Source organism: Cherax quadricarinatus, chromosome 21 (assembly GCF_038502225.1).
Source record: "Cherax quadricarinatus isolate ZL_2023a chromosome 21, ASM3850222v1, whole genome shotgun sequence".
Lineage (NCBI taxonomy): Eukaryota > Metazoa > Arthropoda > Malacostraca > Decapoda > Parastacidae > Cherax > Cherax quadricarinatus.
In genome coordinates this window covers 4447725-4519813 of record NC_091312.1, presented here as the reverse complement: position 1 = coordinate 4519813, position 72089 = coordinate 4447725, and the positions used below count along the sequence as shown (strand labels likewise).

The 72089-nt window shown below is 44.6% G+C and overlaps 1 protein-coding gene across 1 annotated transcript; it reads left to right on the top strand.

Moving 5' to 3' along the window:
- Positions 1–19137: 19137 nt before the first annotated feature.
- LOC138853048 (uncharacterized) lies at positions 19138–47589 on the top strand. The gene is made up of 2 exons (XM_070087427.1): positions 19138–19336; positions 44734–47589. Exon 2 carries the CDS (start codon positions 44850–44852, stop codon positions 46428–46430), a length of 1581 nt encoding a protein of 526 aa, XP_069943528.1. The 5' UTR covers positions 19138–19336; positions 44734–44849; the 3' UTR covers positions 46431–47589.
- The last annotated feature ends 24500 nt before the right edge of the window (positions 47590–72089 follow it).

Here is a 72089-nt window from a genome sequence, read left to right as displayed (position 1 = left end):
CCACAGGCACTGATACTGACTGTTGTGTTTCTGGCACTGATACTGACTATTGTGTCTCTGGCACTGATACTGACTGTGTCTCTGGCACTGATACTGACCGCTGTGTCTGTGGTACTGGTACTGACTGTTGTGTCTGTGGCGCTGACACCGTTGTGTTTGTGGCACTGACACTGTTGTGTCTGTAGCACTGACACTGTTGTGTCTGTGGCAACGATACTGACTTTTGTGTATGTGGTACTGATACTGACCGTGTCTGTGTCACTGATACTGCCTGTTGTGTCTATTGCGCTGATACTGATTTTTGTGTCTGTGGCGCTGATAATGACTGTTGTGTCTATGGCACTGATACTGACTGTCTATGGCACTGATACTGACTGTCTATGGCACTGATACTGAGTGCTGTGTCTGTGGCAGTTTCAGAGCTGCCATGGGTTTTGTGTATCATGTACATGTACTTGTAGTAAATAAGGATATTATTATTATTATTATTATTATTATTATTACATAAGAACATAAGAACATAAGAAAGGAGGAGCACTGCAGGAGGCCTGTTGGCCCATACTAGGCAGGTCCTTTACAATTCATCCCACTAACAAAACGTTTGCCCATTATTATTATTATTGTAAAGCTCATGGGGCAGGAAGTGTCTGGGGCCAGGAGCTGTAAATCGACCCCTGCAACCATAACTAGGTGAGTACACACATATACACAGACTTTTAAAAGATCCACTAAGATGGCGTCAGTTGCACAGTAAAACACAGCTAATGATCTCTGCCGTAAATTCCCTCAACTTCAATGTTTTAAAAGTTTTTCCTGGAGGGGAAGGAGGTTAGCCAGAGAGGGAGGGGGAGGAACGAGAGGGAGGGGGTGGAACGAGAGGGAGGGGGTGGAACGAGAGGGAGGGGGTGGAACGAGAGGGAGGGGGTGGAACGAGAGGGAGGGGGAGGAACGAGAGGGAGGGGGTGGAACGAGAGGGAGGGGGTGGAACGAGAGGGAGGGGGTGCAACGAGAGGGAGGAGGTGGAATGAGAGGGAGGGGGTGGAATGAGAGGGAGGGGGTGCAGCGAGAGGGAGGGGGTGGAATGAGAGGGAGGGGGAGGAATGAGAGGGAGGGGGTGCAACGTGAGGGAGGGGGTGGAACGAGAGGGAGGGGGTGGAACGAGAGGGAGGGGGTGGAACGAGAGGGAGGGGGTGGAATGAGAGGGAGGGGGAGGAACGAGAGGGAGAGGGTGCAACGAGAGGGAGGGGGTGGAACGAGAGGGAGGGGGTGGAACGAGAGGGAGGGGTGGAACGAGAGGGAGGGGTGGAACGAGAGGGAGGGTGTGGAACGAGAGGGAGGGGGTGGAACGAGAGGGAGGGGGTGGAATGAGAGGGAGGGGGAGGAACGAGAGGGAGAGGGTGCAACGAGAGGGAGGGGGTGGAACGAGAGGGAGGAGTGGAACGAGAGGGAGGGGTGGAACGAGAGGGAGGGGTGGAACGAGAGGGAGGAGGTGGAACGAGAGGGAGGGGTGGAACGAGAGGGAGGGGGTGGAACGAGAGGGAGGAGGTGGAACGAGAGGGAGGAGGTGGAACGAGAGGGAGGTGGTGGAACGAGAGGGAGGAGGTGGAACGAGAGGGAGGGGGTGGAACGAGAGGGAGGGGTGGAACGAGAGGGAGGGGTGGAACGAGAGGGAAGGGGTGGAACGAGAGGGAGGAGGTGGAACGAGAGGGAGGGGTGGAACGAGAGGGAGGGGGTGGAACGAGAGGGAGGAGGTGGAACGAGAGGGAGGAGGTGGAACGAGAGGGAGGAGGTGGAACGAGAGGGAGGAGGTGGAACGAGAGGGAGGGGGTGGAACGAGAGGGAGGGGGTGGAACGAGAGGGAGGAGGTGGAACGAGAGGGAGGAGGTGGAACGAGAGGGAGGGGTGGAACGAGAGGGAGGGGGTGGAACGAGAGGGCGGGGGTGGAACGAGAGGGAGGAGGTGGAACGAGAGGGAGGGGGTGGAACGAGAGGGAGGGGGTGGAACGAGAGGGAGGGGGTGGAACGAGAGGGAGGAGGTGGAACGAGTGGGAGGCGGTGGAACGAGAGGGAGGAGGTGGAACGAGAGGGAGGGGGTGGAACGAGAGGGAGGGGGTGGAACGAGAGGGAGGAGGTGGAACGAGAGGGAGGGGTGGAACGAGAGGGAGGGGGTGGAACGAGAGGGAGGGGGTGGAACGAGAGGGAGGGGGTGGAACGAGAGGGAGGGGGTGGAACGAGAGGGAGGAGGTGGAACGAGAGGGAGGGGGTGGAACGAGAGGGAGGGGGTGGAACGAGAGGGAGGAGGTGGAACGAGAGGGAGGGGTGGAACGAGAGGGAGGGGGTGGAACGAGAGGGAGGGGGTGGAACGAGAGGGAGGTGGTGGAACGAGAGGGTGGGGGTGGAACGAGAGGGAGGAGGTGGAACGAGAGGGAGGAGGTGGAACGAGAGGGAGGGGGTGGAACGAGAGGGAGGAGGTGGAACGAGAGGGAGGGGTGGAACGAGAGGGAGGGGGTGGAACGAGAGGGAGGTGGTGGAACGAGAGGGAGGTGGTGGAACGAGAGGGAGGGGGTGGAACGAGAGGGAGGGGGTGGAACGAGAGGGAGGGGGTGGAACGAGAGGGAGGGGGTGGAACGAGAGGGAGGGGGTGGAACGAGAGGGAGGAGGTGGAACGAGAGGGAGGGGGTGGAACGAGAGGGAGGGGGTGGAACGAGAGGGAGGGGGTGGAACGGGAGGGAAGGGGTGGAACGAGAGGGAGGGGGTGGAACGAGAGGGAGGGGGTGGAACGAGAGGGAGGGGAAAGAGGGAATGTATATTTTTTTTCCATATTTTCCAGTTTTTTTTATTCCACCGTTGATGTGTGTTGTACGTGTCACCCTCCCACTGTTGGCTTCCCTCCCACCGTTGTCTTCCACCGTTGTTTTCTCTTCCACCGTTGTTTACCACCATTGTCTTCCTCCGTTGTCTTCCATCATTGTTTTCCACCTTTGTTTTCCCTTCACTGTTGTCTTCCACCGTTGTTTTCCCTTCCCTGTTATCTTCCACTGTTGTCTTCCACCGTTATCTTCCCTTCTTCCACCTGCTGTCTCATTCCTCCTCCCTTTAACGTCCATTACTGCTTCACGTTTTCTCTTTCTGCTCATCTAATTTTCCGCTTGAATTCCTCTTCTTCTTTTGTCTCTCTCGTCCTTTTCACTTTTGCACACATTCTCTCCTGGCTGTTTCCACTCTGACTTTACTTGCTCTCTAAAAGTGTTGACACTCTAATCTCTCCCTGGACCAGTAAACGCCATACCTTTGTTTACATTGTTATTCTTGTCCCACTGGCTGTGTTTACACTGACCTTGGTTACTTTCCTGCTTTGTTGACACACTATTGGTATTTACGCTTTAGCATCGTTGACAATCTAACCATTGCTTGCTCTCTAGCCAGGAGCTGTGAATCGACCCCTACAACCACATATAGGTGACTACACTCTAGCCACTCTGAATATTTTCGATTGTGTGATTTCCACGTATTTTTACACTTATTCTCACTTCAGGAAAGCGCTCAATTCCACTGTCAGGAATGAGGGAAGTATTATATATATATATATATATATATATATATATATATATATATATATATATATATATATATATATATATATATATATATATATTATATATATATATATATATATATATATATATATATATATATATATATATATATATATATATATATATATATATATATATATATATTGTTACAATTATAACAAGGTTGTTACAAGTCATAACAAGGTATATCAAGCACATGATTGGCCAGGAAGAGAAGAAATGTTGTAAGAGGAAGGTAGACTGTTGTCAAGGTCGCCGGGGGAGTTAGAGATCACCCACCGGAGGAAACCACGCAGGGGGGTGAAGGCTAAGCTTTCATTGTAACAACGTTTCGCTCTTCGTGGAGGTTTATCAAGTTTCTACTCAAAGTGAAACATAGCAGCTGTTTAAAAATACTTGTTTTACACTTGTTTTTGTTATTTCTTCAAGGTTGTCAATATTATATTCTTGCAAGACACTTTAGTGTTCCTTCAAGACACTTCAGTGTTCCTTCAAGACACTTCAGTGTTCCTTCAAGACACTTTAGTGTTCCTTCAAGACACTTCAGTGTTCCTTCAAGACACTTCAGTGTTCCTTCAAGCCACTTCAGTGTTCCTTCAAGACACTTCAGTGTTCCTTCAAGACACTTCAGTGTTCCTTCAAGACACTTCAGTGTTCCTTCAAGACACTTCAGTGTTCCTTCAAGACACTTCAGTGTTCCTTCAAGACACTTCAGTGTTCCTTCAAGACACTTCAGTGTTCCTGCAAGACACTTCAGTGTTCCTTCAAGACACTTCAGTGTTCCTTCAAGACACTTTAGTGTTCCTTCAAGACACTTTAGTGTTCCTTCAAGACACTTCAGTGTTCCTTCAAGACACTTCAGTGTTCCTTCAAGACACTTCAGTGTTCCTTCAAGACACTTGAGTGTTCCTTCAATACACTTTAGTGTTCCTTCAAGACACTTCAGTGTTCCTGCAAGACACTTCAGTGTTCCTTCAAGACACTTGAGTGTTCCTTCAATACACTTTAATGTTCCTTCAAGACACTTCAGTGTTCCTGCAAGACACTTCAGTGTTCCTTCAAGACATGGTCTGGCCACTGTATCTCCCGGGCGACAGGTAACCCTACAGCAGGTGAACGATGATAGGTGACACAATGATAGGTGACACAATGATAGGTGACACAATGATAAGTGACACAATGGTGGGTTAGTTTTCTAACTACAACATATTCCACCTAGCAGAGAGGATGCAGTCCTAGAGTCCAGTCCACAGGAAAGTCCCACCTCTCTAACTCACAGAGACAAGGCTCCTACCTCGACAGAATTTAGCCACTGTCTAGTTCTGTTTCCCGACAGAGTCTGGCCACTGTCTCCTCCTCTAACAACTATTCCCTAGCTCATAGAGGTCTCTCTAGCCATAACTACTGGCCAGAAACAATGAATGTTACAGTGGTCAACAACTAACTGGAGAGTATGTTGGTACTGACTAATATTGCCAACCTTATCATGGCAGTTTTGCCCGACTTCCTGGTGATGAATGTGGTCATGGCTAACAGCTTTCCCTCCTCACCTCCATTCCACCACACATTACCACACCTGTTCCATGAGCTTTATCATACCTCATCTTAAAGTTATGTATGGTTCCTGCCTTCACCTCACTTGCTAGGCTATTCCACTTCCTGACTACTCTATGACTGAAGAAATACTTCTTAACATCCCTTTGACTCATCTGGGTCTTCAGCTTCCAATTGTGACCCCTTGTTTCTCTGTCTCCTCTCTGGAACAACCTGTCTCTGTCCACCTTGTCTATTGCACGCAGTATTTTGTATGTCGTTATCATGTCTCCTCTAATAACAAAAAAAAGGCACAATACCGTGACTGGAACGATACACAAATAACCCGCACATAAAAGAGAGAAGCTTACGACGACGTTTCGGTCCGACTTGGACCATTTACAAAGTCACAGTGTGACTTTGTAAATGGTCCAAGTCGGACCGAAACGTCGGCGTAAGCTTCTCTCTCTTCTAATCCTCCTGTCCTCTAGTGTCATCAGGCTGATTTCCCTCAACCTTTCTTCGTAGGACATTTCCCTTAGCTCTGGAACGAACTTTGTCGCAAACCTTTGCACTTTCTCTAATTTCTTGACGTGCTTGATCAAGTGTGGGTTCCAAACAAGAGCTGCATACTCCAGGATGAGCCTGACGTACACGGTGTACAGTGTCTTGAACGATTCCTTACTAAGGTATCGGAACGCTATTCTCAGGTTTGCCAGGCGCCCATATGCTGCAGCAGTTATCTGGTTGATGTGTGCTTCCGGAGACGTGCTCGGTGTTATATTCACCCCAAGATCTTTTTCCTTGAGTAAGGTTTGCAGTCTTTGGCCACCAAGCCTATACTCCGTCTGCGGTCTACTTTGCCCTTCCCCGATCTTCATGACTTTGCATTTGGCGGGGATAAATTCGAGAAGCCAGTTGCTGGACCACGTGTCCAGTCTGTCCAGGTCTCTTTGAAGTCCTGCCTGATCCTCATCTGATTTAATTCTCCTCATTAACTTCACATCCTCTGCGAACAGGGACACTTCTGAGTCTATCCCTTCCGTCATGTCATTCACATGTACCAAAAATAGCACTGGTTCTAGGACCGACCCCTGTGGGACCCCGCTCGTCACAGGTGCCCACTGTGATACCTCATCACGTACCATGGCTCATTGTTGCCTCCCTGTCAGGTATTCTCTGATCCATTGTAGTGCCCTTCCTGTTATATGCGCCTGATCTTCTAGCTTCTCCACTAATCGCTTGTGAGGAACTGTGTAAAAGGCCTTCTTGCATTCCAAGAAGATGCAATCAACCCACCCCTCTCTCTCGTGTCTTACTTCTGTTACTTTATCATAAAACTCTAGAAGGTTTGTGACGCAGGACTTGCCTTCCATAATTCCGTGATGGTTGTCATTTATACTATTGTTCCGTTCCAGGTGCTCCACCACTCTCCTCCTGATAATCTTCTCCATGACTTTGCATACTATACACATCAGTGACACTAGTCTGTAGTTTAGTGCCTCTTTTCTGTCTCCTTTTTTAAAAATGGAAACTACATTTCCCGTCTTCTATAACTCAGGTAGTTGTCGAATTTCAAGGGATGTGTTGAAGATTGTGGCTAATGGCACACACAGCATTTCTGCTCCCTTTCTAAGGACCCACGGGAAAATGTTGTACGGTCCCATTGCCTTTGAGGTATCAAGGTTCCTTAGCAGCTTCTTCACCTCCTCCTCAGTTGTATGTATGTCATCCAGCACTTCTTGGTATATTCCTTGTTGGTGTCCCCCTCTGTTCTTGTTCCCTCAGAGGCCTTCCTGTCTCCACTGTAAATACTTCCTTAAATCCCATATTGAGCTCCTCACATACCTCTTGATCGTTTCTCGTGCGTTCCCCACCATCTTTCCTCAGCCTGATCACCTGGTTTTTGACTGCTGTCTTCCTCCTAATGTGGCTATACAGCAGTTTGTGTGTGTGTGTGTGTGTGTGTGTGTGTGTGTGTGTGTGTGTGTGTGTGTGTGTGTGTGTGTATACTGGTTTCTGGCTCCTGGTTGAGCCTCGCCTCTGCGAGATGATTTGCTTGTTAACACTGTAACTTGTGTTTGTTGCTAAGGTGACTTTTGTTTCTTGCTGATCTCTCTCTCTCTCTCTCTCTCTCTCTCTCTCTCTCTCTCTCTCTCTCACTATGTTGCTGCTGCGTCATCAAACTGGCTGACAGATACGTTAAACAACGAGTTCTTGATCCAGGAAAATAGGGATCCTGATTGCCTCCTCTATAGTATTCACATTTCCTAAGCCTTAACTAGCGGTTTGTCTCCCATTACTAGATTATGGTTTAACTCGTTAACAATTTAAAAGTTATGTTCATGATGGAGTGAACGTAAACTCCTCATGTGTGGAAGTTATGTTCAAGTTTGTGTCAGATACCTACTTTTTAACGCACTTTTTTTTTGACGTTCCCATGTGTGAGAGTCGAAATAATTAACAGAATGACTACAGTTACAGCAGAGTTCGAGAGGCAAGAAGAAATATTTTAGAAAAAGAGATTTAAGAACTGTAGCCATAGCAGAAAAAGGAGAGGGGGCCACAAGAGAGAAAAAAAGAAATGATAAGAAAGAAGAGAGAGAATGAGTCACAAATGTGAGGTAAGGTGGAAAAGGACACATCACTGGAGTGTGAAGAGTCAGCATCGGGCTCTGCTGCTAGGTAATGAGAAAATTAGTTGTATCCTAGAAAAAAATCAACAGAAAGGGGTTGGGGAAGAGGAGGCACGGAAAGGGGAAGAAGACGTTATATCCCCTGACATCAGAGAGTCGACAGAGAAGGAATATAGTCACTGAATGACAGAGAATGGAAAGTGACATCGAGGAAACAGACACGGGCCAGGGGCAGAACTGGTGGTGAGAGGCGGACCAGTAGGTGCTAGAAGAAAGTAGCGGACCAGTAGGTGCTAGAAGAAAGTAGCGGACCAGTAGGTGCTAGAAAAAAGTAGTGGACCAGTAGGTGCTAGAAGAAAGTAGTGGACCAGCAGGTGCTAGAAGTAGCGGACCAGTAGGTGCTAGAAGAAAGTAGCGGACCAGTAGGCACTAGAAGAAAGTAGTGGACCAGTAGGTGCTAGAAGTAAGTAGTGGACCAGTAGGTGCTACAAGAAAGCAGTGGACCAGTAGGTGCTAGAGGAAAATAGCGGAGCAGTAGCTGCTAGAAGAAAATGGTAGTAGTAGAAGGGGAGAATGCAGCAGGACCAAGACTTTCTAGGCATTATAGGGGACTATCTCAAGTGACTTCCTCCAGTACTTGGCACTCATGACCTTCCCCAGGCGAGACCAGTTCCAGCACCTGGCACTAATGACCTTCCCCGGGTAAGACCAACTCCAGTACCTGGCATTGATGACCTCCCCAAGTGAGACCAACTCCAGTACCTGGCATTGATAACCTCCCCAGGTGAGACCAGCTCCAGTACTTGGCATTAATGACCTCCCCAGATGAGACCAACTCCAGTACCTGGCACTGATGACCTCCTCCATGTGAGATTAACTCCAGTACCTAGCATTGATGACCTCCCCCAGGTGAGACCAACTCCAGTACCTGGCACTGATAACTTCCCCCAGGAGAGACCAACTCCAGTACCTGGCACTGATGATCTCCCCTAGGCGAGATCAACTCCAGTACCTGGCATTGATGACCTCCCCCAGGTGAGATCAATTCCAGTACCTGGTACTGATGACCTCCCCAAGGTGAGACCAATTCGAGTACCTGGCACTGATGACCTCCCGCAGGTGAGACCAACTACAGTACGTGGCACTGGTGACCCCCCCCAGGTTAGACCAACTCCAGCACCTGGCATTAATGACCTCCCCAGGCGAGACCAACTCCAGTACGTGGCACTGATGACCTCCCCCAGGTGAGACCAACTCCAGTACCTGGCATTGATGACTGCCCCCAGATGAGACCAACTCCAGTACGTGGCACTGATGACCTCCCCCTGGTGAGACCAACTCCAGTACCTGGCATTGATGACCTCCCCCAGGTGAGACCAACTCCAAAACCTGACATTGATGACCTCCCCCAGGTTAGACCAACTCCAGTACATGGCACTGATGACCTCCTCCAGGTGAGACTAACTCCAGCATCTGGCACTGATGATCTCCCTCAGGTGAGACTAACTCCAGTACCTGGCACTGATGACCTCCTCCAAGTGAGACCAACTCCAGTACCTGGCATTGATGACCTCCACCAGATGAGACCAACTCCAGTACCTGGCACTGATGACCTCTTCTAAGTGAGACCAACTCCAGTACCTGGCACTGATAACCTCCCCAGGTGAGACCAACTCCAGTACCTGGCATTGATGACCTCCCCAAGTGAGACCAACTCCAGTACCCGAAAATGATGACCTTCACAGGTGAGATCAACTCCAGTACCTGGCGTTGATGACCTCCCCCAATTGAGACCAACTCAAGTACGTGGCACTGATGACCTCCCCCAGGTGAGACCAACTCCAGTACCTGGCATTGGTAACCTCCCCCAGGTGAGACCAACTCCAGTACCTGGCGTTGACGACCTTCCCCAGGTGAGACCGACTCAAGTACCTGGCATTGATGACCCCCAGGTGAGACCAACTCCAGTACCTGGCATTGATGACCTCCTCCAGGTGAGACCAACTCCAGTACCTGGCGTTGATGACCTCCCCCAATTGAGACCAACTCGAGTACTTAGCATTGATGACTTACCCAGGTAAGACCAACTCCAGTACCTGGCATTGATGACCTCCCCCAGGTAAGACCAACTCCAGTACCTGGCATTGATGACCTCCTCCAGGTAAGACCAACTCCAGTACCTGGCATTGATGACCTCCCCCAGGTAAGATCAATTCCAGTACCTGGCATTGATGACCTCCTCCAGGTAAGACCAACTCCAGTACCTGGCATTGATGACCTCCCCAGGTAAGACCAACTCCAGTACCTGGCATTGATGACCTCCTCCAGGTAAGACCAACTCCAGTACCTGGCATTGATGACCTCCCCCTGGTAAGACCAACTCCAGTACCTGGAATTGATGACCTCCCCAGGTAAGACCAACTCCAGTACGTGGCACTGATGACCTCCCTCTGGTGAGACCAACTCCAGTACCTGGCACTGATGACCTCCCGCAGGTGAGACCAACTCCAGTACATGGCAATGACGACCTCCTCCAGGTGAGACCATCTATATTACCTGACATTGATGACCTCCCCAAGGTGAGATCAACTCCAGTACGTGGCACTGGTGACCCCCCCAGGTGAGACCAACTCCAGTACCTGGCACTAATGACCTCCCCAGGTGAGACCAACTCCAGTACGTGGCACTGATGACCTCCCCCTGGTGAGACCAACTCCAGTACCTGGCATTGATGACCTCCCCCAGGTGAGACTAACTCCAAAACCTGACACTGATGACCTCCCCCAGGTTAGATTAACTCCAGTACATGACACTGATGACCTCCTCCAGGTGAGACTAACTCCAGTATCTGGCATTTATGATCTCCCTCAGGTGAGAGTAACTCCAGTACCTGGCACTGATGACCTCCTCCAAGTGAGACCAACTCCAGTACCTGGAATTGATGGCCTCCACCAGATGAGACCAACTCCAGTACCTGGCACTGATGACCTCCTCTAAATGAGACCAACTCCAGTACCTGTTACTGATAACCTCCCCAGGTGAGACCACCTCCAGTACCTGGCATTGATAGCCTACCCCAAGTGAGACCAACTCCAGTACCTGGCACTGATGACCTCCTCTAAGTGAGACCAACTCCAGTACCTGTCACTGATAACCTCCCCAGGTGAGACCAACTCCAGTACCTGGCATTGATGGCCTACCCCAAGTGAGACCAACTCCAGTACCTGAAAATGATGACCTTCCCAGGTGAGATCAACTCCAGTACCTGGCGTTGATGACCTCCCCCAAATGAGACCAACTCCAGTACCTTAAAATGATGACCTTCCCAGGTGAGACCAACTCCAGTACCTGGCACTGATGACCTCCCCCTGGTAAGACCAACTCCAGTACCTGGCATTGATGACCTCCCCAGGTAAGACCAACTCCAGTACCTGGCATTGATGACCTCCCCATGTAAGACCAACTACAGTACCTGGCACTGATGACCTCCCCAGGTAAGACCAACTCCAGTACCTGGCATTGATGACCTCCCCAGGTAAGACCAACTTCAGTACCTGGCATTGATGACCTTCCCCAGATAAGACCAACTCCAGTAACTGGCACTGATGACCTCCCCAGGTAAGACCAACTCCAGTACCTGGCATTGATGACCTCCCCATGTAAGACCAACTCCAGTACCTGGCATTGATGACCTCCCCCAGGTAAGACCAACTCCAGTAGCTGGCACTGATGACCTCCCCAGGTAAGACCAACTCCAGTACCTGGCACTGATGACCTCCCCAGGTAAGACCAACTCCAGTACCTGGCATTGATGACCTCCCCCAGGTAAGACCAACTCCAGTACCTGGCATTGATGACCTCCCCAGGTAAGACCAACTCCAGTACCTGGCATTGATGACCTCCCCAGGTAAGACCAACTTCAGTACCTGGCATTGATGACCTTCCCCAGATAAGACCAACTCCAGTACCTGGCATTGATGACCTCCCCAGGTAAGACCAACTCCAGTACCTGGCATTGATGACCTCCCCAGGTAAGACCAACTACAGTACCTGGCACTGATGACCTCCCCAGGTAAGACCAACTCCAGTACCTGGCATTGATGACCTCCCCAGGTAAGACCAACTCCAGTACCTGGCACTGATGACCTCCCCAGGTAAGACCAACTCCAGTACCTGGCACTGATGACCTCCCCAGGTAAGACCAACTCCAGTACCCGGCATTAATGACCTCCCCCAGGTAAGACCAACTCCAGTACCTGGCACTGATGACCTCCCCAGGTAAGACCAACTCCAGTACCTGGCATTGATGACCTCCCCAGGTAAGACCAACTCCAGTACCTGGCATTGATGACCTCCCCAGGTAAGACCAACTCCAGTACCCGGCATTGATGACCTCCCCCAGGTAAGACCAACTCCAGTACCTGGCACTGATGACCTCCCCCAGGTAAGACCAACTCCAGTACCTGGCACTGATGACCTCCCCAGGTAAGACCAACTCCAGTACCTGGCATTGATGATCTCCCCAGGTAAGACCAACTCCAGTACTTGGCATTGATGACCTCCCCCAGGTAAGACCAACTCCAGTACCTGGCATTGATGACCTCCCCCAGGTAAGACCAACTCCAGTACCTGGCATTGATGACCTCCCCAGGTAAGACCAACTCCAGTACCTGGCATTGATGACCTCCCCAGGTAAGACCAACTTCAGTACCTGGCATTGATGACCTTCCCCAGATAAAACCAACTCCACTACCCGGCATTGATGACCTCCCCCAGGTAAGACCAACTCCAGTACCTGGCACTGATGACCTCCCCAGGTAAGACCAACTCCAGTACCTGGCATTGATGACCTCCCCCAGGTAAGACCAACTCCAGTACCTGGCATTGATGACCTCCCCAGGTAAGACCAACTCCAGTACCTGGCATTGATGACCTCCCCAGGTAAGACCAACTCCAGTACCTGGCACTGATGACCTCCCCAGGTAAGACCAACTCCAGTACCTGGCATTGATGACCTCCCCCAGATAAGACCAACTCCAGTACCTGGCATTGATGACCTCCCCCAGGTAAGACCAACTCCAGTTCCTGGCATTGATGACCTCCCCCAGGTAAGACCAACTCCAGTACCTGGCATTGATGACCTCCCCCAGGTAAGACCAACTCCAGTACCTGGCATTGATGACCTCCCCCAGGTAAGACCAACTCCAGTACCTGGCATTGATGACCTCCCCCAGGTAAGACCAACTCCAGTACCTGGCATTGATGACCTCCCCCAGGTAAGACCAACTCCAGTACCTGGCATTGATGACCTCCCCCAGGTAAGACCAACTCCAGTACCTGGCATTGATGACCTCCCCAGGTAAGACCAACTCCAGTACCTGGCATTGATGACCTCCCCCAGGTAAGACCAACTCCAGTACCTGGCATTGATGACCTCCCCCAGGTAAGACCAACTCCAGTACCTGGCATTGATGACCTCCCCAGGTAAGACCAACTCCAGTACCTGGCACTGATGACCTCCCCAGGTAAGACCAACTCCAGTACCTGGCATTGATGACCTCCCCCAGGTAAGACCAACTCCAGTACCTGGCATTGATGACCTCCCCCAGGTAAGACCAACTCCAGTACCTGGCATTGATGACCTCCCACGAGTGGAACGAAACAAACTCTACTGACCGTCTATCTTCGCATTTAATCCTTCACGATCTTCGGAACTCTCATGACCAACCCTGTATCATGTGAATTATTTCGTGTTACTCAATATATCTGCATGCTTTTTTTCTTTTTTTTTGTCTTCCATGTTTTGCATGACTTTAAATTACCGGGTAAGAACGCTGAAAGAACAACCAGTTGAAAGAAAGAAATGTTTTAAGATCAGAGTGGTATAATCCAGTCATCTTGGGCGGCTTAAGACGACTAAAAAGTGGTGAAATTAGTCGAAGTTGTTTGAAGTTATGTTGTGGATCTGTGTGGTCAGGAAGTTGCTCCAACAACCTGCCACTTGATGGACCAGAACTTGCAACTTTCAACCCTCAACTAGCCTCATATCCTCTGCTTGCTCCCCCAACCTCCCACCGTCATCAAAACATGCAATAACTCAATCATGGAAGAAATTCTTGCATGTTCAGCTGTTATGATCTCAGTTATTGCTAGGCGCTGTCACCACCACCACCTCCGGGTGCTGGTGTAGGTGGCACCGAGGCTGCAGGTGGTGGTGTATCTACCAGCTGCAGTGTCTCCACGGCGCACATCCCATGAAACCTGTCCTGGAGAAGAGGCCAGAAGTGAGGGGCGCGCTTCTTACTAGTTCCTGGCTGAACCCCGCTGCTGCCTCCCCGTGTTCAGTCTGTCTCCCGCATTACCGCTGAAGCTGGACAGTCTGCACTGTATGAGAGGTGAGGCAATGTCAAGAGACGTGAAGCAAACATTCCTCATCCTGAAGAGTGTTTATTGCCTCCTGGAAATGAGAAACACCAGACTTCTCGTACAATGCAAGTGCCCACCCAAGCCTGGCCTTGTGAGTCTGGCCTCATGAGCCTGGTCTCGTGAGCCTAATCTCGTGAGCCTGGTCTCGTAAGGCTGGTCTCGAGAGCCTCCCCTCGTGAGCCTCCCCTCGTGAGCCTCCCCTCGTGAGCCTCCCCTCGTGAGCTTCCCCTAGTGAGCCTCCCCTAGTGAGCCTCCCCTCGTGAGCCTCCCCTAGTGAGCCTCCCCTAGTGAGCCTCCCCTCGTGAGCCTCCCCTTGTGAGCCTCCCCTAGTGAGCCTCCCCTAGTGAGCCTCCCCTAGTGAGCCTCCCCTAGTGAGCCTCCCCTAGTGAGCCTCCCCTAGTGAGCCTCCCCTAGTGAGCCTCCCCTAGTGAGCCTCCCCTAGTGAGCCTCCCCTAGTGAGCCTCCCCTAGTGAGCCTCCCCTAGTGAGCCTCCCCTAGTGAGCCTCCCCTAGTGAGCCTCCCCTAGTGAGCCTCCCCTAGTAAGCCTCCCCTCGTGATCCTGGTCTCGTATTCTCCAGTAGAACAGTCGATGTAACACAATATACAAACAACCTGCACATAGGAGAAAGAAACTTATGACAACGTTTTGATCCAACTTGGACCATTGACTAGTCACACTAACACACGAAGGTACAGGAGCCAGTATACATACGAGACGGGGGGCCAGGGACGGGACGAAGAGAGTAAGAAGGAAAGAAGTGAAGTAGTGTTGCAGGTAATACTGGCAGTGGAAGCAACAGTAGTAATAGTAACTAGAGGGAGTAACAGTAGTGGCACAAGAGACGGAAAGGGGACTGAAGAGAGGCAACAGTAGTGGTAGAAGTGAAGTAAGTTTAAGAGAAACACTGCCTCACTCTTGCTGTCAAAATAACGTGACGATATTCGATATTTTCAGCGTTTGCGTTTCAGCGTAACGGTGATTTCCAGGTCCGCGTAATTCACTTCAATATTTTTATTTACCTTTCACGCAGTCTCATCGTGAGCTGAACTTCCTCTCCGGTCTTCCCGTCCCTCTCCCAAGTCATACAACTTTGTACCTGCTCGGGTTAAACTCGAATAGCCACACTCTCTCGAACAAATCCTGCGAACTGCTTAAGTCAGTAACTTATCCTTTTAATCACCTTCGGATCATCTGCAAGCAGAAACACACATGACTGTTGTTGAGTTAGTCACATGTGCAACATGTGCAACATGTGCAACATGTGCAACATGTGCAACATGTGCAACACCTGGGTATCTTTATTTTGAGGATTTTTTATCAACCAGTGACTTTGTCAGTTTACTACAGAACTTATTAATTAAAGGCGGTAGACAGAAGAATATTTTTATTTTGACTGCCACTTATACCACGTACCCATGGTGTGGGTGGTGGTCACACTGTACCCATGGTGTGGGTGGTGGTCACACTGTACCCATGGTGTGGGTGGTGGTCACACTGTACCCATGGTGTGGGTGGTGGTCACACTGTACCCATGGTGTGGGTGGTAGTCACACTGTACCCATGGTGTGGGTGGTGGTCACACCGTACCCATGGTGTGGGTGGTGGTCACACCGTACCCATGGTGTGGGTGGTAGTCACACTGTACCCATGGTGTGGGTGGTAGTCACACTGTACCCATGGTGTGGGTGGTAGTCACACTGTACCCATGGTGTGGGTGGTAGTCACACTGTACCCATGGTGTGGGTGGTAGTCACACTGTACCCATGGTGTGGGTGGTAGTCACACTGTACCCATGGTGTGGGTGGTAGTCACACCATACCCATGGTGTGGGTGGTAGTCACACCATACCCATGGTGTGGGTGGTAGTCAAACCATACCCATGGTGTGGGTGGTAGAGGAACTTAGCAAACCTTTGGCTAATCTTTTCAATATATCACTACAACTGGCATAGTGCCAGACAAGTGGAAAATTGCAAATGTAATATATGTACCTATTTACAAGGCAGGTGACAGGTCCTTAGCTTCCAACTATAGACCAATAAGCCTTACCTCCATAGTGGGAAAATTTATGGAATCAATAATTGCAGAAGCAATTCGTAGCCATCTTGATAGGCACAGATTGATTAATGAATCTCAACATGGTTTTACAACGTGGCATTCCTGTCTTACGAATTTACTAACTTTCTTCATTAAGGTATTTGAGAAGGTAGATCATGATATTGAATATGACATTGTGTATATGGACTTCAGTAAGGCTTTGATAGAGTTCCCCCATCAGAGGCAATTGAGGAAACTTAAGGCACACGGAATAGGGGAAATTTTTTCCTAGGTAGAGGCATGGCTGACAAATAGGCAGCTGAGAGTTTGTTTAAATGGAGAGAAATCAGAATGGGGGCATACCATAAGCGGTGTTCCGCAGGGATCAGTGTTGGGCCCCTTGTTGTTCACAATTTACATAAACGACGTAGATGAGGGAATAAATAGCGACATAAGCAAAGTTGCTGATGACACCTAAAGAGGCCGTCCAAGTCATTCTAATGAGAACAGAGCACTCCAGGATGATTTGAATAGACTGATGCAGTGGTCGGAGAAGTGGCAGATGCACTTTAATATAGACAAATGCAAAGTTCTAAATGATGGACAGGAAAATATCCATGGCAGATATAAACTAAATAATGGAGATCTTAATATTACATATTGCGAAAAGGATTTAGGAATTCTGGTTATAAGTAATCTGAAACCAAAACAATAGTGCATAAGTGTTTTTAATAAAGCTAACCGAAGCCTTGGTTTCATATCAAGAAGTATAAATAATGGAAATAAATGGTATAAAATACCGACACAATGGGAATATAAACACTTAAGCAGTATAATGTGACCCTTTATTGACGTGGGCTTTACCAAGTCACAAACCCAGGTAGATCTGTGGGAGCGAAACGTTTTCAATAAAGGATCACATTATACTGCTTAAGTTTAAGATTGAGAAACTTATGCAACATACGGGAATCTTTATTGAAGAAACGTTTTGCCATCAGTGGCTTCATCAGTCCAATACAAAGCAGAAAGGTGTAAAGAGAAGAGGAGTTTGCGGTAATCAGTCCCTCAGCCTGAAGTCGATGTGTTCAGTCTATCAGTCTTGTAGAAAGTACAGCATAGGGCCGTAGAAGTGGCTTATGTACTGTAGTCAGGTGAGGTGAAGCAGGAGGAGACTGGGTCAAGACACTGAAACATCATGGGATCTTGTTACAAAGAATTCTTCAACACTTGTCCAATCTTTGGACGAAGACCTACTTCTACTAGTGGATGGTACCACTATGACCCCGCCTCCGCCTGCTTCACCTCACCTCACTACAGTATATAAGCCACGTCTACGGCCATATGCTGTACTTTCTACAAGATTGATGGACTGAACACATCGACTCCAGGCTGGGGGACTGATTACCTCAAACTCCTCTCCTTACACCTTTCTGCTTTGTATTGGATTGATGAAGCTACTGTGTGGCGAAACGTTTCTTCAATAAAGATTCTCATATGTTGCATAAGTGTTTCAATCTTCAACTTGTCGGTTTCAAACCATTTATCACATTCTGCTTAAGTGTTTATATTTCCAAGTACAAATAATAGAAGTCCTCAGGTTGTCCTTCAACTCTATGTATGTTTGGTTAGGCCTCATTTAGATTATGCTGCAGTTTTGGTAACCGTATTACAGATTGGATATAAATGCTCTGGAAAACGTACAAACGAGGATGACAAAGTTGATTCCATGTATCAGAAATCTTCCCTATGAGGATAGACTGAGGGTCCTGAATCTCCACTCTAGAAAGGCGTAGAATTAGGGGGGATATGATTGAAGTGTATAAATGGAAAACGGATATTAATAATGGGAATGTAAATAGCGTGTTAAAAAATATCTAGCATAGACAGGACTCGCAGCAATGGTTTTAAGTTGGAAAAATTAATTTTCAGGAGGGATGTAGGAAAGCACTGGTTTGGTAATAGAGTTGTAGATAAGTGGAACAAACTCCCGAGTACCGTCATAGAAGCTAAGACGTTGTGTAGTTTTAAAAATAGGTTAGAGAAATACATGAGTAGGTGTGGATGGGTGTGAGTTGGACCTGACTAGCTTGTGCTACTAGGTCAGATGCCGTGCTCCTCCATTAAGTGAATGTGACTGACTTGATTAGGTTAAGGCATTGACTTAAGCCAGTTGGAGAATTGGACCTACCTTGCATGGGCCAGTAGGCCTGCTGCAGTGTTCCTTCTTATGTTCTTATGTTCTTAAATCTGTTGGTATCATGATACTTCACACTGTTACAATACTGAATTTACAATACGTGTATTTGTTGGTATAAAAAATGAGTTTCATTTTTTCACTCTGTGAGGATGGCGGTGTCTTCGTAATACTTGGAAATTACCAGGAACTGGTAATTTCCAAGAATTAGTAACTCCAACTCTGGTGGATGAAATTTTTGGAGCCGTCGTAACTGCTGGACCCGCAGTGGAATGTTCGATGATATCCTCATCTCCATGTTGACGTCTCCCAGCTTAAGCTGACAGATTTAACTACCTGATGTGGTGGAATTAACAGGGGAACTCATCCACAGTGATGGAATATGAAAGGGTAACCTATCCTCTGTGAGAGAATATGACAGGGAAACACATTCTCTGTGAGAGAATATGACAGGGAGACACATCCTCTGTGTCATAATATGACAAGGGAAACCTGTGTTATGGAATATGACAGGGAAACATAGCACCATTCTCTCTTCACTATGTAGCTACCGCGGAGCAGGGTAGCAGCACAATGCAGATGTATCCACTTTTTTTAATAAAAAATGTACCGCTAGATGGCAGACTTACCCGCCTGCACCTAACAGCAGCAGCTGACAGACGGAATACTATCTGATAATAAAAGATTTTCTCATTCATTTTCCTCCAGCAGAGCTTGGAGAGCAGAGTCAGGTGGACCAGCAGACTCAGATAGACCAGCAGAGTCACTGTTATCACCATGGGTGAATTGGGCGAGTCACCTCCACCCAAACATGGACGTCTGGGCTCCCCAGCGCCTCAGAAACCACCAGCAAGATCTTGTAATCACGAGTGACCAACCTCTCGCCTCTGCTTCACACTGGACTAACCTGAGCCGGTAGGCCTACCTCAGTGTTCCCTCATTCTTGCACTCCTTTGACTGAACACTTGAGGGACTGATTACCTTACCTTCCACCGACTCCACTCTGTCATCTCTATATTAAATTTAAAAAAGGGGGGGAAGAAACAGCCTCTATTGGGTGAAATGTCTTAATAATAAAGATACCCAGGTACACAAATTTGACCATTTACAAGTCAGTGTAACTTGTAAATGGTCAAAGTAGGACCGAAACGTCATGGTTTTGTGCCTTTTTGTCTTTAAGATACCCAGGGTTTAAAACTAGCGTTTTGTTCATTAGAGAACAAGTAACTTTAAGTCCGAGAAAGAAATGTACGTATGCTGAAACTGTACTAAGATTCTGTAGCCTGGTCATGCACTCAGGGTTCCTGTGTCATGTTCAGTACCGCTGTAATCATACTAATATTTGTACCGGTACGTCGTATTTGTACTCGTTTGTTCTATACCGATTGTACGTCTTTTCGTGTGCGTGTACACAGTGTATAACTAACTCGTTTACATGCAGATGTGTGCACAGTGTATATGCATTATGAATGCCCATGTGCATGCATGTATGTATCGTTCCATGTATTTCAGTTAGTGCTGGTATACGTGTCTGTATTTATGACTGTGTTAATATCTTTGCCTGTATGGCAATGCATATATGCCTGCACATCCGTGTATGGCTGCGACTATATGTATGTCTATGTATGCTTTTAAGTCTGTGTCTGTCTATATGAGTGTTTATGTAGCACCACCACCACCAGTAATAGCAGCGCCACCTGTATCGCCAGCAGCACCGCTAGCAGCACCACCAACAGATCACGAAGGAGGGGGAGGGGAGGACCTCAACTAGTTACATCTGGTCAAGGTTACATGCTGGTGCTCACACCGTTAGGAATGTTGTTGATGCTGTAGCAGGCTCTCCACACGCTTCCCTCCACCTTCCACACGCTTCTATCCACCCTCCACACGCTTCCCTCCACCTTCCACACGCTTCCATCCACCATCCACACGCTTCCCTCCACCTTCCACACGCTTCCATCCACCATCCACACGCTTCCCTCCACCTTCCACACGCTTCTATCCACCCTCCACACGCTTCCCTCCACCTTCCACACGCTTCCATCCACCATCCACACGCTTCCCTCCACCTTCCACACGCTTCTATCCACCCTCCACACGCTTCCCTCCACCTTCCACACGCTTCTATCCACCCTCCACACGCTTCCCTCCACCTTCCACACGCTTCCATCCACCATCCACACGCTTCCCTCCACCTTCCACACGCTTCTATCCACCCTCCACACGCTTCCCTCCACCTTCCACACGCTTCCATCCACCATCCACACGCTTCCCTCCACCTTCCACACGCTTCTATCCACCATCCACACGCTTCCCTCCACCTTCCACACGCTTCTATCCACCCTCCACACGCTTCCCTCCACCTTCCACACGCTTCCATCCACCATCCACACGCTTCCCTCCACCTTCCACACGCTTCCATCCACCATCCACACGCTTCCCTCCACCTTCCACACGCTTCCATCCACCCTCCACACACTTCCATCCACTCTCACACACTTCCATCTACCTTCCACACACTTCCATCCACCCTCCACACGCTTCCATCCACCCTCCAAACACTTCCATCCACCCTCCACACGCTTCCCTCCACCCTCCACACGCTTCCATCCACCCTCCACACGCTTCCATCCACCCTCCAAAAACTTCCATCCACCCTCAACACGCTTCCATCCACCCTCCACACGCTTCCCTCCACCCTCAACACGCTTCCATCACCCTCCACACGTTTCGCTCCAGGTAACCCTCCAGGTAACCCTCCAAACACTTCCATCCACCCTCCACACGCGTCCATCCACCCTCCACACGCTTCCCTCCACCCTCAACACGCTTCCATCCACCCTCCACACGCTTCCCTCAACCCTCAACACGCTTCCATCACCCTCCACACGTTTCGCTCCACTCTCCACACGCTTCCATCCACCCTCCACACGCTTCCATCCACCCTCCACACGCTTCCATCCACCCTCCACACGCTTCCATCCACCCTCCACACGCTTCCATCCACCCTCCACACGCTTCCATCCACCCTCCACACACTTCCATCCTCCCTCCACACGCTTCACTTCATCCTCTACACGCTTCCATCCACCCTCCACACGTTTCCATCCACACTACACACGCTTCCATACACATTTCACGTACCTATACATATTTCCACTACCATCCTTTACACTCCCCACTAAACACATTGCCCATACCACCTCAACAACCACTACCAACCTCCAACACACTCTGCCATCCTCCAACAACCACTACCATCCTTCAACAACCACTACCGTCCTCTAACAGCCAGTACCGCCCACCAACAACCACTACCAACCTCCTTCAACCACTATCACCCTCCGACAACCATTATCACCCTCCAGCAACCACTACCACCCTCCACCAACCATTACCACCCTCCAGCAACCCCTTCCACCTTCCAACAACTACTACCAACAACTACTCCAACAACTACTACCAATCTCCAACAACCCCTAGCACCCTCCAACAACCACTATCACCCTCCAACAAAAACTACCCCCTCCAGCAACCCCTACCACCTTCCAACAACCACCACCGCCCTCCAACAACCACTACCAATCTCCAACAACCCCTAGCACCCTCCAACAACCACTACCACCCTCCAAGAAAAACTACCCCCTCCAATAACCTCTACCACCTTCCAACAACCACGACCATCCTCCAACAACCAGTAACACTCTCCAACAACTATTACCACCCTCGAACAACTACTACCACCCTCAAACAAAACTACCACCCTCCAATAACCCCTACCACCCTCCAACAACCCCTACCACCCTTCAACAACCACTACCACCCTCCAACAAAAACTACCACCCTCCAACAACCCCTACCACCCTCCAACAACCACTACCACCCTCCAACAATTACTACCACCTCGAACAAACACTCTATCACCCTTCAACAACCAGTACCATCCTCAAACAACTGCTACCACCATCAAACAACCACTACCACCCTCCAACAACAACTACCACCCTCCAACAACCACTACCACCCTCCAACAGCCACTACCACCCTCCAACAACCTCCACCATCCTCCAACTACCACTACCATCCTCCAGCAATCGCTACCATCCTCTAACAACTAGTACAACCCTCCAACAAACACTGCCACTCTCCAACAACCACTACCATCCTCCAACAATCACTCCCACCCTCCAACAACAACTACAATCCTCCAGCAACCATTACCACCCCCAACTACCACTACCATCCCCCAACAACTATTACAACCCTCCAACAGCCACTACCACTATTACAACCCAGGAGTCCCAGTGGCCTGTTATCCTGGGTGTAAAGGGAGCAAAATAAACACAGCAGAAAAACTTTTTGACTTATATTATCCTTCACCAATTTAGAACAGAAGTATGTACACTATATACACTATGTACAGTGATAGGTATTAGTGCACTCCACGGTAAGCAAGGCAGAATAGAAGCCACTAGAGAGCAGACCGTGCTTCAACCAGCTCTAGAATGGGAATGACAAGAGCAGACAGGAGAGTGGTACCCACATAACCTCTGCGATTGCCAAAACCATCTTCTTATTGGCTGGAACCTGGTTACTAGTTGAACGACGGGGCCCCATCATCAACCCTTAGTACCTGGTTCACTGGTTGGGAAGATAGCCTGTCAATGACGGTGTGTACATGCGCCGAATAAAGGTTACGTACTATTTGCATGCCACACTCCCACCCCGAGAGGGCTCAGGATTAAGCTCCCACCTCCCAGTGGTAGCCATGCCGCCATGGCACCAAATAATGGGACCGCCTTTTCTCTCAATCATCCAACTCTTAGATAGAGCTCAGCTTCATTCACGACAAAAAGCCAAACCCTAAACTCAGAGTGAGACAGCAGACAGTCGGGCTAGCGCAGGTCTAAAGTGCGGGAGGACGGTATCCCACACTCCCTCACTAAAAAGAAAAACCCACACCAAGGGATAAAAAAAAAAGAGCTTGAAAGGGGCTACCACAAGTAACATAACATCCTAACCTAATATACAATTATAATTATAATATAGAGTAACATTGTTAGACTCGAGATAAAGAGTGCCAACTTATTTTCCTTGCCGGCGATGTGTAATATTCTGAGAGAGTAGGGTTGCAGTCATAGACTCCATCTCATGAGCCTCGTATTGTGGTTCTTCATGGCTTGGAGATATACTAGAGGGTTGTGGTCGCTATACACAGTGACCACCTGCGAAGTCTGCCCCAGGTAAACATCGAAATGCTCCAAAGCCAGTACCAGCACGAGGGCTTCTTTTTCGATAGCAGAGTAAGCCCTCTGGTGCGGCTGGAACTTGGTACAGAAGAAGGCTACAGGCTGCAACTCCTCATCCCCGTTTTGCAACAGTACTGCCCCAACCCCAGACTCACAAGCATCAACCTGTAATGAGAAAAGTTTAGGGAAGTCTGGAGACAAAAGAATGGGTGCAGTACACAATAATCTTTTTGCTTTATCAAAAGCATCTTGACAATCTGGGGTCCAATCAAAGGGAACTTTGTGACAGGTAAGAGAGGTAAGAGGCTCTACAATATCTGAAAAATTCTTACAGAATCTTCTGTAAAATCCTATCATGCCTAGGAAACGTTGAAGAGATTTACTATCATGTGGAACTGGATAATCAGACACCACTACAATATTATCCAGGTATGCTGCCGTGCCTTCAAGTCCTTTAATAGCCTGATGGATAAGTTTCTGGAATGAAGAGGGGGAGTTTTTCATTCCGAAGGGGGTAACTGTATATTGATAATGACCTCCTGGAATTACGAAGGCAGAGATTTCCTTCGTCTTATCCGTCAAAGATACCTGATAGTAACCTTTAAGGAGATCTAACTTTGGCACAAAAGTAGCCTTACCCACAAAGTCTATTACGTCCTCTAGACGAGGAAGAGGGTAAGCATCTGTGATTATGACCTCATTCACCTTACGGTAGTCTGTACACATACGAAAACCTCAATCAGCTTTTTTGACAAGGATGCACGGTGAAGCCCATGGACTAGATGACTCCTCCACTAACCCATGCTCTAACAGAAATTCTACCTCCTGCTGAAGTAGCTTCTGCTTTTCAGGATTAGCTCTGTAGGGGGAGAGTTTAATAGGTTTAGAGTTTCCCACATCTACGTCATGATAACCTAACGTACATTTTTCCGGCACATCCGAAAAAATATCAGAGTATGACTGTAGAAGCGCAGTTAAACTTGTTGCTTGAGTTTCAGATAGCCCCACCATTAAAGGGCTAGGGTCCTTGAGGAGGACAGAGTTAGGAAGTTTGACATTAATTTCAGAAATAGAGTGCAAAGAGTCAGAGTCGTCCTCAGAGGTAGAGGACAGAGTCATTACTGGGACTTTATCTGGTGTATGAAAAGATTTTAATTGATTCACGTGGTAAGTTTTAGTTTTTGAGGTCTTATCAAGGGGAGCTACCACATAATGTACATCAGATAATTTACTTACAATTTGCATAGGTCCCGTAAATCTAGCTTTCAAGGTGTGGCCAGGTATAGGTTCCTGCACCAACACCTTGTCTCCTGGATGGAAGAAGCGGAATTGAGCATTTCTGTCATACCTCTGTTTCATTTTATTTTGAGCTGTCTTTAGGTTAGCCTTGGCTAACTGACGTGCCTCCTGTAACCTTGAAGACGGGTTGTAGAGTGCTGAGCTAACTTCTTCTCCCCTCCATCCTTCTTTGAGCACCCGAAGAGGACCTCGAACATTGTGCCCAAAGATCAGCTCAAACGGACTATACCCGGTAGTCCTGCACAGTTTCTCTTATTGAAAACAGCAACAAAAGTAGTGATTCATCCCAGTCTGTAGGAAAATGCATGCAAAAAGTTCTCATCAAGGTTTTTAACGTCTGATGGAATCTTTCCAAGGCGCCTTGGGACTGAGGATGATAGGCAGTGGATAAGTTGTGGATTATCCCTAACCTAGTTAATGCTTCCCGGAATGCTTTGGCAGTGAAGTTAGTACCTTGATCACTTTGAATAGTTTTAGGAATTCCAAAACAAGAAATAAATCTGGTTAAAGCCTTAGTATTTAGTATTAATACTGCGCATGAGAATTGCTTCAGGGTATCTAGTTACTCTATCCATAATGGTAAATAAGTACTGATTTCCAGACTTTGAACTAGGTAGTGGACCTACACAATCTATAAGTAAATCTGCAAAAGGTTCTCCATCAGCAGGTATAGGCTGGAGAGGTGCAGGTTTAATGGAATGTCCAGGTTTCCCTACTTGCTGACATTCTCGGCAACACCGGATATGATTTTTCACATCCTGCCTTAATTTTGGCCAATAAAATTCTTTTGTGATTCTATATAATGTTTTAGTAATTCCTAGGTGACCTCCTAATGAAGTATTATGAGCTATATTCAATAGAACAATAAGCCTTACCTCCATAGTGGGAAAAATTATGGAATCAATAATTGCCGAAGCAATTCGTAGCCATCTAGACAGGCTCAGATTGATTAATGAATCTCAACACGGTTTTACTAAGGGGCGTTCCTGTCTTACGAATTTACTAACTTTTTTCACTAAGGTGTTTCAGGAGGTAGATCATGGTAATGAATATGATATTGTGTATATGGACTTCAGTAAGGCTTTCGATAGAGTTCCACACCAGAGGCTGTTGAGGAAACTTAAGGCACACGGAATAGGAGGAGAAATTTTTTCCTGAGTAGAGGCATGGCTGACAAATAGGCAGCAGAGAGTTTGCATAAATTGGGAGAAATCAGAATGGGGGCATGTCACAAGCGGTGTTCCTCAGGGGTCAGTGTTGGGCCCGTTGTTGTTCACAATTTACATAAACGACATAGATGAGGGAATAAATAGTGACATAAGCAAATTTGCTGATGACACCAAAATAGGCCGTCCAATTCATTCTAATGAGGACACTAGAGCACTCCAGGATGATTTGAATAGACTGATGCAATGGTCAGAGAAGTGGCAGATGCAGTTTAATATTGACAAATGCAAAGTTCTAAATGTTGGACAGTTAAATAACCATGCCACATATAAACTAAATAATGTAGATCTTAATACTACTGATTGCGAAAAGGATTTAGGAGTTCTGATTAACAGAAATCTAAAACCAAGACAACAGTGCATTAGTGTTCGCAATAAAGCTAACAAAATTCTTGGTTTCATATCTAGAAGTATAAATAATAGAAGTCCTCAGGTTGTTCTTCAACTCTATATATCCTTGGTTAGGCCTCATTTAGACTATGCTGCTCACTTCTGGTCACCGTATTACAGAATGGATATAAATGCTCTGGAAAGCGTACAGAGGAGGATGACAAAGATAGACTGAGGGCCCTAAATCTGCACTCTCTCGAAAGGCGTAGAATTAGGGGGGATATGATAGAGGTGTATAAATGGAAAACAGGAATAAATAAAGGGGATGTAAATAACGTGCTGAAAATTTCCAGCCAAGACAGGACTCGCAGCAATGGTTTCAAGTTGGAAAAATTCAGATTCAGGAAGGATATAGGAAAGTACTGGTTTGGTAATAGAGTTGTGGATGAGTGGAACAAACTCCTGAGTACAGTTATTCAGGCTAAAACGTTGTGTAGTTTTAAAAATAGGTTAGATAAATACATGAGTGGGTGTGGGTGGGTGTGAGTTGGACCTGACTAGCTTGTGCTGCTGGGTCTGGTGCCGTGCTCCATCCTTGAGTGAAGATGACCAGACTGGGTGGGTCATTGGGCTAATCCGGGGGGGTCATTGGTCTTATATGGGGGGGACATGGACCTGCTCTGCATGGGTCAGTAGGCCTGTTGCAGTGTTCCTTCTTTCTTATGTTCTTCTTATTATTTGAGGTCTAAACTTTGTTGGAACCACTAACCTATCTGACAGTTGCCAGCCCTTTATCTCCTTACCAGTCTCAGTGCAGATCAAATAGTCGTTTTTAAGTTTATACTTGACCGGATAATCCGAAAAGGATTTACGTATGGCTGCCTGAAAAGCGAAACTCAAAGAAGGGTCCTTTTGTTGTTCCTCCCGGAAGGACAGTTCCTCGGGCATAGAAACAGAGATATCTGGCAATCCTGCTACCCTGGAATAGGAAGGCTTGATCTGGGTCTGTTCGCTTGATCTACAAGACCCTGGCCAGTTTTTCTCATAAAACAAATTGGCTATTCCTAGATTGGAGTCGTCCAAGGATAGGTCAGCATTCTCGCCGGACAACCCTTCGGATGTTGCCCGAGTTATGGCCAACACAGGAGAAGAATTAATCATTATGGGTTCAGGACATACACTAGCAGTGGTAATGTTATTACCCAGTAATAACATGGCATCTTTCATGGGGAATCCCTCAGATACACCCACAGTCAAGTATCCAGTGTAATATTTGCACTGTACATAAATTCTATGCAAGGGGACAGAAAATCTTGCTCCTCTGAATGCTTCCAGCAAAACAGAGGATTGCAGGGAGGTAGTCTTGAAAAGGGGAAGTACTCCCTCTCTTATAAGTGAGCAATATGCTCCAGTATCTCTAAAGGTTCTGACCTCAGTTGTTTTTGAGTCTTCCTGAAGGGAACTACGACTCTGACAGTAATAAGGGGCCATCCCTTTCTCTACTTCTTTCAGGGACATGTTACTAGGGATATTATAGATTTTCCCAATAGGTTGGGGTTTGTGGGGGCAGTTGGGACGGATGTGACCTACTTTATTACAGAGGAAGCAGACGACAGGCTTGCCCTTTACTCCCTGCTGATGTTGCAACTGGCGTCGCTCTGGCTGGTGTCTCTCTGGATACTGTTGTCGAGTTGCACCATGTTGAGTGGTTTGTCTCTCACCAGGTGGACAATAAGTTGAGTAGCGTGGCTCACCAGGTGACTTAGTTGGCTGACGTAGACGTTCTCCCTCCGGCTGGCACTTCATCCTCCAAGGTTGACGATCTCTGCTCATGCCAGGCTGTTGAAAAGAGAGATGGGACCGCTCGGACAAAGAGCGGTTAGTTTCAAAGGTATCAGCCAACCTGGCTGCCTCCAATGCAGTGGTTAAGTCATGATCCTGCAGAAAGACTCGAACCTCTGGTCCCACAGACTCCAGCAGGTTGTCAACCAGAATAAGCTGTACGAGATCATCGAAGGTAGCAACACCACTTGCTTTATACCAGCTGGTAAAAGCTTCAGCCTGCTGTCGCACATAATCAACCAGGGATTGACCAAGCTGTCGTCTGCCTAATTTAAAGATCTTTCTGTATTTAGCTGGGATATATGTATATGCTCCCAAAACTGTGGTCTTCACTACTTTATAATCGGAAAAATCAGTGTCATTTAACACTGACGTAAATTCCTGTGCCTTACCAAACAATGCTGTGTGAACCAACGACGCCCAATGCTGTTCCGGCCACCTCAAGGCTCGAGCCTGATTTTCGAAAGCTTCGAAAAATTGTTCTGGTTCGGCCTCATTGAAGCAGGGAACAAGCTGTACTGTTTTCTGTAAACTAAAGTCATTGACAGGTTGCGAAAACTGCCTTCTTTCTTTTTCCCTATCAAACTCTTCCTTGGCAAATGCCCTCTGTTCCCTATTCTGTTCAAGATTGATTTTTGCCAACTCAAGTGCCAACGCAGCTGATTCGCTCTCAAACAACCCTGTTGCACGAGACTGACGATTTTGCTCCATTGATGTATCATTTTCCTCCTGCGAGAGCATCGGGGTTTTATTCATGGCTCCCGTAGAGGGAGGAGTCTGTGCCATCTCCTCGTCCTGAAGTTTGTCGGTGGTCAGTGAACGCAGTTGCGCAGCTGTGAGAGTGGGTTCGTAATCAATGCCAATGGAACGAGCAATTTGCCAACAATTTGCCAATGCCAACAGTGTTGCTACAGTGTTGCGGGCAGCACCGACAGCACCGGCATCCTAGGAGCTCTTATTCTTCAAGAAACCATCGCTCATCAAAGCTTGTGATGGCCTAATTGAAGGTACAACCACATGAACCCACGTAGACCACAAAATGACCCAAGAATACTAAGAATGTAACCCAAATCTTGACAAAATAGAAGATCTAAGGAAGACAGCCCTGCTAACCCAAACACTGCCAGACAATCACTTAACCCAAGCTCAGGGAGATCAAGCCTTCTCCTCCATAGCTACACAGTATCTACTTTAGTGATACTATGAGAGGGTATCGCAGAAGAAACAACAGCAGTAAGAAAAGAATAACACCAAGAACCTTAGAACTCAACTTGTCTACCCAGCAGGACGCCTGTGTATCATCAACCCCCCTCACCACCACCACCCAGAGAACAACAACAAACATGGCTGACTCCCCCGCCAACTCCACTCCCTTCAAAGGATTCACCCATGATAACTCGGGTATGATTATTCCTGACAATATCAGGGACTACATCGTTGCTCTAGAAAACGAAATCAAAGATATTAAAGCAACACTTGCGCGACGAGAATCCAAGATAACCATCCTCGAGAACAAGATCCAAAACCTTGAAGAGAATATTACCTCAAGAAGTGCTGACACAGAAAACACTCTGAAAACAGCAATAGCCAGTCACACTGAACAAATAACAACTCTAAATATGAAGGTTGAAGAAGCAATCAAGGACTGGAATCAGAACATGCACACTCGACTGAATGAATACCTTGATTTCCAAGTCGACAAAACTGAACAAGATAAGTTGTCTGATGCAGTTATAATAAACAGCCCAGACATTCCTAGTGACATAACCCAAGAACAGTGCAAAGAAGCTGCTGTCAGGATAATACAGAACCACGTACAAGTTATCCTGCAAAACAATGAAATCAAAGAAACATGTTTGTTAGGAAAACAAGATAGTAAACACAGTGTCATGATTAGACTTCATTCATATGATAAAAGAAAGGACTACCTGGAGTTTACCTGGAGAGAGTTCCGGGGGTCAACGCCCCCGCGGCCCAGTCTGTGACCAGGCCTCCTGGTGGATCAGAGCCTGATCAACCAGGCTGTTGCTGCTGGCTGCACGCAAACCAACGTACGAGCCACAGCCCGGCTGATCCGGAACTGACTTTAGGTGCTTGTCCAGTGCCAGCTTGAAGACTGCCAGGGGTCTGTTGGTAATCCCCCTTATGTATGCTGGGAGGCAGTTGAACAGTCTTGGGCCCCTGACACTTATTGTATGGTCTCTTAACGTGCTAGTGACACCCCTGCTTTTCATTGGGGGGATGGTGCATCGTCTGCCAAGTCTTTTGCTTTCGTAGTGAGTGATTTTCGTGTGCAAGTTCGGTACTAGTCCCTCTAGGATTTTCCAGGTGTATATAATCATGTATCTCTCCCTCCTGCGTTCCAGGGAATACAGGTTCAGGAACCTCAAGCGCTCCCAGTAATTGAGGTGTTTTATCTCCGTTATGCGCGCCGTGAAAGTTCTCTGTACATTCTCTAGGTCGGCAATTTCACCTGCCTTGAAAGGTGCTGTTAGTGTGCAGCAATACTCCAGCCTAGATAGAACAAGTGACCTGAAGAGTGTCATCATGGGCTTGGCCTCCCTAGTTTTGAAGGTTCTCATTATCCATCCTGTCATTTTTCTAGCAGATGCGATTGATACAATGTTATGGTCCTTGAAGGTAAGATCCTCCGACATGATCACTCCCAGGTCTTTGACGTTGGTGTTTCGCTCTATTTTGTGGCCAGAATTTGTTTTGTACTCTGATGAAGATTTAATTTCCTCATGTTTACCATATCTGAGTAATTGAAATTTCTCATCGTTGAACTTCATATTGTTTTCTGCAGCCCACTGAAAGATTTGGTTGATGTCCGCCTGGAGCCTTGCAGTGTCTGCAATGGAAGACACTGTCATGCAGATTCGGGTGTCATCTGCAAAGGAAGACACGGTGCTGTGGCTGACATCCTTGTCTATGTCGGATATGAGGATGAGGAACAAGATGGGAGCTAGTACTGTGCCTTGTGGAACAGAGCTTTTCACCGTAGCTGCCTCGGACTTTACTCTGTTGACGACTACTCTCTGTGTTCTGTTAGTGAGGAAATTATAGATCCATCGACCGACTTTTCCTGTTATTCCTTTAGCACGCATTTTGTGCGCTATTACGCCATGGTCACACTTGTCGAAGGCTTTTGCAAAGTCTGTATATATTACATCTGCATTCTTTTTGTCTTCTAGTGCATTTAGGACCTAGTCGTAGTGATCCAATAGTTGAGACAGACAGGAGCGACCTGTTCTAAACCCATGTTGCCCTGGGTTGTGTAACTGATGGGTTTCTAGATCAGCAATTACAATGAAAAATGGAGTGTACATCAACGAGTGTCTAACAAGAAAACCTCAAAACCTTCTGTTCAGGCTGAGAAAACTTAAACAGCTAAACAAAATACATCAGTGTTTCACTCGAGATGGGAAAATACTAATTAGAAAAACTTCAACAAGACAACAATACACCATCTCAAATGAACATGATTTCTCTACCTTAGAAAAGCTGACATTTCTGTAACAGATTAGATAAGTGACCTTAACACATATATACGTGTGGTGCATATAGTGTACCTTACTATTATATTATTGTGTATTATTTTTTCTTTCACTAGGTAATACCAGCTACCTCAAATACTTTTTACTTTTTAATTGCTTTTATTGCTCATAATTTTGTGTTGCAAGACAAATCTTACTCCAAATTAATATTATTCATGGTTGCTACTTGTCCATTTAATTCAGCTTACCACTACTATTTTAATCCCCTTTATATTGTGTGAGCAATTAGTGCATATTCCAATTACGTTATTGTGTGAGTTCCAAAACTATCTTTTGCTAGCTAGTACCAGCTACCTCATATTTCTCTACTTTTTATAGTGCAATTAACTGCTCAACTTATTATACATTACAAATCAGATCTTACTCCCAAATCAATATTATATCATAGTGATTATCTGTCCATTGAACTTTGTGTAACTTTACTTAATTTAGTCCCTTATATATATTCTCCCTTATTTTAGCTTTAAATAACTACCTCAGTTCATATATTCACAATTGTTAAAATTATCAAAGTGCTATTCTCAGGTGCTAAAGTGTAATAAGTTCACTATTTTGCCATTAAAATACTCCAGGTGCTATAGACTACCTCAGGTGCTACTGATTTTGCTTTTAATACATTCTTTTACTATTATATCAATTAGCTCCTTTATTTTAACTGTAAATATCTACTGTAGTTCATAAACTCACTTGTTAAAATAATTAAGGTGCTATTAGATACTTACGTGTATAACTGAATTATCAATTCTGTAATAATCCCCTTTTCTTTCAAATTTTTACAAGTTTTAGATTAATCACAGTGTCTTAGTCATAAGTCTAGTTGTAGATTCAATGTAAATCTTAAATCATTTTACTCAGAAAATCTAGTTTGTAAAAATACTCTCATCCTATGATTACAGACATAGATCTTGTTGTAAACTTTTTACAAAATGAATTACATGAATCAACCAGTAACTGTAATTACTACACAGCAGACCAAGCAAAGACATTACTCAGTGCAAACAATAACATAACCATCTTTAACTACAATGTCAGATCCTTGAGCAAACATTATGGTGACCTCACAGCATTACTCAGTTCCTTTAATTCCAATATATCAATCATCACACTCACAGAAACCTGGCTTAAGCCTGATATTACAGATGTCTATACCATTCCTGGCTACATGGTCATACACAACTGTAGAACGGACCAACAACCACTACCACCCTCCAACAACCACTATCACCCTCCAACAACCACTATCACCCTCCAGCAACGACTATCACCCTCCGACAACCACTATCACCCTCCAGCAACTACTATCACCCTCCAACAACCACTACCACCCTCCAACAACCACTACCCCCTCCAACAACCACTATCACCCTCCAACAACCACTACCACCCTCTAACAACCACTACCCCCTCCAACAACCACTATCACCCTCCAACAACCACTACCACCCTCCAACAACCACTACCCCCTCCAACAACCACTATCACCCTCCAACAACCACTACCACCCTCCAACAACCACTACCCCCTCCAACAACCACTATCACCCTCCAACAACCACTACCACCCTCCAACAACCACTACCCCCTCCAACAACCAATGTCACCCTCCAACAAAAACTATCACCGTCCAGCAACCAATATCACCCTTCTACAACCACTATCACCCTCCAAGAACCACTGTCACCCTCAAACAACCACTATCACCCCCAGCAACCACTATCACCCTCCAACAACCACTATCACCTTCCAGCAACGACTATCACCCTCCGACAACCACTATCATCCTCCAGCAACTACTATCACCCTCCAACAACCACAACCAACAATTGGGGGATCTTTATTTAACTATTGAGTATTGAATATTTAGTTTAGGGTAAGAAGATGGTTTTTGAGAAGAGTTTTGAATTGATGTTCGGACAGGGTTACTTTAGTATTTACTAGTAGTGAGTTCTAATTTTTGGGGCCCTTTATGTGCATAGAGTTCTTACATAGTGTGATGCGGACACAGGGTACATAAAAAAGTGATTTGTAGGTTGTGTTATGGTCGTGTGACTTGTTAAGATTGGCGAGGAGAAGTTTGAGTGGAGGGTTTATATTTGAATGTAGTGCTCTATGTACGTAGTAGGCGCAAGAATAAGTATGGATGTTCTTTACGGTGAGTACTTTTAGTCTTTTGAATATTGGTGGAGTATACTGTTTGGAATGGGAATTTGTTATTATTTTGACTGCAGCCTTTTGCTCGGTTATTAGTGGTCTTAGGTGATTTAATGTCGTTGATCCCCATGCACAAATTTCATAGGTGAGATAAGGATAGATGAGTGAGTAATACAGTGCAAGGAGAACTGGTTGTGAAACATAGTACCGTAACTTTGATAGTATACCTACTGTCTTAGTGATTTTCTTAGAAATTTGTTGTATATGGGTCTGGAATTTAAGACTACTTTTCAAACTTCTCCTCACCAACCTAAACAGGACACATGACCACAACACAAGACACAGATCTCTTTTTGATATACCTCGTGTCAGTATCACACTGTGTAAAAACTCTATGTACATAAAGGGCCCCAAAATATGGAATTCATTACCAGAAGATATTAAAGTAACCCAGTCTGAAAATCAATTTAAGACTCTTCTCAAAAGCCACTTAATCACCCTAGACTAAATGCTAAATACTCAGTACACATTTACTCACCTATGTACTCCCACATCATAACTTCAACAATCACATTGAACCTTTTATCCATTGTTGACAGGAATATAATTGAAACATTGTTTTTCACAAAAGCATTTTAGAACATAAATACGTATATCTTTGTATTATACAAATTTTGATTAATTTATAATTAATATTCTACTGTACAACTATGAAATAATTACTTTCCTACTGTACAACTATGATATACTACTTCTTAGTGTTAAGTAGACTGTAAGCTAATAATGTTAAGTTGGGCCATAATGCCAAGGCATAATGGAGGCTTTCTTTGTATTGCAACCCACTATTGTATATACACAATCTCAATGTACTGTTTGCAAAGACATTAAATAAATAAATAAGGTGAATTCCTAGGAATTTTCCCTCTGTGAGTCTTGTGATGGGTGATCCGTTTAGCTCTATGTTAAGTGGAACATTTGTGACTGTTTCCAAATTGAATGAAATAGGTTTTGTCAGTATCGAGGGTAAGCTTGTTTGTCATCATCCAGGCAGATATTTTCTGTAATTCAGCATTAACAGTGTTGGCGAGTATGACTGGGTTTGGGTGAGAGAAGACGTATGTTGTGTCATCTGCAAATAATATGGGTTTGAGTAGCTGTGATGCATTCGGTAGGTCATTGATGAAAATGAGAAAGAGGAGAGGGCCAAGGACACTTCCTTTTGGGACCCGAACTGTAATTGGTTGTGTGGAAGAGTTTGCATCATTTGTGTACACATATTGGCTTCTGTTAAGGTATGACTTTAGGTAGTTGAAGGAGTGCCCTCTTACACCATAGTGTGTTAATTTAATGTGCAGCAAATCATGGTCAACTGTATCAAAAGCTTTACGTAAATCAATGAAGATTCCCAGCGAGACTTCTTTCTTCTCGAGAGCAGTGTATATTAGGTCTAGCATGTGTACAATAGTATCATTTGTGCTTTTATTAGTCCTGCATCTAAAATGAGAGGGGTTGAGTATGTCTTGATAGACGAGGTAGGAATAGATCTGCCTATGAATTAATTTTTCAAAGATTTTAGAGAGCAGAGGTAAGTTAGATATTGGTCTATAGTTATTCAAGTATGTTTGATCTCCTCCTTTGTGAATCGGGGTGACCCTCGCTATTTTGAGAACTGATGGGAAGGAGGAGGATTCGATGGATTTGTTAAAGAGCATTGCAATAATTGGTGACAGTACTTGTGAAGCTTTCTTGTTCATAAAAGGTGGTAAGTTATGTATATCTCCTGCCTTGTTTTTAAGGGTGTTGATGATGAGCGACACTTCTGTTGGGGTAGTTGGAGCTAGGAATAGTGAGGTAGTCTGATGGACGGGTGTTTGAGCTTGGGATTTTGCTCGTTAGATTATTTCCTATGGTGGAGAGGAAAACATTGAGTCTGCTATTTCAGTTGGTTAATTTCAGTGTTTTATTTTTGGATATCTTGTTAGTTAATAGAATTTCAGATAGGGTTTTCCAGGTTTTTTTCATATCACCTTTTAAGTTATGTAATCTGTTCTCATAATACAATTTCTTTGACCTTCTTATCAGGCTGGTAAGGATTGACGAGTAACGTTTAGAATAGTCTCTGGTTATTTGGCCCTTTCTATACTGTTTTTCATATAGGTGCTTTGTGTTAATGGATTTAAGGATGCTGGGTGTTAGCCAGGGACTGTTTAGTCTCTTAGCTGTGACCTGTTTAGTTTTTGGGGGGCAATGCTTGTTATAGAGGTAGTGGAGTTTTTGTAGAAAATTATCAATACATTCATCAGTATCTGTATATGTTTCAAGCTTATTATTCCAGTCGACGTTATTCATAGCTGTTATAAAGTTATTAACTGCTGTCTCATTATGTAGTCTGAAGGTAACTTTAGTAATGTCTTGGGGCAATTTACCTAGGTTTGTTATGAGAAAGGTAGGGTAGTGGTCTGTGGTGTTGTCTGTGATTATTCTTGATTTTGAAGGGGATATGGTGTTAGTCCAGATGTGGTCTATTAAGGAGACACTGGCCTCGGAGATTCTTGTGGGTTTTGTTATTGTTGGTAGCAACAAGCAGTTATTCATAGTGTTTGTGAATTCGGTTACTTGTGGGTCCTGGATATGTAGGAGATTTATGTTGAAATCTCCTGTGAGCAGTAAGAGGCCTTTGTTCATGTGTGCATCAGTTATCATGTTTCCTAATTTGTCACTAAAATGGTAAATGTTCGACTGTGGTACTCTGTAGATGTTTATAACTGTGAGGGGTTTTTGCAGGTATTTTGATTTAAATTTAACTATTATATATTCACCATGTTCGTCCCCTTTTACAAAGATTATTGATACATTCAAGTTGATCTGAGTAGTATATAGCTGTTCCACCCCCTTGCTGGTCTGTCCTACAGTCGTGTATGGCTGTGTAACCAGGAATAGCATAGACATCTGTAGTACCCGGCTTTAGCCAGGTTTCTGTGAGAGTGATGATTGACATACTGGTATGCAGGGAATTGAGTAATGATGTGAGGTCATTGTAATGTTTGCTCAAAGATCTGACATTGTAATTAAAGACAGTTATGTTATTGTTGGCTCTGAGTAATGTCTTTTCTTGGTTTGCTGTAAAATAATTACAGTTGCTGTTTGATTCATGTAAGTCATTTAATAAAAGGTTGATATCAGGATCAATGCTTGTAATCATAAGATTGTGAGTGACTACAACTAGACTTTTGAACAAGGTATTATGTTAAACTTAATAATTATGAAAGTAAACTTAATTATCTCATTAGCTAATGGATTGTTTCAAGTAGTTTTTAAAGCAAATAAAAATTTAAAGAGATACTGTTAACTCTTAATATTATACAACTTTATGATTTAATATTGAACTGTTGTATTAATACTGAACACAATAATATTGATCAGTACTGAAAGTGATAATTAAAATTAATAGTGTGTAGGTAATGATAGTCAAACGAGAAAATAATTAAAGAAAACTTAATAGTGTTTAAGTAGCAGGTTAAAATAAGAAATTGTATAGTACAGGGATATTGTTAACTGTTTTTATGGCACAAGATTGACAATATAATCTTGTACTGGTTATCTGGTCTATAATAATAGTTTATAATGGTAAGCAAGTAATGGTAAATTAAAAGAAAATAAATAAAAAGAGGGTTAGTTAAAAATTATTGTAGTACAATTATGATGGTATAATATTACACTGGGATAATACAAGGTTATAAAGACTTCAGGCAAAACTTGATTTTAAATCTAAAAGAAGAAAATATAACACTTAGTATCCGAATTAGCACCTTAATTAGCACCTTAATTAGCACCTTATGTGTCTAAGTAACTGAGAATCAAATATTGCTATTTATTAACTAATATGAAAATAATGCACTGGGTAGCAAAATAGCAAAGTTTGTGATTTAAAATAACACACAGATGAATAAATGTAAACACTATAGAGGGTTACACTAGGAGGTTAGGAAGGCTGCCGGATATAATAGTTATGTTACCAGTAAATAAATGTACAAGGCAATTTCTGGAATGATTACACAAATTTAAATCACACAAGCAACTGTGTGAGAAACATGGACCTGTGAGGTAGTAGATACTATCCGGGAAGTGATAGTACGAGAACTAGCACAATAATGGAATGATAACATACACTAACGTAGTATAAATATTTGGACACTGGTGTTTACCTGGAGAGAGTTTCGGGGGTCAACGCCCCCGCGGCCCGGTCTGTGACCAGACTCTGCAAGATTTTCATCTGGAAGGAAGCTGGGCAGTTCATTTTCATTTGTAATATAGTAAACACGACCTACATTTGCTTTCCATACTAGAATTTGTCCATCACGTGCGAAGAACTGGTGAATCTTGTCATTATTCTCACGTTCAAGTTTTCTTACTCTGTACAGGAGGTTCATACGTTTTCTTATAAGACATTCATTTATGTGAATATCTGTTTTAACTTAACAGATTATTAGATCATTTTTTTTCCGTCTTGTGTGTGAAATCTAAGCATAACACCTTGTTATCTACCTTAGTTCTCTAATAACTAATGACACTGGTACTGTAACCTGTACAAGAGCAATCTGTCGCAGTTAATTAGTGAGTTTAATATCTTCATTAAGCACCATAATAACCATCGTGTGGGCGTGTTGCAGCAAGAGATCACTGTGTTGCAGCAAGAGATCACTGTGTTGCAGCAAGAGATCACTGTGTTGCAGCAAGCGATCACTGTGTTGCAGCAAGCGATCACTGTGTTGCAGCAAGCGATCACTGTGTTGCAGCAAGCGATCACTGTGTTGCAGCAAGCGATCACTGTGTTGCAGCAAGCGATCACTGTGTTGCAGCAAGCAATTACTGTGTTGCAGCAAGAGATCACTGTGTTGCAGCAAGCGATCACTGTGTTGCAGCAAGCAATTACTGTGTTGCAGCAAGCGATCACTGTGTTGCAGCAAGAGATCACTGTGTTGCAGCAAGCGATCACTGTGTTGCAGCAAGCAATTACTGTGTTGCAGCAAGAGATCACTGTGTTGCAGCAAGCAATTACTGTGTTGCAGCAAGCGATCACTGTGTTGCAGCAAGCGATCACTGTGTTGCAGCAAGCGATCACTGTGTTGCAGCAAGCAATTACTGTGTTGCAGCAAGCGATCACTGTGTTGCAGCAAGCAATTACTGTGTTGCAGCAAGCGATCACTGTGTTGCAGCAAGCGATCACTGTGTTGCAGCAAGCAATTACTGTGTTGCAGCAAGCGATCACTGTGTTGCAGCAAGAGATCACTGTGTTGCAGCAAGCGATCACTGTGTTGCAGCAAGCGATCACTGTGTTGCAGCAAGCGATCACTGTGTTGCAGCAAGCAATTACTGTGTTGCAGCAAGCGATCACTGTGTTGCAGCAAGCAATTACTGTGTTGCAGCAAGCGATCACTGTGTTGCAGCAAGCGATCACTGTGTTGCAGCAAGAGATCACTGTGTTGCAGCAAGCGATCACTGTGTTGCAGCAAGCGATCACTGTGTTGCAGCAAGAGATCACTGTGTTGCAGCAAGCAATTACTATGTTGCAGCAAGCGATCACTGTGTTGCAGCAAGCGATCACTGTGTTGCAGCAAGCAATTACTGTGTTGCAGCAAGCGATCACTGTGTTGCAGCAAGCGATCACTGTGTTGCAGCAAGATATCACTGTGTTGCAGCAAGCAATTACTGTGTTGCAGCAAGCGATCACTGTGTTGCAGCAAGCGATCACTGTGTTGCAGCAAGCGATCACTGTGTTGCAGCAAGCGATCACTGTGTTGCAGCAAGCGATCACTGTGTTGCAGCAAGCAATTACTGTGTTGCAGCAAGCGATCACTGTGTTGCAGCAAGCGATCACTGTGTTGCAGCAAGCGATCACTGTGTTGCAGCAAGCGATCACTGTGTTGCAGCAAGCAATTACTGTGTTGCAGCAAGCGATCACTGTGTTGCAGCAAGCGATCACTGTGTTGCAGCAAGCGATCACTGTGTTGCAGCAAGCAATTACTGTGTTGCAGCAAGCGATCACTGTGTTGCAGCAAGCGATCACTGTGTTGCAGCAAGAGATCACTGTGTTGCAGCAAGCGATCACTGTGTTGCAGCAAGCGATCACTGTGTTGCAGCAAGCGATCACTGTGTTGCAGCAAGCAATTACTGTGTTGCAGCAAGCGATCACTGTGTTGCAGCAAGCGATCACTGTGTTGCAGCAAGAGATCACTGTGTTGCAGCAAGCGATCACTGTGTTGCAGCAAGAGATCACTGTGTTGCAGCAAGCGATCACTGTGTTGCAGCAAGCGATCACTGTGTTGCAGCAAGCGATCACTGTGTTGCAGCAAGCGATCACTGTGTTGCAGCAAGCGATCACTGTGTTGCAGCAAGAGATCACTGTGTTGCAGCAAGCAATTACTGTGTTGCAGCAAGCGATCACTGTGTTGCAGCAAGCGATCACTGTGTTGCAGCAAGCGATCACTGTGTTGCAGCAAGCGATCACTGTGTTGCAGCAAGCGATCACTGTGTTGCAGCAAGAGATCACTGTGTTGCAGCAAGCGATCACTGTGTTGCAGCAAGCGATCACTGTGTTGCAGCAAGAGATCACTGTGTTGCAGCAAGCAATTACTGTGTTGCAGCAAGCGATCACTGTGTTGCAGCAAGCGATCACTGTGTTGCAGCAAGCGATCACTGTGTTGCAGCAAGCGATCACTGTGTTGCAGCAAGCGATCACTGTGTTGCAGCAAGAGATCACTGTGTTGCAGCAAGAGATCACTGTGTTGCAGCAAGAGATCACTGTGTTGCAGCAAGAGATCACTGTGTTGCAGCAAGCGATCACTGTGTTGCAGCAAGAGATCACTGTGTTGCAGCAAGCGATCACTGTGTTGCAGCAAGCAATTACTGTGTTGCAGCAAGCGATCACTGTGCTGCAGCAAGCGATCACTGTGTTGCAGCAAGCAATTACTGTGTTGCAGCAAGCGATTACTGTGTTGCAGCAAGCGATCACTATACATCTTGTTGCGGGATGAAATACTCAAAGCGAAAGCAAGATAATGGAAAAGAGGCAAGGAAGCAAGGGATTAGTATAGAGAGAATGATGACATGAGTGGATACGAGAATTCCTCTGGGGAAAAATAAGAGAGCATTGAACTAAAAGGATAATCCATAGAATTTTGAGAATGATTCATGCAAGTACAAGAAAGGAGGAGAAGAAGGAGGAGGAGAAGGAGAACGTGATAAATAAAGTATGTTTTATTATTGGCAATGTATGAAAGCATATAAAAAACATTAGACTGTGTGGAAGGTAAACACGAGCTGACTGTAAACTAACCAAGACCATTTAAGAAGTGACAAGAATGAACACTGAAAAAACAAGGGTGTGTGAGGTGACGTAATGTAAGGTGAGGTAGCATGTCACTCCAGACAGTGTGTCAGGTGAGACAGTGTGCCAGGTGAGACAGTGTGCCAGGTGAGACAGTGTGTCAGGTGAGACAGTGTGCCAGGTGAGACAGTGTGTCAGGTGAGACAGTGTGTCAGGTGAGACAGTGTGTCAGGTGAGACAGTGTGTCAGGTGAGACAGTGTGCCAGGTGAGACAGTGTGTCAGGTGAGACAGTGTGTCAGGTGAGACAGTGTGCCAGGTGAGACAGTGTGTCAGGTGAGACAGTGTGTCAGGTGAGACATTGTGTCAGGAGAGACAGTGTGCCAGGTGAGACAGTGTGTCAGGTGAGACAGTGTGTCAGGTGAGACAGTGTGTCAGGAGAGACAGTGTGCCAGGTGAGACAGTGTGCCAGGTGAGACAGTGTGCCAGGTGAGACAGTGTGTCAGGTGAGACAGTGTGTCAGGTGAGACAGTGTGTCAGGTGAGACAGTGTGCCAGGTGAGACAGTGTGTCAGGTGAGACAGTGTGTCAGGTGAGACAGTGTGTCAGGTGAGACAGTGTCAGGTGAGACAGTGTGTCAGGTGAGACAGTGTGTCAGGTGAGACAGTGTGTCAGGTGAGACAGTGTGTCAGGTGAGACAGTGTCAGGTGAGACAGTGTGTCAGGTGAGACAGTGTGTCAGGTGAGACAGTGTGTCAGGTGAGACAGTGTGTCAGGTGAGACAGTGTGTCAGGCGAGACAGTGTGTCAGGTGAGACAGTGTCAGGTGAGACAGTGTGTCAGGTGAGACAGTGTGTCAGGTGAGACAGTGTCAGGTGAGACAGTGTGTCAGGTGAGACAGTGTGTCAGGTGAGACAGTGTGTCAGGTGAGACAGTGTGTCAGGCGAGACAGTGTGTCAGGTGAGACAGTGTGTCAGGCGAGACAGTGTCAGGCGAGACAGTGTGTCAGGCGAGACAGTGTGTCAGGTGAGACAGTGTGTCAGGTGAGACAGTGTGTCAGGCGAGACAGTGTGTCAGGTGAGACAGTGTGTCAGGCGAGACAGTGTGTCAGGCGAGACAGTGTGTCAGGTGAGACAGTGTGTCAGGCGAGACAGTGTCAGGTGAGACAGTGTGTCAGGTGAGACAGTGTGTCAGGTGAGACAGTGTCAGGTGAGACAGTGTGTCAGGCGAGACAGTGTGTCAGGCGAGACAGTGTGTCAGGTGAGACAGTGTGTCAGGCGAGACAGTGTGTCAGGTGAGACAGTGTGTCAGGCGAGACAGTGTCAGGTGAGACAGTGTGTCAGGCGAGACAGTGTGTCAGGCGAGACAGTGTGTCAGGTGAGACAGTGTGTCAGGCGAGACAGTGTGTCAGGTGAGACAGTGTGTCAGGCGAGACAGTGTGTCAGGCGAGACAGTGTGTCAGGTGAGACAGTGTGTCAGGCGAGACAGTGTGTCAGGCGAGACAGTGTGTCAGGTGAGACAGTGTGTCAGGCGAGACAGTGTGTCAGGTGAGACAGTGTGTCAGGTGAGACAGTGTGTCAGGTGAGACAGTGTGTCAGGCGAGACAGTGTGTCAGGCGAGACAGTGTGTCAGGTGAGACAGTGTGTCAGGCGAGACAGTGTGTCAGGCGAGACAGTGTGTCAGGCGAGACAGTGTGTCAGGTGAGACAGTGTGTCAGGTGAGACAGTGTGTCAGGTGAGACAGTGTGTCAGGCGAGACAGTGTGTCAGGCGAGACAGTGTGTCAGGTGAGACAGTGTGTCAGGCGAGACAGTGTCAGGTGAGACAGTGTGTCAGGTGAGACAGTGTGTCAGGTGAGACAGTGTGTCAGGTGAGACAGTGTGTCAGGTGAGACAGTGTGTCAGGTGAGACAGTGTGTCAGGTGAGACAGTGTGTCAGGTGAGACAGTGTGCCACGTGAGACAGTGTGTCAGGAGAGACAGTGAGTCAGGTGAGACAGTGTGTCAGGTGAGACAGTGTGTCAGGTGAGACAGTGTGCCAGGTGAGACAGTGTGTCAGGTGAGACAGTGTGTCAGGAGAGACAGTGTGTCAGGTGAGACAGTGTGTCAGGTGAGACAGTGTGTCAGGTGAGACAGTGTGTCAGGTGAGACAGTGTGTCAGGTGAGACAGTGTGTCAGGTGAGACAGTGTGTCAGGAGAGACAGTGTGTCAGGTGAGACAGTGTGCCAGGTGAGACAGTGTGTCAGGTGAGACAGTGTGTCAGGTGAGACAGTGTGTCAGGTGAGACAGTGTGTCAGGTGAGACAGTGTGTCAGGTGAGACAGTGTGTCAGGAGAGACAGTGTGTCAGGTGAGACAGTGTGTCAGGTGAGACAGTGTGTCAGGTGAGACAGTGTGTCAGGTGAGACAGTCAGACAGTGTGTCAGGCGAGACAGTGTGTCAGGTGAGACAGTGTGTCAGGTGAGACAGTGTGTCAGGTAAGACAGTGTGTCAAGTAAGACAGTGTGTCAGGTAAGACAGTGTGTCAAGTGAGACAGTGTGTCAGGTAAGACAGTGTGTTAGGTAAGACAGTGTGTCAAGTGTGACAGTGTCAGGTGTCAGTTGTGTGCCTGTCACATCAAATATCGTAATCGTCAGGTGAAGAAAACCTTGGCTGCTGAAGCTGGAAGAAATCAGTTTCGTTTGTGATGAAGTTTGATCAGTGAAGGTGAGGTGTTGAGTACACAGCAGCAGCACACCTCAGCCCGCCTCCCTCAGTGAAGGTGAGGTGTTGAGTACACAGCAGCAGCACACCTCAGCCCGCCTCCCTCAGTGAAAATGAGGTGCTGAGTACACAGCAGCAGCAGACACCTCAGCCCGCCTCCGTCAGTGACGGTGAGGTGTTGAGTACACAACAGCAGCAGCAGCAGACACCTCAGCCCGCCTCCCTCAGTGATGCCATGTACATGTACGTTCCTTGTGCCCCCAGGGTTCTTCCCCGTGCATCAAAACTAATTTCACATCTATGCCTCAGTCGGCAACACCTCTCGTTTGTGCCACAGCGTCAAGTCATGGTAGACAACCATCGCAGCGATTGCCCAGGACCAGTGTACCGAGTCATCATAACCCTCGTAATATTCATAGTACATTCAGTGACCATAGTAAGAGGACTTGTTACAGCTGTGGTTACCATGGCCATATTGCAGTTAATTGTCCTGATAGTCACCTTAAGAGGCGTCGTGCTGATGGTGAGTACCAGTCAGATCTGCCGTAGTGTACTCATCATAGAATCTATGGACATGACACATCTGAGTGCAATGCTCTCTGTAACCTTCATTACTCTCGATCTTTCCGATCTTTTCAGGGCCGTTCCAACCGCAGAACCAGGAGAGGAAACAGAGGTCGTGGTTGTCACACTAACCAGAACCAGGCTCATTCTTCAAATTCGGGGGAATTTGAGCGCTCCAGTCAAACCGCCCCATGGTGACAGTAGGTGATAATGAGTACACCATCCCTGTTCACAATTCCTTTGATGCCTTAAGCAGTCTCGAGAACGCCAATCCCGCTGATGATGTTGCTTCACACGTCTCTGACGTAGATGATTTTGGGGATGAAGTGGAACAAACCTTTTCTGATGACAACCCTCCTTTTTGTCTGCGCATAACTTCCAATGCAACGATAGGTTCCATAGTACAAGCATCTGTTCTTAACGCGCCCGTTCATGTGTTCATGGACTCTGGTGCGCAAGTCAATATTATCAGGTCTTGTTTATTTAAGGATAAGCAGTTACGACATGTCCTTCTTGTAGAACTAACTCATGTGTCCTCCCTGAGTGGAATAGCTGGTTCTCGCCTGCGTGTCCGAGGTCAGACTGCCCTCACCTTTTCTATCCAAGATAGAGACTTTACTGCTTCTTTCCTTGCTGTCGGCCAGATTACTTTCCCTGGTGATCTTCTGCTGGGATTTGTTTACATGAGAGACTTACGCATTGTGCTCGACCCTTACCAATGGAATGCCCAAATTGATGACTTGACCGTACCATTTTGGGGTTACCAATTTGGATCTGAGATCTACCATACTGCTGCAGAGTACGAAGTTCGGATTAAGTCCTTACAAGCCTGTGCATTTTCCAGTAGCGTACCCAAGTGGTCAGGCACTGGTAATTCTGTCACTCCTGTCTATATTCCACCTACAACTTCAGGCATGCAAGATAGTGTCCAGTTGCCTCAGGTGTCCGAGGAACCTCCGACTACCTTGAGTGCTGAGCCTATCCCTGCAATATCTGCTAGTTCAAGTAGTAGTTCCTCCACAGGGGACGCCTTGTTGGAAAATGACTACTTGCAACTAGTAATGCCATCTTTTGTTGATGTCACAGGCCATCTGCAAAAAGACGTCTCTGTCGCGGCTAGTGCCCTCACTAGAGTGTCTGTTGTTGTTTGTGTTCCAGATGGTGATAATGTCCTAGTCGACAGTGATTCCTGCAAAGTCAAGGGTTTATTTGTTGAGCCATCCTTACATGTTGTAAGAGACAGTAAGATCCATTTTTTCCTAGCTAACACTTCTGGTCACAGTGCTCATCTCAGAGCAAATACCAGTATTGTTGACCTTGTTCACTATCCTTACCCTGTTCAGATAGAGGATGAGTTGTCACCTGACCAGTGGGTCGGTGCTATTTCAACCAGGGAGGCTTCATCCATTCCACTGGATCAATCCATTCTGTCAGTAGAGGAGAAAGACTTAGCTCCCACTGACTTCCCAGATGAGGTTAAGCATTTGTTGAGTCTGTTGAACAAACATCGTAAAGCCATTGCCTTACCAGGTGAGAAGATGGGTATAACAAACTTATCGTCCCATCATATCCCACTTGAACCTGGTACCAGACCTATTTATATACCTGCATGCACAATGCCTCATTCACAAGTTGCTGTCACAAAAGAGTTAATCAATCAGATGCTTGATGAAGGTGTTATTGCACCTAGCAATTCACCCTGGAATGCACCCTTGATTCTAGTACCTAAGAAGGATGCTACTTGGCACCCAGTGATTGCTTCAGGAAGTTAAATGTGAAAACAATTCCAGATTGCTTCCCACTTCCTGTACTTGGTGACCTTTTACGTAACACTGGAGATAACAAAGTCTTTTCGACCCTGGATTTGTTACAAGGGTTTTGGCAAGTCCCTCCTCACGAGGACAGCCAAGAGCTAACTGCATTTTCCACTCCTACAAGCCATTATCACTTCCTCTGTATGGCCTTCAGGTTATGGTCTTCACCTATTACATTCTCAAGGCTCATGACTAATATCTTTAGAGGTCTCATAGGTACAAATTTGTACAACCATAAAGCTTCTTATTTCAAATACTCATTTGTACTTCATGTTGTAATTTGTTTACTGTATTTTTCACCACTGAATATATCATTGCTTAGTTAATCTTAAGTTAATTTTAGCCTCCCCACAATGCTCTGCATACAAGGGGCTTTTGGCATGTACACTCAACCACTGTATTTCTTTTGTACAACTATGTATCATGCTCAAATAATAATAAATAAATAAATAAATAAATAACTGGTGTACTTAGATGACATAATTGTCATGTCTGAAGACGTGGATATGCACTTGAAAAGACTTGATGTAGTACTGGGTAAGCTTGAAGAAGCCAATTTAAAGATCAAACTGTCCAAATGTCAATTTTTCCGATCAGAAAACAAGTCACGTAGTCACTCCTAGAGGGGTTACGACTGACCAGAGTAAAGTAACTGCAGTACTAAATTTTACATCTCCCAAAACTGCTGATGCCATAAGATCCTTTGTAGGCTTAGCAGGTTTTTATAGATCTTTCATTGCCAATTTTTCTTCCATGACAGCTCCTTAAGGAAGATGCCCCTTAATGCTACTTAAGGAAGATGCTCCTTAATGCTACTTAAGGAAGATGCTCCTTAATGCTACTTAAGGAAGATGCTCCTTTTGCTTGGACCTTCCATCAAGAAAGAGCATTCCAAACTCTCAAAGAAAAGCTAACATTTGCACCAATTTTGAAATTCCCAGATTTTTTTAAGCCCTGCTATCTGACAGCTGATGCTAGTTCAACTGGCATAGGTGCCATACTAGCTCAAAAGACTGATGGCAAGTACAACGCAGTTACATTTGCTAGCCGAGTCCTTACAAAGGCTGAACGTAATTATACAGTAACTGAGCAAGAAGCTTTAGCAATAGTGTGGTCTTTAAAGCACTTCTAAGACATTATATATCGATATTCTGTTCATGTCTTGACAGATCATGCTCCACTGATACCTTTATTCCAGAACAAACAACCTACTGGAAGGTTAGCCAGATGGACCTTGACTATCCAAGAGTTCAATCCTACCTTTGAACACTTGTTTGGCAAGTCAAATGTAGTCACAGATGCTTTGTCATGACATGTTAGTATAGTAACTGCAGACCCTCCTTTTAGTGCCGAGGACATAAAGAAGGCTCAGAGAACGGATCCCATGTGGTCTGGTGTGATTCGATTCCTGCTCCAGGAGGATCTTATTCTGACTGTGAAGCCACCGGCACCCATCAGTGACTTTGTCATGAACCAAGAATTACTGTATAACACAGCAGAGCTGGGTACTCCAAGCAGAAGGGTATACCAGTTAGTAATTCCACAGTCACTAGTAAATGTAGCCTTACAGCTAGTTCACGATGTACTAGGTGTTGCACACCCTGGTATGGATCGTTCTGCAAAGCAAGCCAGATTGAAATACTTTTGGCCTCTTACGGCAACTGATATTTCTGAGTATGTTAGGAAATGTAGTGTCTGCATGCAGCACAAAGGTAATGTTAATGGTCCTAATCCAATCCAGGTATATCCAACTACTAGTAAACAATAGGAAAGAGTTGTGCTAGATCTGTTAACTAATTTCCAATGTTCCCTCCAGGGCAACAAACATCTGTGTGTTATGGTAGATAATTTCACCAGATATTGTGAGTTAGTTCCTATTTCAGATAAGATTGCTGAGACAGTAGCCAAAGCATTTAAAGAATGTATAATCTGCAGGCATACCACTCCCAAGTCCTTAGTAACAGATAATGGAGGTGAATTCTGTAATAAAATTCTTGAAAATTTGTGTACTTTGTACAAGATCTCTAAATCTACCATTGTTCCTCACCATCCTACCAGTAATGAGTTAGCGGAATGAACCAATAAGAAAGTACTTGATGTCTTGAGAGCCACTATCAATCCCAACAGTGAAATTTGGATGAAGTTATACTTGAAGTTCAGTGTGCCATAAATTCTGCTTACAATGTTTCTATTGGTGACACTCCACATTATGTGTTACGGTGTAAATAAGTGTTTGCTTTATGAGTTGCTATATTCTGACCAGAAACGAAATTACAACCCTAATGATTTCATAGCAATTCATACGAGTTTAGCTTAAAGTGTTTTTAGAAGAATCCATGAAACACTTCTTAAATCAACAGCAGAATTTACAAAAGTTACTAATACTCTAGCAAAGCCGACCATAATTAAAGTAGGTTCAAGAGTTATGCTGACTAACTTTAACAAAATGTCTGCAGTGCCTAAGCTCGACCAAAACTTTGTTGGTCCTTACCGAGTAGTTGAACATATTAATGGAAATAAGTATAAGGTTAGAGAAATTAGTACTGGTCAGTATAAAGAATCACATTTAGATTATATGAAGTTAGTATGCGATGATAATGATGTTCCTACCCAGACTAATATTACAGACTCTGACAATACTCCTGACTCTGTACCCTCTACTTCTATTACTCAGTCAGATGATCAACCTGAATGTCATTATTCCCTACGCACACGACAAGTATTGAGAAATCCTCAAGTATCATTTGTAACTACCAATTCAGATCTGCCTCAACCATGGCATGCATTAGCCAGTGCAACAGAGTTTGATCCTCCCAGAGATAATACCCATCCTGCATATGTAAATCTTATCCTAGCTGAGTTGGGGTTTAATGTAAATAACCTGTATAGATGAATAATATAGGTTAAAATGTATTTCTATTGTCTGCTACAATATCAACTTATTAATATTCAAGAATTTGTTTTTTGTGTTTGTGTGTTCACGTGTTCTCCGAATTCTGCGATTTAACAGTCTAGATTTGAGTGCACCAAGTCTGCCTTTTCTGTTAAACACTTCCTTCTTTGTACATATCCCTCCTCCAAATCCGTAGATCACATGAATACAGATCAATCAATCAATATTTTTTATCACTTTTATTGTATATTCCCATCTTTGAGCCTCATTCCATGAGTTGTGCTATATCATACCTTGTAATGCATTACAATAAGTTCCATTCCATTAACATTCATTCCAATAATATCCTTATGTAAGTTATTGTTACGTTGTTGCCCCTTACACTTTGATAGTAAGGATCTCCCTATATGTTCTAGTGTAGGATCGCTTTTTAATTAAAGGCCTTATCAGTCTAGGGTAATACTTACATTCATGACTGATCATCCTCAGTGTCTCTGAAACCCTTTCACCAGCCCTTCCAATAGGTTATTTAAACTATGATTACAAAACTAGGGAATATATATTCTAGATAGATATGTACAGAATATACAATTATATAAAACATAAGTCTACACACTCCCTAGATGCTCTCCTAGGAACAGCCCACATGATGCATCTCAACAATTTGCCCTTCTTTCTTCCTGACTAATCTCTGGACTAACCAGTGTTTTGACACACTTTAGTCACCCTGAGTATGGTGGCTACAACTTAAGGTATAAAACTCACCCCTGGAGCACACACATAATGCCCAAAAATAAAAAGAAGGACCCAGAGGTCCTACCAGCTTGAAGCCAACAAGGAGAGTGAGGAAGAGGGAGGAGACTAGCTAAGCTCCTCCCACACCCACCAAAACAACAAAAGACTGTTGTCAAGCACAAATCTCTAGTTACCACAATTCTACCACACCTTATTTTACCTTTACAAAAAGAAGTATAATTTTATAAACTACTTATTTAAATTGTGTGTTTGTGTGTCTATAGTATAACCTATTATATTGAGAAAAACAGGCTTGACTCAGCTGCCTTACAGCCATAAGAGTGATCTGCCCTTATGACATTCAATATAATTATGTATTCCAGAGTAACAAAAACTTATATACATCAATATGTGTTGGGTCCCATAATCCCATAACAGTTATAATGTTAGGTAAGACACACATGCAACAGTTAGGTATCTTTATTTCGAAACGTTTCGCCTACACAGTAGGCTTCTTCAGTCGAGTACAGAAAAGTTGATAGGAGCAGAAGATACTTGAAGACGATGTAATCAGTCCATCACCCTTAAAGTTTTGAGGTGGTCAGTCCCTCAGTCTGGAGAAGAGCATTGTTCCATAGTATGAAACAATATGGAGATGAAGTGACAGGATGGAGCCTTATATAGCGCCAAGAGGTGAGACGTAGGTCACTAGAAGAGGTAAGAACTCAGATGTTGGCGCTATATAAGGCTCCATCCTGTCACTTCATCTCCATATTGTTTCATACTATGGAACAATGCTCTTCTCCAGACTGAGGGACTGACCACCTCAAAACTTTAAGGGTGATGGACTGATTACATCGTCTTCAAGTATCTTCTGCTCCTATCAACTTTTCTGTACTCGACTGAAGAAGCCTACTGTGTAGGCGAAACGTTTCGAAATAAAGATACCTAACTGTTGCATGTGTGTCTTACCTAACAACCTGTCGGTATTTTATACCATTTTAATGTTCAACAGTTATAATGTTCAATTGCTGTGTACTTTGACATTGTATAGAATCAACGCCAAGCCATACGCCTGTCACCTTTATTTGGTATTAGCTGTATGTCAGGATGCCATACTTTAGCATCGCCGAGCTCTCAGTAGTTTCAGTTACCAGTAGTATCAGTTACTGATTCAGTGCCTCCTGCTTGAATCACTGAGTGTTCTAGCACTGACCGTTACTGCTGACCTAGTATGATTTGAATACCGCTCGCCCTCTGAAGCACCCAGCAAGCCAGTTCAAGTAGAGACATAAGAGAGGAGACAGGTCAGGCCTGGTGTCCCCATATATTCCATCTAATAGACATGCTAGAACATCCGACATGAGTGTTTATTACGCAATCCATGTTCGAACCCCACACGACAGTTGTATGCTTCTTAAATGAGATTAGTTAATTCTTATGTATGTTCATGTCCTGAATCCAAATATCATCATGAAAAAGGTTTTTTTGGCTATAGGTTTAAAGATATGAGACATGTAATATTTGATTATTTTATTATAATGTACAATATGTGTCAGTATGTTTTAAACTCTAATCCGTACCTACTCTCTACCTTTTTGCTTGACGCTTATAGTGGGCTGAAGAATCATCTCTTGCTAATGTCCAGCAATAGTCTGCAAGCATTCTTGTACCCCATTTGCCCCGGTACCATTTTTCCATGGTTGAAATATCTTGGTGAAACCTTTCATCATTCTCGTCACTAACTGCCCCAGAGTTCATTGGAAAAAAATCTAAACGTGAGTCCGAAAAGTGCATTTTAAGTGACATGTTACATCCTATGTTCTTGTAAGCCTTGGTGAGGTTTTCCATCAACTTTTCATAGTTGCTTTCTCTTCTGTTTCTGAGAAATCCCTTCACCACTATCTTGAATGCTTCCCAAGCAGCTTTCTCCTCCCCATGAAGGTCTAATTCAAAGTCACCATCTTCACGAAGCTCTCGAACCTGAGGACCATTGAAGACTCCCTCTCTCATCTTAGCGTCTCTCAGTGAGGGGAATTTTAATGTTAAATACTTGAATCCCTGACCGGATTTGTCCATACCTTTTGTCCATACCTTTTACAAAGTTTTTTTATGAGCCCCAGTTTTATGTGTAGTGGTGGTAGCAAAATTGCGTTTGGTTCAGTGAGAGGTGGATGTTGAACATTTTTCATCCCAGGCTCCAATGACTGACGAAGTGGCCAGTCTCTCCTGGTGTAGTGGGAACCTCGTGCACGGCTGTCCCATTCACATAGAAAGCAGCAGTACTTGGTGTATTTCCTCCGCAAGCCCATCACAAGAGCAACAACCTTTAAGTCACAACAGAGCTGCCATTGATGCTCATCATATTTCATGCATTGCAACATATGCTTTATATTCTCATAAGTTTCTTTCATAAGTGGTGCAGAGCCCACAGGAACTGATGGTTTACTATTGCAGTTATGCAGCAAGTCACCTTTCAGACTCGTTTTTGATGAATCTATGAACAGCCTCCAGTGATTGGGTTCGTAGTTGAAGCAAAGTGCTTCCATCAGACCATTAATATTGTTGCAGTCCACTAAATCACCTTCCATTACGAAGAAATTGTTGAACTTCTGCTGAGGGTAACGAAATTTTGAAATCTTTACATGAACTGCTAGGAGATTCCACTGTTGAAGTCGAGAGCCTAGCAGCTCTGCAGCTCTGCTTTATTTTTGAGTAGCTGCAGATCCCTGACAAGGTCATGGAGTTGCCTTTTTGTTAATGAGATGTAGCCTAGAGGAGTGTGCTTCATCAAAGTTTCGGTCACTCTGTAATCCAGCACTGTTATCCTTCTCTTCATCCTCCTCACCACTTTCTTCATGTGACCACAAGCCCCAAGACACCACAAGTAGAGCAACATCATAGCAGACCGAGGCACTGCTTATAGAGTTACAGACCGAGGCAATGCTTATAGAGTTACACAAAACCCCTGGCAGCTCTGGAATTGCCACAGACATATCACTCAGTATCAGTGCCATATACAAACAGTCAGCATCAGTGCCACAGACACAACAGTCACTATCAGTGCCACAGGCACAACAATCAGTATCAGTGCCACAGACACAACAGGCAGTATCAGTGCCACAGATGCAACAGTCAGTGTCAGTGCCACAGACACAACAATGTCAGTGCCACAAACACAACAGTGTCAGTGCCACAGACACAACAGTCAATATCAGTGCCACAGACACAACAGTCAGTATCAGTACCACAGACACAACAGTCAGCATCAGTGCCACAGATACAACAGTCAGCATCAGTGCCTGTGGCATGCAAAGAGTATGTTACAATTTATTCCGCATGTGTCACACTCCCATATAGGCTGCCTCCCAACCAGTGAACCGGGTGTTACAGGTTTAACGATCGATAGGGTACTCATCGTTAAATCAGTACCTTGGTTCATTGACTGATTATAGGCAAACCCGCCAAAGCTGAAACAAAGTAGTTCACTTGGGGTAAGCACTGGCGGACTTGCCTACCTGCTGGTTAAGTACGGTGCACTCTCTTTGGCTTCTGCTTTGCCATCTGTCACCATGGTGTACACTTATTATTCTATCTGTACATATTGTACATAGTGTACATACCTGTATATAGTGAGTGAAGGTAAATAAACCACTTAGCCCAGTGGTGACCTGTACTTAGCTCTGTGAAGACTTGCCTGTGTGCTCTGACTCTGAACCAAGATGTCCTCTCTTGAACAACTCTACCAACAGCTAAAAGAGGAGCTTAGGGTTGCTAAGCTAGAGATATGGGAATTAACGGAGGAGAACAAGAGGATTCGTAGTAATCCTGTTGTGAGTCTTCAGGTTAAGAGGGGAACCTGGTCAGTGGCCGGGCAACATGGAACCAAGCTGAGGATCAAGAAGACTGTTGGAGAGGCAGAAACAATGAAGAACTAGAAGACTACTGTGGAAACTTCCAACCCATTTTCGGTGCTACCTGACGAATGTGGGTTGTCTGCTGGGAACGTCACAACGAGCACCAAGGAAGCATTGGCAGATGTGAGTGAGATATCCCTTGGAACCCCAACAAAGACCATCGAGAATGTCACGACGAATTCCACAAGTGAAGGTAAGAACATTGTTTTAGTTGGAGACAGTCAGGTTAAGTTTATGGATAGGGCCTTTTGTCTTAGGGACAGGAAGAGGATTCAGAGGGTATGATTTCCTGGGGCTGGGATGGGGGATATTGTTAGCTGTCTGGACGACATCATGAAAGGTAATGGGAGCAATCGTATTATCTGCCTCATTGCAGGAGGCAACGATGTTGGCAGACATAGGAGTGAGGACCTGATTAGCAGATATAGGTCAGCAATAGAGATAATTAGGAAGAAGGGTGGGAAGTCTGTCATATGTGGTATTTAGCCAAGGAGAGGAGTTGGAAACGAATGGTTGTCCAGGGCAATTGGTGTCAATTGCTGGCTGGACAAATACTGCAAGGAAAATGCGGTAACATTCATTGACAATTAGGATCTCTTCTATGGCGGAAGTGACATGTATGCAAGGGATGGGGTTCACTTATCTAGGTCTGGGGTGGGGACACTGGCAACTGCAGTGGAGGGAGCTGTTAGGGCTTTAAACTAGGAATAATTAGTGGTATGGGTTTTGGCGGGAATACAGTGACATTCCAGTGTAGTAATATTATGAGTTCTTGGGGAACTAGTAATAGGCAGAACGAGGTGGATATTGGAAAGCCAGTGGCACTAGGTGACAAGGACAGTAATAGGTTTAGTAGAAAAACAGAAATGAGCAGGAAGGGTAAAGAGAAAGGAGGGTCTTTCAATATATATTATACTAATAGCCGTAGTGCTAGGAATAAGATGGACGAGTTGAGATTAGTTGCTAGTGCAGGTAACATTGATGTATTTGCCATCACTGAGACATGGTTTAATTCCAAAAGTCGGGACATGCCTGTGGAATATCACGTTCAGGGTTTTAAATTGTTCCAAGTAGATAGAAGTATCGGGAAGGGGGGTGGGGTGGCATTGTATGTCCGAGATCGCTTGAACTGTTGCATGAAAATGGGTATTAAGTCTTAAGTAACACATACAGAGTCTGGGTAGAATTTTCAGAGGGGCATGAAAAATTTATTCTAGGAGTGATATACCATCCCCCAAACTTAGATAGGGACCAAGGGAGATTACTATGGGAGGAAATTGTTAAGGCCACAAGGCACGATAATGTAGCAATTCTAGGGGACTTTAACTTTAGTCATATTGATTGAAATTTCTTGACTGGAAATTTAGAATCAAATGACTTCTTAGAAGTAGTTCAGGATTGTTTTTTTGAGGCAGTTTGTGACAGAACCTACAAGGGGATATAACTTGTTTGACTTGGTTCTGGCAAACAAGGAAGCCCTTATTAATAATTTAGAAATTACAGAGGAACTCTGCACAAGCGATCACAAATCAATTACCTTTTGCATGGAAGTATGATAGTAGGGATAATTCAGTAATGGTCCCAGATTTTCGCTTAGCAGATTACAATGAGCTTAGAGTAAGTACACTTATCATCTGTTGACTGGGGTAACGAAGAGAGCTGAACAAGATAAATTATGTAATATCACAATCACTAGCAAAATGGTTATCAAACAGATAGGCTGTTCGAAGCAAAATAAATCGCCGGGCCCTGATGAGCTTTTTTCAAGGGTTCTTAAGGAATGCAAAATGGAACTCTGTGAACCTTTAACTAATATAGTAGTCTCCCTTGGTCCCTATCTAAGTTTGGGGGACAGTATATCACACTTAAAATCAATTTTTCATACCCCTTTGAAAATTCTATCCAGAGAGACTCTGTATGTAATATTTGAGATTTTATACCCGTTTTTATGCAACAGTTCAAGCGACCTCGGACATACAGTGCCACCTCCCTTCCCGATACTTCTGTCTACTTGGAACAACTTAAAACTCTGTATGTGACATTCTGCAGGCATGTCCCGATTTTTCGTATTGAACCACGTCTCAGTTAAGGCAAATACATCAATGTTACCTGCACTAGCAACTAGTCTCAACTCGTCCATCTTATTCCTAGCACTACGACTATTTGTGTAATGTATATTTAAGGACCCTCCTTTCTCTTTACCCTTCTTGCTCCTTTCTGCTATTCCACTATACCTATTACTGTCCTCGTTATTTATAATTTCAAAAGATTTATAATTTCAAAGCCTAAATCCATATTTTGACACTCTTTATTTTCCATTTTTAAATCCATACCTCTAACTAGTCCTAGTTTAAAGTCCTAACAACACCCTAAACTGAGCTAACAAGAAAATCCACACCTGCCCTGGGTAAGTGTAACAAGTGGTGTTCCACAGGGATCAGTCTTGGGCCAGTTGTTGTTTATAATATATATCAATGATCTTGATGAAGGAATTACAAGTGATATGAGCAAATTCGTTGATGACACAAAGGTAGGATAATTGATTCAAACGTAGATATCAGGGAACTTCAGGAGGATTTAGACAAACTCAATACATGGTCAGAAAAGTGACAGATGCAGTTCATTGTAAATAAATGCAAGGTTCTGAAGCTCGGGAGTGTTCATAACCCTAGTACTTGTAAGTTAAATGATGTAGAACTTAGCCATGAAAGTTAAGACACTTGTGCAACATCTGGATATCTTTATTGTAAACGTTTCGCCATCCAGTGGCTTTATCAATACAAATTCTTGGACATAATTAGAAAACAGAAGAACTATATACAAAAGATGAGGTAATCAGTCCCTCAGCCTTGGAGATGGTGTTTACAACACCGTGGTTGTGCAAGACACCGTGGTTGTAGAGATTCTGAAGCACAGGTAAGGAGACTGGCGCTTATATAGGCGTCAGTGAAGAGAGACGTGTAGCAGACGAGGGCATAGTCACTGGTAGGCGGGATTCCCCAGTGGAAGTAGGTCCTTCCCAAATTGATGGGCTAGTTGTAGAAGTCGTGAAGAAGGTCGTGTAGATGTCCTCTGAATCAAGATACCATGATGTTGCAGTGCCTGACAAGTTGTGCAAGACAGGTATACAATACCGACAAGATGAAAGTTAAGACACTTGTGCAACATCTGGTTATCTTTATTGTAGACGTTTCGCCATCCAGTAAACACCACCTCCAAGGCTGAGGGACTGATTACCTCATCTTTTGTATATAGTTCTTCTGTTTTCTAATTATGTCCAAGAATTTGTATTGATAAAGCCACTGGATGGCGAAACGTTTTCAATAAAGATAAACAGATGTTGCACAAGTGTCTTAACTTTCATCTTGTCGGTATTGTATACCTGTCTTGTACAACAGAACTTAGCCATGCAGATTGCGAAAAGGACTTGGGGGTTATGATAAGCAGTGACCTTAAGCCAAGACAGCAATGTCTAAGCGTACGTAATAAGGCAAACAGATTACTGGGATTTATATCAAGAAGTGTAAGCAACAGAAGTTCAGAGGTTATATTACAGCTTTATACATCATTAGTAAGGCCTCACCTAGATTATGCATCTCAGTTCTGGTTTCCATATTACAGAATGGACATAAATTCATTAGAAAACATTCAGCGTAGAATGGCTAAATTAATGCATAGCATTAGAAATCTTCCTTATGAAGAAAGATTGAAGACTCTTAAATTACATTCACTTGTTAGACGAAGAATGAGGGGAGACATGATCAAAGTGTATAAGTGGAAGGTGGGTATTAATAAAGGGGATATTAATAAGGTCTTGAGGATATCTCTCCAAGAGAGAACCCGCAGTAATGGATTTAAATTAGACAAGTTTAGATTTAGAAAGGACATAGGAAAGTATTGGTTTGGAAATAGGGTAGTTGATGAGTGGAACAGTCTACCTTGTTGGGTTATTGAGGCTAGGACTTTGGGTAGTTTCAAATTTAGGTTGGATAAATATGTGAGTGAGAGGGGTTGGATCTGAGTGGGAGTTGCAAATGAGTGGATAGAGTTATCAGAGATTATTTCTTGGGTAGCATTGAAAATTAGATTGGTCAAATGTTTTGTTAGTGGGATGGATTGTAAAGGAACTGCCTAGTATGGGCCAACAGGCCTGCTGCAGTGATCCTCCTTTCTTATGTTCTTAGGTTCTTATGTTCTTATGGAGATAAGAGGAAATAAACAAGAACAAGAACTAGAAAGAAAATAGAAGAAAATCCAGAGGGCATATATATATATATATATATATATATATATATATATATATATATATATATATATATATATATATATATATATATATATATATATATATATATATATATATATATATATATATATATATATATATATATATATGTCGTGCCGAATAGGCAGAACTTGCTATCTTGGCTTAAATAGCAACGTTCATCTTGCCATATAAGACAAGTGAAAATTTGTGTATGCAATAATTTCGCCAAGATCATTCTGAACCTAACGAAAAAAAATATATTTCACAGTGTTTGTTTAGTATTAAATTATTGTAAACAAATCTAAAATATATTTAGTTGGGTTAGGCTAAAATAAATTGTTCTTGTTATAATAAGGTTAGGTAAGTTTTCTAAGATTCTTTTGGCGCAAAATTAAAAATTTTTACATTAACATTAATGAAAAAAATGTATATTTAAACGTATAAGAGAAAATTTCAGAAGGAGCTTAATTTTAAATGAGTTCTTGCTAATTGACCAGTTTTACATATTCGGCACGACATATATATATATATTAAATACTGATGTCTGACTGAAGGAGACTCGAACCTACGAACCTTGGAACAAGGTACGCAGTGCTTTACCAATCTACCCACACTGGAACAGTACCTTGGAGTCCAGCTTGCGCTAGACTTTGATCCAAGGCAGCCAGCTTTCAGGGAGAAGGCTTACAGCTTTTCATCTCATCCCCTGCATGCATCAGCCTTACTAGAGATTTTTAACAATGTTTGTGTATATTTAACCTGCTCTTGCGAATTCCTTGCATTGTTAAAAATCTCTAGTAAGGCTGATGCATGCAGGGGATGAGATGAAAAGCTGTAAGCCTTCTCTCTGAAAGCTGGCTGCCTTGGCTCAAAGTCTAGCGCAAGCTGGACTCCAAGGTTTTGGTCCAGTGTGGGTAGATTGGTAAAGCACTGCGTACCTTGTTCCAAGGTTCGTAGGTTCGAGTCTCCTTCAGCCAGAGATCAGTGTTTGTGTATATTTCGCCTGCTCTTGCGAATTCCTTGCATATATATATATCTCTATATATATATATATATATATATATATATATATATATATATATATATATATATATATATATATATATATATATATATGTGTGTGTGTGTGTGTGTGTGTATATGTTTGTACAAGCATGCGTAGTGTGACCTAAGTGTAAGTAGAAGTAACAAGACGTACACGAAATCTTGCAATTTTTTTTTTTTTATATTTTATTTAAAAAACACAGTATACATGGATGGTATACATAAATGATTTAAAACAAAAAACACGAAAACTTTATATAAGACGACAACCTATAACTAAACAGAGGACTACCGGAACATATCTTAACCACAAAATAACTATATAACCAAAACCTGACAGTCTTATTCATATTATATATGAAATTTTATGTACAAAAGCAATTTCACCTAAACTAATGCATTGTACACACCATGGTACTACGATTATATAAAATTTTATATACAAAAACAGTATCATATAAACTAATACATTGTACACTCAATGGTACTATGGTTATATAAAATAACTATCAGAAACCTACATGACTCTTGAAATTGAAACCTGGTGTTCTTTATTTTTGGTTTTGCATATATTGAAAAAGGAATCAAAACATGCAAAAAGCCTTTAATAATTAACATAAGACTTTTACAGATCTAACATGTATGATTACATATGAGGAAACACTAAGACACATAATACCCCGACCAACCCCATATTTAGTTTCTCAAACTAATTATAAACCCACAAAAAAATATACCTTGCTTGTATACAGTGATATTAGTAAAGGTGCTTAATTGAACATCAACTGACTATATGCACCATAAATGATAAAAAAAAAAAAAAAAAAAAAACCACATGTGATATCACTGGGTGACAGAACAACATATCCCACAAAAGCTGCTGCCCAAGAAACTTGAATGTCCAAAGATTACAATATAGGACATTATACATCTCAACCCCCTCCCTCACAGTGGTGACCGCTACTACGTAAACAAAACATCTCAGGCAAATGAAACAGTTTGCCCTTCAACAAAAGTTTACCACCATCACCAAAAGGTCTGCTTACGAACATTCCCCATAAAGGCCAGTATAACGTTGTACTTTTAGCGGTGATATCAGCGTGACATCCGCGTACAAATGACTAAACTAAACCTAACGGGAATCCCAGGAAAGACCCAACATACTTCACCAAGCCCCGGCCATAGTCGGGAACCAGTTCAGTCTTGCTAGAGGCTGGAACATGTACTGAAATATTGCTTTTTATCTGTATCAAGATGCATGACCATATTAGGATTAATCCAAGATCTCAGTGCCACACAACGCCACAACCATACACACTCAGACACGGTACCATTCATAATACATACACGTCACTCCCTAAAACCCGCACTCTACCCTGAAGTCCCGAACATACCGTTTGGTGCTACCACGGGGGGAGTCCAGCCCCCCGTTGCCTTACCCCACCCCCAGTTGCGGTAACCTTTGAACAGTAAGACTTCGATACTTTGAAGGAAAACTATTATCCCAACTTCTACCATATATGAGTTTATTTCTGCAATACGTTCTGTAGATACCTGCCGCAATTGCCCTGATCCTAACTGATCCCCCGGTTTCCCGCATACCCCACGAGATATAGAGGAAATCAGCCACCACGTACGTTATCGCTCTTCGTACCTCACTTGATACACCGCTAACTTCTAATGTTAAGGCCCGTAAGGTTGAGATAGTTCCCCCACTTAGAAAATCGAAAATCCGCCCCAACCACGAACGAACTTTGTCCAAGGTATCACAAAAGTAGACTGCATGAAAAGCTGTTTCCTCGAGACCGCAACGTAAGCAATCCGCCTCCCTTACCAAACTCATCCTATTTAAGACCGATTTTGATGCTAAAATCCCCATGACAAATCTGTACACCAATTCACGAACCCTCGGTGCCAACTTAAGTTTACAAAATCCTTCCCATATTTCCCCCCAATTATACAGCGGAAAAACAGACAATCCCTGTACAATTTCCCCACGACAACATATGCTGACCATTTGCCTCACCCGGATCCGTTGCGCATTTCTCAACTTTAACAACAAACGCAGCATGTCCTCACACTCAATTAATCCCCTGCCGCTCCACCATTTACGCATTTTGATCATTACCCGACCCACCCGGATGCTCTTCTCACCGCCCGCCCTGAGGAACCGCTGCTTTACATAGAGGGCCTTCACCCGTGGCCCCAAAGCCAATAGACCTAAACACCCACGACGAACATGGGTCATGACAACCTCCCGACTTAACCAAGCTCTCCCAAAACCCCAAACATAACATAAGACCCTTCTCTGCAGTTCCTGAATATCCATATCTCTTAAAGCGTACACCTCAGCCACACCCCATACCTTACTATAAACAAGTGTATTAACCACTACTGTCCTCTGTTGCAATGAGACATCCCCAGCTCTTAACCCCCGAAGTCGATCTAAAGCCTTGTTAACCACTAATTCAGAGTTTACCCTTTGGCCCTCCCTCTCATCTGCCATGTACACGATACCACATATTCTAAGTTGCACCACGACTGACCATCCATACCTTTCGCCCAACCTCTTCCCCACCCATGTACCCACCTCCAATCATTTCGATTTTGCCTTATTGACGCACATACCTGGAGGTTACCTGGAGGTTATTCCGGGGATCAACGCCCCCGCGGCCCGGTCCATGACCAGGCCTCCCGATGGATCAGGGCCTGATCAACATGCCAGACTCTGCCCCAAAAAACTCAACAATCCATAGATCAGCATAAAAACTCATGCTGTCCGTGGTGAGGAGTACTTGACCCGGCAGGTAACCACCCAAACCCCTGCATACTTCCAATTGCAAGAGAGACCTCGCCTGTTGTCTTACCCTATATTTGCGCAAGACACAACCCAAAGGTTTGTCACCCCAGAGCACTTCTTCCATACCTGCTCTGACTCGAACCGCATTGAAACATTCATTGTGAATTTCTGCAAGTCGACTACGAAGATGTTCAATGTCGTCATACCTACTACTCCCGCCCCCCACATAGTAATCATTTAGCTGCCCTTCCAGATAGTTTTGCAGTCCAAACCTCCACCTCGCCTCCTCTTTTCCCCGCTTCTTATAATAACTCGCTGTTCCGGGTTTGGCACGCATTTCCCACCATTCCAACAAACATTCACCTGCCCGTCGCGTTTCCCAGAGATTCTTCCACCAGTCCTGAAAAGCGGACCCATCCCCCTCCCCCTCCAATAGCCATACGTTCAGTTTCCAATAACCTGGATAAACTCTGATCATTCCATCCCAGTCCAAGTCCGCTAGCACTGCACGGTGATCTGAAAACCCCACATCAAAGGTCTGTACGTGCCCAACTCTAATTCCTTGTGTTACATAAAGTCTATCCAGATGGGCCGCATAACCCCTGCGAACGAATGTATGCTCCACCCCCCACCCACCCTGCCCCACCACATCATAAACCCCTGCATCCCCCAGCAGATTCCGTAAGACAGGTAAAACGCACCCTGCCCCCCTCGGCTCAACATTGCCATGGTGGATAACGCAATTCCAATTCCCGCCCATGACGGTAATGAACGGCAAACCCCGAGTGTAAAACGTTAAAGCCTCCCTCACAAATTCTATTTTAACTTTAGTGTTGCTTTCCGCAGGCATGTAAACGCCAATAAAACAAACCCTCACCTCACCCCAGTACCCATCTACCCTCACCACCCTCCCACCACCCCCCTCCTCCCATCTCAAGACACGCCAAGGGCTGGACTCCTTCACCGCTATAGCTACCCCACCCTTTAATTTTAAAGAACTGCTAACATACATTCGGTAGCCTTTTAACCGTAACTCTCGCCCAAACTTATAATTGTGTTCTTGTATGAAACATACGTCCACAGCGTACCTGCGCAAGAACCACTCCATCCACACACACTTAAACTCTGCCCGCAGGCCATTTACATTGATGGTAACACACTTGAATTCACAAAAAGAGGTTTTCCTCTATGTTTGTGGGTCTTTCCCGTTCCCACACGTACATTACATTGACCTTCTTTGACCTTTGACTTCCAAAGGCTCCCCTCACCCCCCCGTGCCCTACCCATATGCTGAGCGCTTGCCACAACCCTGTCTTCAAGAGGCGCCTCAGCCACTTTCGACCATAATTTCTTAGTAAGTAAGTAAGTAAGTAAATTTATTCAGGTATACACAATACAGTTACATAGAATTATCATACATAGCAGCATATGTGTAGAGAACCTGGGATAACCCAAAAAAGTCAGACAGAGTGACTTATTTCCATTGGGGTCCTTTTACCTTATTATTATAATATAAAGGTTATAATATTTTCTTATTATTCTATAATGAAGATAACATCTTATTATCATACTAAAAAGACTATCTACTACACGAGGGTCATTAAGACTATCTACAATACGAGGGTCATTAAGACTACTACCCGAGGGTCATTACGACTATCTACAATACGAGGGTCATTACTAGGGATAAGGTAAAATTTACACGTATTTTAGCTAAAAAATAGAAAATCATTCCCCTCCCTTTCTGTTGCTTCATTCATCAGACACTTTTTGGCAGTCTTCTTGAACTGGTTCAAGCTATGACTGGCCTTGACATTTGTGGGTAGTCTGTTCCATTCCTTTATTGCTGTACAATAAAAGGTGTTTGAAGCCTGGCCACTGACTGTGAGTACTACAAAGTTGTGCTCTCTCCCCCTAGTACTATGATTGCTGCGGTTCCCAACCTTGACAAAATTGACAGCAAGATATTCTGGACACTGTTTGTGAGCAATTTTATAAACATGATTTAGCTTCAGTTGTTTTACTCTGTCTTCAACATTCAGCATATCCAACTGCTGTAATTCATCCTGGCCTACATGTTCTCTTGGTCCCAGCCCCAGGATGAATCTTACGATTTTGTTCTGGGTGATTTGCAGTCTATCTTTCAGTTTTTTTGTCAAGGCAGAGTACCAAGAAGAGCAAGCGTAATCCATATGGCATTGTATAAGGGCTAGACATAGGGTCCTGCGAGCCTCAGTAGGTAGACACTGTGCTTGTCTATACAGGAACTTCAGCCTGGCATTCGCTTTCTTTACTACACTGTTCCCTATCAATTCTCCTGACATGCATGGGTCAAAGGGGATTCCCAGATATTTAACTGATGAAACCAAAGTGATGGACTCCCCATTACACTGAACATTAAAATTATTTACCCTTCTCAGTTTATGTTTCGTTCCAAAGAGAATGGCTTCAGTTTTCCCTAGGTGTAATGATAGTTTGTTGTCTACTAACCATTTGCTGCAGGACTCCAGTTCCAGTGTTAAAACATTAGCAATATCTTGTGGGTCTTTACCTGTCACTAACAGAGCACTGTCATCTGCATACAGTAGGAGTTTGCACTTGACACTGATAGGCATATCATTGACATAACATAAGAATAGTAAGGGACCCAGAATACTACCTTGGGGAACTCCACATGTTATCGGCAGGGGTTCTGATTCCGTTTTGTTGATTTTGACTATTTGTCTCCTGTTGCTAAGGTAGGACTTAAACCAGTCTACAGAACCTATACCGATAGCTTGAAGTTTCTTACATAATATATTGTGGTTGACAGTATCGAAGGCCTTTTGCAGGTCTAAGGTTACCATACCTATGAGGTTCCCTTTTGACATTTCAGTTCTCAGGTAATCCATCAGATTAATAAGGGAGGTATCGGTTGAGTAGGATCTTCTAAAGCCCGATTGATAGCTATGGAGAATGCTGTTGTCATTAAGGTACTTAACTACTTGAGAATACACCGCCCTCTCCAGAATTTTAGATATTATACTGAGTATACTAACAGGTCTATAGTTGCTTACATCAGACCTATTATTTTTCTTGAAGATAGGAGTAACTCTGGCCTCCTTGAACCCCTCCGGTACGGTATTAGTGGTGATTGATAGATTTATTATGTGAGCAATAGGGATTGACAGTTCAAAAGCACCATCTTTTAGGAACTTAGATGGGATGTTATCAGGGCCTGTGCTCTTAGTTGGGTTTAACCTGCTTAGTTCTTTTTGAATGAAGTCATGAGATACACTTACTAGTTGACAACTGTTTGGGGTTACCCCTTTATTGGTATAGTATGTTTGAAACTTATCAGAGTCTGTGTTAAAGGTATTTGATGCAGCTGGTAGTTTACTTACTAGTGTTGATGCAACAGATGTGTAGTAGGAATTAAAGCAATTTGCCACCTTAGATGTTTCGTGGCATACCTCATTATCGATAGTGAGTACTATGTTAGACCTATCTACTGGCTTATGGCTATATCCCAACTGTTTTAGTTGTTGCCAGAGCTTTCTGGGGTTATGCTTATATTCTTCAATTTTTGAGCAATAGTGCTTTGCCTTTGCTCCTTTTATAAGCCTCTGTACTCTGTTCCTCACCCTTTGGAATTCATTTAGTGCTGCAATATCCTGTCTGTTTGCTTTAAATCTTTTTAGCAGCTGGTCTCTGAATTTCATATTATCTAATATCTCAGTAGTCATCCAGGGTTCAGTTCTTCGTTTAATCCTAACCTCTTTAACTGGTGCAATATTATCAAGGATGGTAGTGAACATTGTTTTGAATTTTTCCCAGGCATCGTTTACGTCCGTGCAACTTGTTATCTCTGTCCAGTCACAATTGTGTAGCCTATTTACCAGTGTTTCTTTACTGTAGTTTCTAGTTGACCTCATTTTTATTGTCCTGTGTAGGCCTATCCTATCCCTAGTGATTTTCCTGGTGCAGTAAATGATGAAATGATCACTAAGACCTGTGGTAATGACGCCTGACTGACTAATGTTCTCAGCGCGGTTGCAAAGTATGTGGTCAATTAGGGTGGCTGAGAACTGTGTGATCCAGGTTGGTTTATTAATTAGTTGGGTGAAGCTATTTAATCCTAGAATTTGCTTATACCTTTTGCATAGCCCGTTATTCTGTTGCTGAAAACAGATATTGAAGTCGCCCAGTATTATTGTTTCGCAATTGCTTTCAACTCCGGACAAGACTCTGGAAAAGTCTTCTAAGAACTGGTCCTGGGTAGGAGGGCGGTAACTAGTTCCTACTAAGATGGGTTTGGTCTTGGGAAGCAGCACTTCAAACCATAGAATCTCCAGTTTATTGTTATTTAAATCAGGTCTTGGGTTGTATGCTAAGTCATTTCTAATGTAGGCACATACTCCACCGCCCTTTCTGTTCCTATCTAAGCGTTTTATATTGTAACCTTCTATTTTGACCTCGTCGTCAGTCACCGTATCATCCAACCAAGATTCAGAGATGGTTATAACTGCCGCCCTAATTTTGTTAGCTAGAATCCTAATCTCTGCCAATTTAGGAAGAAGTGATCTTGCATTGACATGAATAAAGTGAAGGCCTGTTTTCATAAAACAATCATAATCATCAATATATGGCAATGGGTCATTTGTATTAAAATTAGGTAAATCAATGTCATCACTGCTAAAGGGTAACTGTGCCAAAGTGCATTTGTTACACACAAAATGAATTCTGGCACCGTTGCTATAATTGTACATACATCCATCATGCACCCACCCCTTACACATTTTACATAAGGTGCCTTTTCTGTTTTTCATGCGTACTTTAGTACAGTGTATGCATCTGTTTGGTAGTGTTTGAGATAATAATGGCTGTATTGTCTCACATTGACCTATGTATGCATTACATATGGAGTTAAGGTTATCATCCCTAGCTACTAGACCGTCATTATTGCCGTCATTTATCTGTCTGTTTTGCCTCTGCACAATAGTTTGAGGTCCTGGATTAATTTGGATATCACCACTTAAGAGCGCTACAATAAGAGCTGTGTGCCATTGTTTTTGTTTGGGTATGCGGCGTTGCCATACCTTGCGGCGATAGTGAGGTTTACTTTTCTGGTAGGATGGCAACTGTTGGGCTTTTACTGTCCAGGGCGCTGTTACTCCATTCACCTTTTCCAACCCCCATGACTGATTTCTTTCTTCATGGAATTGAAGAAGAAATATAAATATAATTATGGCAGCCTGTACCCCTCTAATGCCTGCCATTTTCACTCTTCGCTCTTTTACTCATATACAATAATATTTATTTCTCTTTTCCAGTCCCTAGTACACTTAGTATCTGCTTTAATTACACTGAATTACTAGTAAAATTTCCTCTTCAAAACCCTCTTCACTGCTCACTTTTCCCTTAACTTCACAAAACCCTTACAGTTGACCTCTTCAAAACCCTCTTCACTGCTCACTTTTCCCTTAACTTCACAACACCCTTACATTTAACCCCTTACTCACCCTCCCCTACCCACCTCACTTCACAGTCTGGCTTCACCAATTAACTTCTAACTCCTTTCCATTCTGGTAGACCAGAAAGGTTTAATCAGTGGTTTTATCCTTCCAAATCCCCCTCAATTCCATTTATCGGGGGTTGTGTCGTGTTGTTGTCTCCTGACCTGTTTTGCTGACTCAGCCATTTTTAAAACACTGAGGGGAGTAACACCACCTGACTTTCCTTGAGTTTATAGATATATTTGGCTTTTTCTGCTATGATTCTCTCACTGTACACTGGTCAGCTGAATATAGGTCAGCTGCTAAAATATTAACCTTGACTATTTACCTATTCACTTCTTTCCCACGACTGGCACTGAGGGATAACCGTCCTATACCTTGGAGTTTTATACTGTTGATTTGACGATGTCTCCTGTGTTTCCCTCTCGTTAGCACTGGTACAGGTGATATGATGGTGGTACAGATATGATGCTACTGTCAACAGATGAACGTCAGTAAAGATGAGAATTTCACTTCGCTAGTTGTACGTCTGGCAGTAGCTGCTGTTTGAATGCCGGTCAGCCATGTTTAAAGGCTCAAATCTTTCCCTCGTTTGGCACTGACGAAAAAAGTCCTACAGACCTGGCATTTCCTTGGAGATTTAGTTGATCAGGATTTCTGCCATGTTGTCTTCCCGTTAAACACTGGTGCAGTTGATATGGAGGTCAGTTATTTCATTTAGTGGAAAACGTCTTGTGTCTGGTTCACGTCTGGCAGTAGGTCTGGTACTTGAATGCCGGTCCCTCTTCTGTCATATTTAGTCCATTTCGTTGTCGTCACCGTCAGTTTTTATGTAACTATAGTTAACTTGCATGTTGTTGCAGCAGTACTTGCAAATTTGGCCATCACTGGAGTTCGGATAGGCCCAGGGGACGGCAAGATATAGGAGCAGCCTTGTTGCTGCTTGCTGCGGCTGCAGTAATCTTCCCTGGACGCTGTCCCGGTGTCAGTACCTCGTCCATATCCGACACTCCTGCCGTCCGTTTGTGGGAACCACCTTCTACACACATCTTCTCACCAGACAAAGCCTCCTGGTGGACTTCCACCACCACCTCATGCAACCGTGTCATTGTAGTCACGTCCAGGTCTCCCATATTTGGTGAATCATCCTTCACCACTTCTTGACACTCCGGTGGAACGTCTGGGCTATGCTCTGCCCCATCCAGGAGATCGTTTAGCACGTTCTCCAGCAAACTTTCCTGTGACAACTCCACAGGCTTCGTAGGCCCCACAGGTGGCGTGGGCACGTTTGTAGTCTCCACCGACAGGGTGGCACACGCCATAGACCGCGTCTCCTCTTGTTGTACTTCCTCACTCCAGAGCTTAGGTCCTTGCTCAGGCGAGGGACCAGTCTCCAGATCAAAGGCTTCGGTTCGTAGAACCACAGGAGAAGGTTCCCGGATGCGTACAACCAGGCGTCTGGAGCACTGAGCAGCCATATGGTCATACGAGTTGCATAACCTGCATGTCTTCCGTTGGCCTGCATAGTGAACAAAAACTTGGGTCCTGTAGTGTTCAAGATGAACGTAAGATGGAATCGGCTGTTTTAACGTCATCTTGAGGGTGCAGGAGCCTTCCGGGAGCCCCTCGTATGGGCCCTCCCTCCACACTTCCTTGGTTGCTGCATGTACCGTGCCGTATCTACCAAAATCTTTCCGAATAACATACTCCTCCGCCTCGAAAGGCACGTTCCTTACTTTGACCCAGATGACATATGTGGAGACGTCATGCAGGCAAACCTCTACGGCCGAATTCACCGCCATTTTCCTCTCTTGAAAAGCTTCCACAATCTTGGAGTAAAAGTCGGCATTTGCGAATTTTACAAAAAAGCTCGACAACCCATTGAGAGCCACACCATATAATTCCTCAGTGGGGATGCCGTAGACGTAGCGAATAATGGTAGGCAACAAGACATGCATCGTTGCACCACTGAGAGAGCCATGAATGAATTCAACACAGACCGTGTTTACTCTTCTACCCTGACGATCCGCTATCTTGCGTACGTACACGGTTCGCCACCAGGTGTAAGCAGGAGCAGGCTCAGAAAGCGTCCTCTCAGCCCGCAGGTTGAGAGACGAATCTATATATATATATATATATATATATATATATATATATATATATATATATATATATATATATATATATATATATATATATATATATATATATATATATATGTTTGTACAAGCATGTGTAGTGTGACCTAAGTGTAAGTAGAAGTAACAAGACGTACACGAAATCTTGCATGTTTATTACACAGAAAAAAGACAGCAATCCTACCATCATGTAAACCAATTACACTCACTTGGCAGGACAGTAGTACCTCCCTGGGTGGTTGCTGTCTACCAGCCTACTACCTACAAGATTAGTGTATGTTAGGTTATATTAGGAACATGTGCTGTTTAAGTTAGATGAACCATTTTTGTTTTATACTTTCACCTGGGCCATTTTTTTTTTTACCTAAGACCTGTGATTACTAGCACCAACCATTGTGTAGGAGGAAGAAAGGTGGTGCTGAGGGTCTAGTCTAGTGCTTAACTGGACGAAATGTTTTGTTAGTGTTGTTGTTGATGCTGCTGCATTTTCTGCTGTTGTTCGAGTTGTTGACGCTGATGATGCATTTTTGATTGTTGTTGTTAATGTTGCTGTTGTAGGTGCTTCTGTTTTTATTGTCGTTACTGTTAGTGTTGTTAGAACTGCTGTTCATAATGCTGTCGGTGCTGATTCTGTTGTTCCTTCCGCTGCTGTTGTTAGTGCTGAGTTGACCTGACCCTCGGCTCCCTCCTGAGCTGTCTCCTGATTTGACCTCGGCTGTCTCCTGCCTATCTTCGTTCGACCTCACTCCTGCCTTTCTCTAATTTTACACTTATTGACTTGATAATGGTCTAGAAGGGCACAAACAGAGTATTTAGTTTGTCAGGAGTACTGCACCATACAAGAGCACCGTGTAGAGCACGGTACACGGCACCGTGTAGAACACGGTACACGGCACCGTGTATGCTCCTGTGTGTGTATGTTTGGGGGTTGTGATTGGACGGGTGGGTGTGTGGGTGGATGTGTGTATGTGTGGGTGGGTGGAAGCTGTGTGGTGAGTGAGTGTGGGAGTGGGGGGTGTGGGGGTGTGGGTGGGTGGGTGCGTGAGTGGGTGTGTGGGTGGGTGGGTGGGTGGGTGGGTTGGTGTCCATGTTTATGCTTTTAAGAAAGGTGTGATAAGAGAATATATTTTAACAGGGCGTGTTCTTAAAGGTTTAGAGCGCTCCCTACTGAGGGACACCTGACCTGACCTGATGACCTTGGTCATATATCTGCTGGCTGATGCTGATGCTGATGTGTCTTGCTTTAGTTTCCTGTTAACTCAGCATAATCTTGCAGACGTTCCTCATACTAACACAAGAAGAAGTAAACGAAGGAGAAAGAACTCCTCCTCGTCCTTCTCAACAGGACTGAAACCGGATCGTCAGTCTTGAGGAAGTAGCAGGTCGTGCCAGCCGGCGTCAGGACTCAGTCACACCACCAAAATACTGCAGGTCTTTAATATATATATTCAAAAACATTTACACTGTGTCATTGTATCTATATAATTTATATTATGTATCTATATTAAGTATATATAATATATATCTATATGGGTGTGGGAGGGTGTGCGTGTAGTGTGAGCGGATGTGGGTGTAGTGTTGGTGGGTGTGGTGTGGGTACGTGTGGGTGTAGTGTGAGCGGATGTGGGTGTAGTGTTGGTTGGTGTGGTGTGGGCGGGTGTGGGTGTAGTGTTGGCGGGTGTGGTGTGGGCGGGTGTGGGTGTAGTGTTGGTGGGTGTGGGTGTAGTGTTGGCGGGTGTGGGTGTAGTGTTGGTGCGTGTGGTGTGGGCGGGTGTGGGTGTAGTGTTGGTGGGTGTGGCGTGGGCGGGTGTGGGTGTAGTGTTGGCGGGTGTAGGTGTAGTGTGGACGGGTGTGGGTGGAGTGTGGACGGGTGTGGGTGTAGTTTAGGTGGGTGTAGTGTCAATGGGTGTGGGTGTAGTGTGGGTGGGTGTAGTGTGGGTGGATGTGGGTATGTGTGAGTGTAGTGTGGGAGGGTGTGGATGTAGTGTGGGTAGGTGTGGGCAGGTGTCAGTGGGTGTGGGCAGTTGTGGGTGGGTGTGGGCGGGAGTGGGTGTAGCGTGAGTGGGTGTGGTATGGGCGGGTGTGGGTGTAGTGTTGGTGGGTGTAGCGTAGATGGGTGTGGGTGTAGTGTGGGTGGGTGTGAGTGTAGTGTGGATGGGTGTGGTGTGTGCGGGTGCTGTAGTGTTGACGGGTGTGGGTGTAGTGTGGGTGGGTGTGGGTGTAGTGTGGGTGGGTGTGGGTGTAGTGTGGGTGGGTGTGAGTGTAATGTGGATGGGTGTGGGTGTAGTGTGGGTGGGTGTGGGTGAGTGTGGGTATAGTATGGGCTGG

Coding starts and splice junctions, on each gene's coding strand:
- LOC138853048 (XM_070087427.1), top strand. CDS start 44,850: ATGGTGACAGTAGGTGATAATGAGTACACCATCCCTGTTCACAATTCC.